Raw genomic sequence first — 72089 nt, 5'->3', positions numbered from 1 at the left:
TATTTATTTATTATTTATTTTAGCGGTAATGTCGGGTGGTTTTATAACCCCATACCGGTATGAGGCCAATTCGTTTTGCTTGTGCTGCTGTTGCTCAGCCATAAGCCGCTGAACGTACAGGCCTACGTTTAGTAGCTTCATGGTGGATAGAGACCAGAGTGGATGTGAGTTGGTTGTGATGTAAAGTAGGTTAGCTTATTACATCCTACAACACCAGGCCCAGCCACTCGTGAACCCTCCCCATAAGGCCCGGGACAAAATACGTTAATTATTTACCGGTGACCCACACGCGCACGCCCCCACGCAGACACACACACAAGCCTATACACAGCTGTGGTGGCTGTTCGGGGGGGGGGTGGGGGTGGAGGGGGTGGGGGGGTGTAGGAGAGGGGTGGTGTGGGGCTCATTGTGATGCCGCCACTGTGGAGCTGAGAGGCTGTGATGGAGGCTGCTGTTGTCTTGCCTTTCTCCACTGATTTCATGCCTCTTTTATCATTCACTCTCAAAACAAACAACACCGGGTAACTGGTCTCTCTCTCTCTCTTACTCTCTGTCTCTCTAACTCTCTCTCACTCACTCACTCACTCACTCACTCACTCACTCACTCACTCACTCTCTCTAACTCTCTCACTCACACTCTAACTCTCTCTAACTCTCTTACTTACTATCTCCTCTCTCTTGCTCTCTCTCTCTCTAACTCCCCCTCTCTCTGTCTCTTTCTCTCTCTTACCGTCTCTCTCCCTCTCTCTAACTCTCTAACTCCCTCTCTCTTTCTCTCACTCTCTGTCTCTATTTCCTTCTAACCCTCTCTTTCTCTCTACTCTTTCTCTCTACTCTTTCTCTCTAACTATATCTCTAACTCTTTTTCTCCTTTTCTCTCTCTCTCTCTCTCTCTCTGGTCATGTTCTTCTAGTTTATTTGCCACTCTTTCAGCCTACTTTATTCTCTAATATTCACCCACCTTTTACTCCCCTATTCCCTCTCTCTTTTCTTTCCACTCAGATTTCTTTCTTTTTTTCTTTCTTTCTTTCTTGGCTCTCTCATATTCTCATTATTCTCTCTTCCTGTTCTCTCCTTCCTGTTGGATGACTTTCTTCTTCTTCTCTTATACGGCTGCCCTCTTGTTTCCCTTCAGACCAACATCCTGTTGTAAGGCATCAACGGCCTGCGTTGTGTAGCCGACTGCTCCGCTAATACTAGTGCATTTTTCCCACGTGCAAAGGATTCAATTTCTCCTCGAGTTCACTCCCCCCATCCCCCCTCCCCTCTCCACTTCCTCCGCGTTGAAATCGAAAGTCACGGATGTGTAGTCCATGGTCTAAAGCACCTTCCTCTGCTTCCTGCTCCCCTCCTCTTCTCTCTCTCTCTCTCTCTCTCTCTCTCTCTCTCTCTCTCTCTCTCTCTCCCTTCTCTCTTTTTTCATTTGCAAATGGGCCTACAATCTGTTTACCCTGGCCAGGGAAGAGTGCTTTTGGGCCCCCCTCTGTAAACATTTGCGCTCACACTTAAGGCCCCTGGGCTACCCGGGGCCCCTGTCCTCCGTGTCGTGTGAATCAAGAGAGGACCCTGTGTCCGTCCACATGAGTTTGGAGACGCTCGGCTGAACTGGGAGGTCTGTTCTTTTTAAAGGTTTGCAAAGCGGTTTAGAAAGAATGGACGGCCGGTGACGGTAACATGTTGGTGAAATGTACATGTCCTGGTAAAATACCAGTCTAAACTCTTGCAGGGTTTGGTAGATAATGGAACGATGCTACTCTGCTCAATCCAATCTGCATTTTGCTATGATGCCCCTCTAGCTCATGGAATGAACTCCCAACAGTCCTTAAAGCTTGAGATTCTCCCCTTGCAGAGTTTAAAACCTTGATCGCCAACCTTTGTCAATCAAGTTGTACGTGTTTTAATTGATTGTTATCCTTACTTGTCTTATTGTTGTGATTTTATATGCCCTTTTTGCCCTTTCTGTACTGTATCTGTATGTACACTCGACGTGACTGTAAATGAGGGAAACCTCAGTTGCCTTTCGAGTTTAAATAAAGGTATGAAATTGGTTTTGGTCTCTGTTGAAACGTTTTGATGACCAGATGATTATTGTTCACAATAATCAGGGGCGACAGCAGCTCAGGAAGGAGAGCTGGTCGCCTGGTATTCGGAAGGTTCCCGGTTCCTCCTGGCAGCGTGTCAAAGTGTCCTTGAGCAAGACCCCTAACCCCTAACTGCTCCTGATGAGCAGGTTGGCACCTTGCATGGTCGCCTCCTCCGTCGGTGTGTGAGTGAATGGGTGAATGTGAGGCATAAGTTGTGAAGAGCTTTGGATAAAAGCTGCTATATAAAGGCAGTCTGTTTACCATTGTTCACAAAGACTTTGTGTGCACGCCCTGCTCTGTTGATCTATAAGTCCTGTATATAAGATAAGATAAGCTGAGATACAATATTCCTTTATTGATCCCCTTGGCGAAATGTGGGCGTCATAGCAGCATGGGGGGGGGGGGGGGGTGCACAGGTATGAGCAGGGTAATAGTAGAAGACATAAATATAGGCAATACAATATATTTATTTGAATATAAAAATATGAGAAAATATGATATTGTGTATTGATCTATTCTAGGCTCTATCTTGGTTTCCCACAGATGTGCCTTCAACCTGTTAAAGTGTCTTTGTGTCTCCTATCTGTCTGTCCCTTAGGTGTGTGTGGCCTGATCGTCCCCCAGGAAGACATGCCATTCTGTGACTCGGGCATCTGTCCCGACATCATCATGAACCCTCACGGATACCCTTCCAGAATGACGGTACGGCTGCTCGCCGAGGACAAACCATCTTTTAGAACATTTCACAAAAGTCTCAGGCTCAGAAAAACAATTTACATAAACAAATTTATAAACATTTGTTTTTTATTTGAAGATCAGGATATCTGCAGGGTATTAAAAAGTATTAAATTCATAATTCTCAATTGAAGGTATTAAAAAGTCTTTGTATTAAACATTTGTATTAAATTGGCGGCTAAGTGGCGCAGTGGGCAAGGCCCAGCTCTCGGCATTGCTACCGACTTAGCTGGTCATTCATACTAACACAATTGGCAGTGTTAGGGGTGGGAAAGCCAGTGGGTGGGGATTGGACGTTGTGGACAGCGACTCCTACAGGTCGGTTGGTGCGCCTGTACAGCACAATCAGGGAGTATCGGAGGCAGCGTGAGCCTCCCACGCGTTACTCCTCGCCACTGAGAGATCGTGCTGTTCAGGTGAAAAGATGAGACAGCTGCCTCCTCGTGTACCGGAGGGGACACGTGATGCAAGGCTTGGTCCTCACTGCAGCCGACCAGTGGGAGGCATAGTCTAACAACGTTCGAGGCAGGGGAGGGGAGAATTGAAGGGAGAATTGGCGAGGTGAAATTGGGATGGGAGAAAAATGGAAAATAAGGAGAAAAAGTGGATAAAAAAAATAAAACATTTGTATTAAATTGTAAGTGCTATTAAGTGGTCTTAAAAAGTCTTAAATTTAACTTATTGAAACCTGCTGATACCCTGGTAAGATGGTAGTTTGGACCATAATCCAGGAAGCCTTTTAGATAATTCTTTAATTTGCATCCTCTGGCTTTTGTACCCGGGTCTGATATCCACCAGAGCCAGAATCACAACAGTAGCCGTGTTGACCCTCACCCTTCACACGCTCTCCTGAGACAAAGCCCTCATTATTCCAGCCACTCACTTCTTCGGGTTATCATTGGCTTCCAGAACACACGTCCATTGACAACACTAAGCAGCCAATCTTATTGTTCACAAACAGATATTTGTCACCGTGGAAACGGGCGGCGAGAGAGAGAGCGAAAGTCGGCGGCAACGTCTAGGAAGATTTATCCAACGAATAAGAGCGTGTCTAAATCTTAGAGCGTCTGACACTCTCTCTTAAACGCTGAACTTCTTCCTAGGAAAAAAACACCTAGTTTTAAACATTGTATCCCACTGAGTCCTGCTTGTTGCTTCAGTTTTTGTGTTCTTTTCAGTGGTACTGTTAACTTTAATGATCTTTACCCACGGAGTTGTCCCCTCCCCTGTGTATTTGCTAGCTGTGGTTGTGGTCGTCATGGAAAAGACACAGCAATGTTTGGCCTGGGAGGACGGATCTGTGGGCTGAGAGTGAAATGAGGAGTAGGTGTTTCCTTTTATACGACGGGGTCAGGGGTCACCTGGCTGTGACCTTAGATCAGTCATCCTTAAGACTGCTGGTTTTAACCCACAGTGGCGCGTTTGTAAGCTATATAATCTCCACTGTGAACTCGTTCTGCGATATCGGTAGAATAAGGGCCCCGAGGTAGGCGTGGGGTCAGTTTGTTTTTCTTTTCAAATCGATTCGAAATGTGAATTGAGGCTACATCTCACTAATTTCAGGGCATTTGATCTCAAATGTTTAGTATTCATAGACTGGTTAAGAGCCTTTTTATGACTACCATTAAGAAAGAAATCCAGATTTAAAGACGATCCACTTCCTCACTTGATGGAACTGAAAGTGAATTTAGATTAGATTAGATTCAAATGTATTGTCATTATACAACAGTACAACGAAAAGATGTTTGGCATCCAACCAGAGTGCAAATGTAGCAGTAAAGTGCAATAGTAATATACAATGTACAGGTGATTAAACTGGGTATAAAATATGAGTACTACTGAGTAATAGTGCTAATCAGATGTATGTACAGAGTTGTACTATTAATATGTACAGGTATAAAGACACTATGGTATTGTATGTATCTGTGTGTATGAGAGAGGGATGTGCGCATGTGTGTTTGTGCATAATCTTCCGTTATCCTTTAAGGTTTAAGAGGGGAGGTTGCTTATAAGCCCTTGGGCTTTTTGACCTTTCCTGCACATTTGAACTGTTCTTCTTTTACTTATTTTATTCCAGAATGTATGTTTGTATTTGCAAATAACAATAAACAAACAAACAATACAGTATATACGGTAAGAATAAATATATATGCTGTAGGCTATATGCAGCATTATTATTAGGGGTGGGAATCACCAGTTTCATCACGATACGATACGATATCGATTCTTTGGACAACGATACGATATTTGCCGATATCACAAAGTCTGCCACGATACGATACGATTCAATTCAGGTGCCTGCGATCGATATGAGGCGATATTATGTGCCCATTTAACACAATCAGTCACATTTAGATCAACTAAAAAAAGGCTACGGAAATATCAATTGATGTATTTATTTTTGAGCTCTTCCAGACATTTAAATGAAAAACAATCTATTGTTTTTAATACAAATAGACCTCCTGTTCACTTTTGTTTTTATATATTGAGCTTTAACACACACACACACACACACACACACACACACACACACACACACACACACACACACACACACACACACACACACAGTCCCCCACAGCCCCCACCCCTCCTCCTTCCACTCTCCTGTTCTCTCTCACGGTTAGCTGCTTAGCTTTTAAGCAGCCAACGCGACGTTCATTTAGATATTTAACGCGACGTTGGCATAAAGGAATGGCGACGATGCAACGCCTGTTATATGCATTTGACCCGTTGCGGGGAAAAAACTGCACAGACTTATATCGGCTCGCAAAATAGACGCTCTGTAGTGCTTTACAGCAGACGCAAACACTGCTGTAATGTCTACACGGAGTTTCACAATACTGGGCGCCGGCGGATATGACTCGCAGGGATTTTCAAAATAAGAGTATCGCAATATGAATCGATCTTTTTACGTTGCATCGATCCTATTTGATTATTGATAATAGATCGATATATCGATCTGGATCGATGTATTGTCCCACCCCTAATTATTATGCTATCATACAGAGTTGTACCCATTCCTGGTTAATTTCTTAAGCTAAGATTGCATGTGAATTACATTCTGTTTGTTATTATGAGTCATGATACGGATGTTGAGGTTCACTGTGTTTCACTGGCAGGTGGGGAAGCTGATAGAGCTGCTGGCTGGGAAGGCAGGCGTCCTGGACGGAAAGTTTCACTACGGCACGGCGTTCGGCGGCAGCAAGGTGAAGGACGTGTGTGAGGATCTGATCCGTTACGGATACAACTACCAGGGCAAGGACTACGTCACCTCCGGAATCACCGGGTAAGAAGTTCTACCGTGTTCTCGAATGATATCGGAATTTAGATTTCAGGCCAGCCGGGGGCGTGGTAATTTACATTTACCTTTAGTAATTTAGCTGATGCTTTTATCCAAAGCGACTTACAAGTTCTGTACAACAAGTCAGCAGGAAGGGTACAACTCTGGGATTGCGTTGAACTTGAGTGAGACAGTCTTGAGTGTATAATAGTATAGACATATTAGCATAGAAGGTACTGGTAGTAGTATAGACCAGTGGTTCTCAACTGGTCTAGCCTCGGGACCCAACATTTTCCTTAGTCATTAAGTCGCGACCCAAATTTTTGAACCACTATGATTTATTTCAAATTTTCTTTTTTGCAGTAATACACAATCTTTCACAGTTTCAGTGCCGACCTTGTTTACATTTTTACCCCGTTGAATGCCATCATCCACTTCAATGTTAGCGTTAAAAACGCCTAATCTATGTTTTAAATTATGGCTATGTGTCTAATCTGCCCGTCGCTTATCAATGACTTGTTTGCAGTCAACAACATTGTCGAAACGGATTGTTTTTTAATCGGTTCATATCCTTTTTATAGCATTTCGAAAAGCTATCGTTCTCTCGAAATTTTTTGGAAAATTTAAAGATTCCCCCATAAACGGCATTTATTGGAATATTCTCGAATACACTACTAGACACATTGTCATTTGTCGGCCTATTTATGAATCGTTTTCAAATAAACGCTAGATTATCGATAGTATATGTGTACTTATGCACGCTATAGACGCGGGCTGAAAAATCTATTTTCTCGTTTCCTCAAGATCACACACACACACACACACACATACACACATAGGGACACGCTGTTATCTCAGTGAATACAGCTCCGATTACCCCTTACCTTAGATCAGATGTTCTCCAAAAAGATTATTCCAATTCCTGATCGCCATTCCAAATATCGATCGCGTTTATTGATTGATTATTGGCTGCTGTAAATATATATTCCAGGCTGCTTTCCGTCTCGCGATCAGATCCCTCTTGATCAGACGGCTCGCCAGCACAATGGAGCCAGTTGGCTCCACCTCTACAGATCTACAGATCCCAGGTCAGTCTAATCGACTGACCTGCAGTTACACAGGGATAGACGATAGGGGGCGCTTTTTTCCCATCTGAGCTCCTGGAGGGGCTGCTGTACCAACGGGAGACTCGGTTGATGAAATATGAATTCATATTCATATTCCCTAATAAAAAAATAAAACGACATTTGTCGTCGTCGGCACTCAATGGGGGGGGCTGATAAAACGACAATTGTCATGGCTGGCACTCAAAGTGTTAAAAACATGAAATAAACACAAAAAAGTGCAACTAGGGCTAAAAACCCAATGAAATAAAATTATAATAAATAATATGCTTCTTAGCAGATTTCTTAGCTTAATAACAGACCTAAGTTTGGGGGAACTAATGGGATAACTGGGGTTGCAACAAAAGTGCAACTAGGGCTAAAAACCCAATGAAATAAAATAATAATAATAATAAATAATTATGCTTCTTAGCAGACTTCTTAGCTTAACATAACAGACCTACAGTACGTTTGGGGGAACTAATGGGATAACTGGGGTTGCAACAAAGGTGCAACTAGGGCTAAAAACTCAATGAAATAAAATAATAATAATAAATAATATATCCTTCTTAGCAGACTTCTTAGCTTAACATCCCAGGGAACTAATGGGATAACTGGGGATGTTGTTTGGTCCTGACAAGAGTCTCAAAGCAACTCTGAGGTCATGCTCAATGTCCAATCTGTTCCTCTGCTTTGTCTTCAGCTGGACCAGCGCTGAGAAGCCACTTTCACAAAGATAGGTAGTACAAAATAATAATAATTATATATAAAAAAAATAAAAATAAAAATAAAAAAATTGCCCCGCGACCCACTTTTGGGTCACGACCCACCAGTTGAGAAACACTGGTATAGACGATAGGGATGTTCGATATTGGCTTTTTTTTTACCGATACCAATATTGTCCAACTCTTAATTTCCGATACCGATATATGCAGGGTTTCCCCCCCCCAAAAAACTGAATAATTTCAGGTAGTTATCATTACTTATTACATGGCGTTTTCACATTCGCCGAAATGCTTGCTTGTGATTGGTCAATAGCCTCCCGACAGCGGTCATTATTTTTCAATAATGACCGCTGTGGGACAATAATGACCGCAGTGCGCAGCTGTTCGCAATCAAGCCCACTGACACACACTGTTTCAGTGCAATTAGACACTGCCGGTGTTCTGCTGCCGGCGATGACAGGGGGCGGAGCGACGAGCGGAGTCAGAACGCAGCCAGAACCAGTGTTGCGAGTCGATGTAAAATGAATTAGGTATATTGTTAGTAAGTTAGCCATGTAATAAGCGGGATAATGTATAGCTATACTCGGTCATTGTCGCAAAATAATTGACCTTCACTGACGTTTAAAACACCTCGCCGAAGCGGCTCGGTATTTTAAACTCCGTGTCGGTTAATTATTTTGCGACAATGACCTCGTAGCTATACATTATCCCTTACATATCTCTTGTCGTGGAATTAACACAACACTATGCAGACTTTTGACAATAAATAAAATCAGAATTTGTTCTTACTTGCTTGCCTGGGTAAATAAAGGTTAAATAAATGTTTGTTTTTTTGAAAACCGATACCGATCATTTCCGATATCACATTTGAATGCCAATATCGGTAGGCCGATAATATCGGACATCCCTAATAGACATATTAGCGTAGTAGTATAGATATATTAGCATAGTAGGTAGTAGTATAGACATATTAGAATAGTAGGTAGTAGTATAGACATAGTAGGTAGTAGTATAGAGATATTAGCATAGTAGGTAGTAGTATAGACCTATTAGAATAGTAGATAGTAGCAGGGCTTTGGCAAATCATGCCCCCCACCGAGTTCTACCCCTGGGAGAAATTTTGCGTCGATCTGCGCACGGGCGCGCATGTGGGAGCTTGCGCAAAATCATTCCACGTCGCACAAAACTTTTTTCCCACCATTTTCGCTGATGGAAAGGCATTGGGAAGTTGTAGAACCGACATCTACCCCATGAATATTTCCGCGAGGATCGGAATACGGGCGTGCGCGTGGGAGTTTGCACAAAATCACAGTTGCCCCCCTTTGGCTAATTAGTGAGTGAGAGCACCTAGCCCCGCCGCTCACTATCGCCGACCCGGCTTTAGGAGAGCGACGTTTGACCCGTCTCACGCCCAGTATCGGCACTCCGACATGGCGCTCAAGGGGGGGCCGGGACGGACACCCATCAAGAGTCTCTACAGAACGCGACTCTTCCCAGGCAACCCGCCCCTATCTACTTGCTCACCGATGGCCAGGCTATCTCCCCGGCTGTAGGGTCGTGAGCCGAAAATCAACCGCTCCGGCTCACCGTTTTAGCGTGCTCTGCCCCTGCACGAGGGGTGGGGGCGTTACTCCCCAAACCAGAGGTCGACGCGCTCCGACGCTTATGGGCATATCGACCGCACCCGCCCACAGGCTTTCACTGCGTCTCCTCTGGCCCAGATCCGTCTTCGGCCATATAGACCTAGAACGGATTTGTCCGATACCTTCTCGCCAGCCGCGATCCGCCACCCAGTGACCGAATCCAATAAACGAGTACAATGTCACAGACCTGTGTCCCATTCCTGTCTCTTCCACCGCTTACCTGCGCCTTACCCACGCGCCATGGGAGCACCGTCCAAGATCAGACTCGTACCAGGTGTACTCACCTGAACTTACCTGACTCGGGGGCCCTCAAAATCAGCTGGGCCACTCCAGCGCAGATTTCCACGGGAAATGGAGACTGCCTGGGGGTGCATCCCGTGAATGCACCCCCCTCGTGTCTCAGAGACCCACCTCCCCTACTCTGAGGCCCAGTGGCGGCCGTAGCTCCACTGACTCCTACTGCGCTGGAGGTTGTCTACCTTAGGAGAGTCATAGTTACTCCTGCCGTTTACCCGTGCTCTATTGCCTGCCTGTGGAGGTCGCTTGAAGCCTTTCTCCAACGCGTTCGTGTTTCCGCGTCTCTGATTGGCCAGGTCATGTGACATGTACGCCCAATCGTGGGACCGCAAGTTTCTACACTGGTTAAGCTTAGGCGCTCTTTCGAAGTTGGTTAAGGTTAGAGTTTGTCTTAGAGCATGGCGATAGAACGCCTGCCCTGATTCCAAACTCTAACCTTAACCAACTTCGAAAGAGTCGCCTAAGCTTAAAGGGGAACTCCAACATTTTGGGAAATTAGCTTATTTAACATCTTCCCTGGAGTTAGACAAGAAGATACATACCTTTTTTGTCTCTGTGCGTGCATTTTAGCTTTGGGAATAGACGCTCCGTTAGCATAGCTTAGCTTCATCACTGGAAGTGAGGCAGGACAGTAGCCTTACAGTGCCTTACAGTGTATTGCAAGGTCTGACATTGACCAAACTTGATATGCATGACCTTGGTGGGCTCTAGGTCAACTCCTGAAAAGGGGGTCAATGTCAGACTTTGCAATCAAAAGTTAGGGGGCTAATAACCCTTGCCATAATTTCAGTGCGCCCCCTAACTTTTGATTGCAAGGTCTGACATTGACCCCCTTTTCAGGAGTTGACCTAGAGCCCACCAAGGTCATGCATATCAAGTTTGGTCAATGTCAGACCTTGCAATACACTGTAAGGCACTGTAAGGCTACTGTCCTGCCTCACTTCCAGTGATGAAGCTAAGCTATGCTAACGGAGCGTCTATTCCCAAAGCTAAAATGGCTGCACAGAGACAAAAAAGGTATGTATCTTCTTGTCTAACTCCAGGGAAGATGTTAAATAAGCTAATTTCCCAAAATGTTGGAGTTCCCCTTTAACCAGTGATAAACTAGGCGTTAGGTAGTTTAAGTTTACAGGCTGTTTGACCCGGAAATAGGCGCAGAACTTGCCGTCCCACGATTGGCGCACATGTCACATGACCTGGCCAATCAGAGCGCAAAACGGGAACCCCGAAACACGGACGCGTTGGAGAAAAGCTACACGCGTGGAGGTCAGGAAACCTTGAACTTTGACCCCCCCTCCCATTTGGCGTTAGATGTTATTTTAGCACACACCACACTACTGACATTTTGGAATATATGTATTTTAGATGTTTCGGTTCAAATAAAATCTTATGTCCAAACAAATACATGCAGTTACATTGTCCAATTACCTATATTTCTAACTTTTTGGGTGGGGGCGCGTTTGCAGGGATTTTTGGCTGGTGAAAATGCTGAGTGGCTAGTAGGGGTGGACGGTATGGTCTAAAATGTATATCACAGTATAATTTGAAGCATAGACGGTAACGGTATATATCACGGTATCAGTGTTTCCGTTAGAATATTTTTTTTTGCCTGATAGGCAGGCTATATAAAGAATGACATCCTCAAGGCATGTAGATTTATAATATTTTAACTTAAAACTAGGCTACTTTTGCGTATAAAGTCATTATATTCCAAATAAAATAAGTCCCGAGTCGAGACTCCGTGCTGCTCCCATTGCAAACAGCGAGGCTGGATTTTGCTAGAAGCATATGTAGCTGCAGAGCCGCAGAACCATGGGCGCTTTCAGGAGCCATTGGCAATTCAGCCGTTGGGTGGGGGGGCGCTGTTGAGCGGGCCTGTGACCAGACCTAAAAGCGCCCATGGTTCTGCGGCTCTGCAGCTACATGCTATTCGCAACTCTACTGCTGCAGCCGTCCTCCCACTGCAGCCGTCGTTATCATAACACTACACACATATCATAATGTTTACAGCAAACTAGTTGATCACCAGGTATGTTTTATTAACGTAGAATAATTCATATAAGAAAAACGATAGGGAAATCCCTTACCTTTCTCCACTGGTTAAAAATGCCAGGAACTGAAATTGAAACTTGCTGTGCGCCGCGGTGATATGTTTTTATTATGAAATGACAATTGCGTGTTGACACGCCCACTGCGCGAAGCCTCCTAAATAACTTTTTCCAGTTTGCACATATCTATTATCTATGACTAATTCTATCTATTTTTAGGGGCAAATGCGATTGAAATAGTCGCGCTGTGGTTACATGGCGTCATTGCTCTTTTAGAGCTGCTCTACCGGTTACACGGTATAGTCAAAATCCATACCGTAGAGCAAATTCATACCGTTTATACCGTATACCATTTATACCGTCCACCCCTAGTGGCTAGTGACTTTGGAAAACCACTAGCCACAGTGGCTGCTGAGCCAAAAAGTTAATGTCAAGCCATGGGTAGTAGTATAAACATATTAGCATAGTAGGTAGTAGTATAGACATATTAGCATAGTAGTTAGTATAGACATAATTTAGCATAGTAAGTAGTATAGAGATATTAGCATAGTAGGTAGTAGTATAGACATATTAGCTTAGTAGGTAGTAGTATAGATATATTAGCATATTAGGTAGTAATCTAGACATATTAGCATAGTAGGTAGTAGTATAGAGTCTAGACATATTAGAATAGTAGGTAGTAGTATTAACATAGTAGGTAGTAGTATAGAGATATTAGCATAGTAGGTAGTAGTATAGACATTAGAATTAAATAGTAGGTAGTAGTATAGAGATATTAGCATAGTAGGTAGTAATATAGACATATTAGCATAGTAGGTAGTAGTATAGACATATTAGCATAGTATGTAGTAGTATAGACATAATCTAGCACAGTAGATAGATAGTAATAGAGATATTAGCATAGTAGGTACTAGTAATATAGAGATATTAGCATAGTAGTTGGTAGTATAGACATATTAGCATAGTAGGTAGTAGTATAGACATATTAGCATAGTAGGTAGTAGTATAGACATATTAACATAGTATGTAGTAGTTAAGCATTACATCACACGCAGGAGTGTGTTCTAGGAATTAGATCGTGCCTAGGGGTGGTTGTTAGACCCCCCTAGGCATGATCTAATTCCTATAACACATGACTACAAGTGGTGTAATGTCTTTTATACAATGGCCGAATTCACCCAACCTTATTGCTATAGAATAAACACACAGTAATTGAAGCATAATGGAGATTTATTCACAAAACCATCCACAGAGAAAGTAGATCCAATAGTAGATCCACTAGTAGACACCAGAGGGAGCTCCACAAACCATGTTAAACCCAGATAGACAGTACTGCTACATCTATAACAAATAACGACCGGTAACTTCACTGTGCTTCTTAAACAAGATGTAGCAGTACTGTCTATCTGTATGTCATGTATGTCATATATGTTATGATGCATGGAAAAGGGGGGACCCTGATGTAAGCAAGACGAAAGTTTTTCTCTGGTCTGCATCCCCTTAACAATTATGTGTATTGAGCCGTACTGTATTGTACAAATTCTGCAATCTGGTAATAAAAATGTCAATCAATCAAATCTGACACAAAAAAAAGAAAAAAAAACGTTGGCCATTAAAAAAAATTATATATATTTAATCTCCACGATTTTTCTTATGTTTCACAATGAGTCATGACAAATTAATTACATAATCCATGTGTATGTAACGAACTAACATATTCCAGTTGAGTGTATATTTTTTGGAGGATTCGTTCAAAAGCTATTCATACTTCCATTTTTCTATCTATGGCGGATTGATTCAGACAGAAAAAATTAAGTAATTCGGTTGTGGGAGGGATCTGGGGTCACGTGGAGTGTGTTATACTAAATAACAAATAACAAGTTTCAGCCAATCAGAATCAAGAAATTTGCATGCCATTGTATAATATAGACATAATCTAGCATAGTAGGTAGTAATATAGAGATATTAGCATAGTAGGTACTAGTAATATAGAGATATTAGCATAGTAGTTAGTAGTATAGACATATTAGCATAGTAGGTAGTAGTATAGACATATTAGCATAGTAGGTAGTAGTATAGAGATATTAGCGTAGTATAGAGATATTAGCATAGTAGGTAGTAGTATAGAGATATTAGCATAGTAGGTACTAGGTAGTAATATAGACATATTAGTATAGACATATTAGTATAGTAGGTAATAATATAGGCAAGGTAGATTACAAAGTTAGTATCAAAGTGCATAATAGTAAAAGTTATTTTATATATTTTTTTATCATAATGGATCATCATAGTAATGATCTATTAGCTTGGAAGCTAACCCTGCCCTCTTTTCTTTATCCTCCAATCACAACTGTTGCTTTCCTCAGACATAGCAAAAAGGGCGGGGCTTGAGATCAGATGTTTGATGGTGTTTATCTTCTCCACAGTGAACCACTAGAGGCCTACATCTACTTCGGGCCGGTCTATTATCAGAAACTGAAGCACATGGTGTTGGACAAAATGCACGCCAGGGCCCGCGGTCCCAGAGCTGTGCTCACCAGGTGAGGGAATCGTCATGGTAACTGTTTTAGATTGAGATGTTATTCTCAAAATTGTGGTGTATAGAGTTCTCGCAAGTTCTCAGAGTAATTGTTTTTACAGTATTTCAGAGTAAATCCACCCTAAAAACAGCATACACATTGTGCTATTCCAATGATTTGTGATAATTAAAGGGATAGTTTGGATTTTTGGACATTAACCCTTTCCCCGCCAATAACGTCGTACAACGGGTTTCAAGTTCATGCGAATTCTGCCAATAACGGCGTACGACGTGATTCTGATCATAATTTAATATTTTCGCCATGGTATTCATATTTCACTCACGGAGCCTTGTCCGGATGCTGTGTGAGCCAGCACAACTCTGCACCGCTTCAATACTGCCACCTGGTGGCTGATCGGCGAGTTGCAACCGGAAGTGGATCTCTTGTGATCCTGGTGCGTCTCCCTATTCCGTCCGGCCACTCGTTTATCGTCGCGGGACTCAATACACACACCGTGGATATGGATCTTTGCCATAACTCAATAATCTACATGATTTGGGCGTGTATTAGTAATATACAAACCGGAAATGGATCGCCTAGATCCCCACCACATAACTGGGATCTGTTTGCTCCACTCTCATTGCCCAATGGTACGAGGAGACTGACGTGAGTTTCAGGGTTTTTGTTGATCATTTTCAATACAAACTGCTCTGATCAATATATCACCCATACTACATGAAGCATCTAACGACTATCACGGAATTATAAATGACCCCCCCCCCCCCTCCGTTTACCCGCGCATGATCAGTCATAACGTTTAGGACCATGTACAGTTGAAATTTTTAATATAGCGTTGATCGGTATCAAACTGCATTTGATGATCTAATATATGCATTTGTGCCTATATCTCACGTTCTGGGAAATACTGCAGAAAACGATAACATATTTATACGTTCCTACATCCTGAACGATAGATAATCGATGTTGAATGGGCCATAGTAATGTCAATTTAGCAATACAATTTAAAAAGTTATAGCCCTGCAAAGAAGGTGAACATCTCCATAGACTTACAGTGCTGGCAGAGATCAAACAGCGATGGATATAAGCGTGGCAGAGAATGGGTTAACTGGTATGCAATACTTGATGCAATGCCCAGTAAAGTCACCATGGTTACTGTCATAGTGTACCCATATCCCAATAAACTCTCCATGGTTACTATCATAGTGTCCTCATATCCCTGTAAAGTCACCATGGTTACTGTCATAGTGTCTATAGGAGTTGTATATGGAGCAGCTGCAAGATTCCTCTCTCGATGACATCATCACTAGATTCATGTCTCTCTGGTATTCAGCTTGAGATGAGATTTGTTCATATTTAAAGGAACCTGAGCTGGGCAGTCTTCTAGGAATAAAGGTGAATTCTATCATAGTGTGGATTTTCCCCTTTAACTCTCATCTCCCCTGGCCGTGTCACCTGGCAGGCAGCCCACTGAGGGCCGCTCCAGAGACGGAGGTCTGCGTCTCGGGGAGATGGAGCGTGACTGTCTGATCGGCTACGGGGCGAGCATGCTGCTGCTGGAGCGCCTGATGATCTCCAGCGACGCCTTCGAGGTGGATGTCTGCGGCCAGTGTGGCCTGCTGGGATACTCAGGCTGGTGAGTCAGACCGCTGGTCCTCAAACCCGTCGGCATGAAATGGATTTCTAAATTATACATTTAAAATCAACATCAATATTTGGGTAGGCACTCAAAATTCATAACTAGTTGTAAATATTTGTATATACTTCATGTGTCATCCGTCCACATTCTCATGTCAATTTTAGATTAGATTCTAATGTATTGTCATCATACAATACAATACAGTACAATACAACAAAAAGAGGTTTTGATAGAAGCGTCATTTAGCTGATGCTTTTATCCAAAGCGACTTACAGGTTATTTACAACAAGTCAGCAGGAAGGAAGGGTACAACTCTGGCAGTGTCGAACTTGAGTGCAATTCTGGTAACGGGGTGGGGAATAATGATCTAACTGCATAACGGGCTGCTAGCAAAATCATATGAATTTTGCGATGTCAGAATGCACAGAAGCCACCCTAACTAACTACCTAACAAAAAGGAAGGTAGTCCACATCAATAAAAAAGAGCAATAACTGGGGAGCTCCAGTAGCTTACCACGTACCGCGAGTGCTATTTCAGCGCCGTGGACAACCGCGCTCGCGCGGATCTGGGGCTGAGTGCGTTCGAATCCCGGACGGCAACCGTGCCTTTCCCAGAGTGTCTTCCCCCCCATCTGAACCCTTTCAGCCTGCTTCTGTCGGTCGAACTTGACCAAGTATGAATGCGAAGAAAAGCGATAAACGCTAAAAAGAACCAGGTGACTGGTCAAAGTTTAAAAAAAAAAAAAGAGCAATAACTGACAACAGACAGTATGAAAATGATGTTGCGTGTCATTACATGGACTGACTGTCAACAGCCCTCAACCGCAAAATAATTCATAAATAACTTTCGTCTTCTACTATCATGCACTTTTCCACTAAATATTTTTCCTTGTCTATATCAGGGGTTCCCAAAGTGGGGGTCGCCAGATGATTATAAATAAAATAAAATATTGGCTGGCCGTTCACACTAATACAATTGGCAGTATTAGAGGGTGGGAGAAGCTGGTGGGGTGGGTCCGGGTCGTTGTAAACAGCGACTCCTACAGTTCGGTCAGGGCGCCTGCTAAGCGCGGATAGGATCTAAGTGGGATAGTGTGATCCTTCCACACGCTACGCCCTCTCAGTGAGAATCCGCGCTGCCAGGTGAAAAGAAGCGGTTGATTGGCTGGACGTGTGTCGGAGGAAGCACGTGGTAGCCTCCACTCTCCCAGACCGACTGTGGGGGGTAAGTGCGCAGCGACCAGGAAGGGGATTGGGAATTGGCATAACGACTAACATTGGGATGGGAGAAAATCGGAGGAAAAAGGAGGGGGAAAAAGTAAAAAATAAAATAAAATAAATCCAAACAAAACAATATATATATATTTTTTTTTTATGCAGTCAGGCCACTGAATTTAGAAGCAGGCTAGGCCAGTGTTTCTAGTTGCAGCAGCGCAATAGTTAGATAACCTAGGTGGGGAACAACCAGGAGATCACTGCAACTCACAAGTTGGAGAACTATCTCTCTCTCTCTCTCTCTCTCTCTCTCTCTCTCTCTCTCTCTCTCTCTCTCTCTCTCTCTCTCTCTCTCTCTCGCTCTCTCTCTCTCTCTCTCTCTCGCTCTCACACACACACAAAGGGATCCGCATGTGATTGGTGGAGGCGGGACCCTTACAAAAAACTGTTGTTGCTAATCATTGACACATGCTAGCCTGTAATAATCCCCCCCAGAAAAATCTACTTTGCGTTTGATATATTGCAAATATATGCCATCACACACACTGGCATTTAACGGGTTAGAATTATAAAATGAATATGTGGTGTTATGATCAGGGCTGAAGTTGAATAAAAGATTGTATTTTTTTCAATCTGACATTACAAAAAAACTGAAAATCCATCAAAATCAGTGTTGTTGTTAATCATACATATGCTAGCCTGTTTTTTAACAATCATTTGTGATGCCATCACAAACACTGGCATTTAAAGGCTACAAATAAAAAAATCCATGCACCAGAATGCAGGAAATTAACTCGTTGTAACAAAAGATTTCCTGGTGGGGGACCCCCAGACCCCCCGCTTAAAAAGTGGCCTGACTGGGGCTATATTTTGCACTATATGTCCTGGCCTGAATGATTTCCCCAGTCCAGCCCTGGTTAAAAACCTATAATGCTTATTAGTGTGTGTGCGTTTGAACGTTTGCATGTTTCAACCATACATTTCCATTTATATAAAAAAATAACGCGACCCCCGTTATTTGGGGGTCGTGGCCTGAAAAGTTTGGGAACCCCTGGTCTATATTACTACCTACTATACTAATATGTCTCTACTACTATGCACTCAACATTGCAGCACTCAAGTTTCAACACTGTTTGATGAACATTGTTATTCAGCTGAAAGAGTTGTACCCTTCCTGCTGACTTGTCGTACGGAACTTATAAGTCGCCTTGGATAAAAGCGTCAGCTAAATGACTAAATGTAAACCCGAGTGCGTCATCTGCAGGGAAAAGTCATGCTAGCTAACTTTGCTAATACCAACTGATGCCAACAGAGCTGCCAAGTAAGCTGAAGAGGCTTTGAAAAGGAAGTATTCCTTCCACAGAAAACATTAGCTCTGCAGCAGATTCAGGCTTAGATTCAGGCGGCACGTGGTGTAGTGGTTAACACTGTCGCCTCACAGCAAGAAGGTCCAGGGTTTGATTCCCGCTTGGGGACCAGGTTTCCATGATGCCAGTTACCCAGGTGGGGTATCTCCCGGGCCTTTCTGTGTGGAGTTTGCATGTTCTCCCCGTGCTCGCAAGGCCCCCCCCCCCCCCCCCCATAAGAGAAACCCAATGGAAAAACATGCAAAACAACCGATCGATAACGCTGTCACCTCCGTGACGAAGACGGGCAGGAGCACTTGGATGGTCCCCAGCCCTCGTCTGCTCCCGGCTGCCCTTGGGGGGAAGGACGACGGGATGGGTTAAGCGCAGAGGAGTATCGCATCAGCGATCCTACAGACGATGCATGCGTGTGTGTTCCGGTGTGTGTGCCGCTAACATTGAGTGTTGTTGCATGCCAATTAAAGACCTCTGCGACAGGTCCTGCATTATTATTATTAATTCCCTCTCCCACTCACTCAAGCTGTGACATTAACCCTTTCACTACCACACTACTAAGGGTTAACCTGTGTGGTAGTGTTAACCCTTTGTAGTGTGGTTGTGAAATGGTTAATGAGACACTTGCATCACTAGCAATCTTTCAGTTTCTCCAGTCCACTAAGTCTGACCTGATCTAGCCAGATAATGCATCAGTGAACAATAACATGCTACCCTAAATCCATGAAAGGTTGGGGCTCCCTGCGTCTGATTGGCCAGTCTATTTTTTAACAACAGATCTCTCTCTACATTCTGCTGGTGCGGTTCTTGACATTGCACTGTTTTCTCTGTCTATGTTTCTACAATCTCTGATTGCACATCAACAAGGCATAGTTTGTTCTCGCTGCCTCACAGGATTTTATATCATCCCCAAAAACATGTTTTGTTCTTATTTAATCTGAATGGTCTTGCAAGCTCTTGTACTAATTAATATATATATAGGCATATGTATAGCTCCACATACTTTTGACTAGTGAGGTCACTGCTAATAATCTGTCCGTGTACCCTATAGGGGAAATGTCTCTAATGACAATATAGTCATTTTGACAGTTGGTGTGCCTTGAGATTCTGGTTTTGACAGTCGGTGTGCCTTGAGATTCTGGTTTTGGCAGTTAACCAGGCTGGTCAATTAAGAACAAATTCTTATTTACAATGACGGCCTGGTGAGAGGACAAGAGGGCCTCTTGAAGGGTAACAGGGAAAAGGGCCAAAGAAATGTAATTATTAAATACAATAGAAAAGAGACATCACAGAGGTATGGGAAATTATTTAAACGCATCAAACAAACAACCAAATACAATTACAAGGTGTGTAATACATGAAGCAGAACAGACAAATTACTGTTAAAGGCTGGGTGACAGTTGCAGGTGTGTGTAAACAACTCTGCGATAGAGTGCTCTTAACACTTTGAGTGCCAGCGACGTGTATTGTCGTCTTATCATGCCCCCCGTTGAGTGCCGACGACTAGAGCTGCCGCGATTACCGCATTACCGCGGTATCGCTGTTACATCACGGCCACCGCAGAGTAGGCTGAATACCGCGTCACCGCTGTTTTTTATAATAATAATAATAAATTACCGCCTCTCGTTGGGCTTGCGGCTCTGCAGATATACCCTACTCATCTATCGAGGTTCCAAGCGACCCTATTGGGTACCAGAAAAGTCACGTGAAACATTGCAGACCACTGATTGGTCAGAAGAGAGACGCGTCACACGTTGTAGCGTCATGCAGTGTGTTACCACCAATCGGCAAGCGCGTATTAGGTTTTTACTTCCTGAATGTCAGATCATCACAACACGGCTAATAACGTTAGCTTTAACTCTCCGCCGGAGTGGACTATCATCGCTCCTCAGGAGTACTAAACGAGACATAATGATTTTACTGTCTGCAACGAATGTTATAATAAAAGCCCTTCGTTCTATACACTTGTCTGATTGAAAACTGTATTAACAGACCGCAGAATGGGACAACTCAGCACGCTCCGAGCAAAGAAAGGAACTGAGATATGAGAGTATTGCTTGCCTTGCTATTGTCCGGTAAATACGCTGATGTTATTGAACAACTATATAATGTTAATGCCACAAAACGAATGCCTTTATTATAAAGTAGTAACTTTATAGTAATAATAATAAGAAAGGGTCGGGGGGGTTAGGGGTAACCGAGTGAACGGCGCACGACCAGAGTGGAAACTTCGAATCCGTGTTTCACTTTCAATAACTAATGTGTGCTTGCCGAATCCCAAACAATATTCATGCTGCAAAGTCATCCTCTAAAAATAGACATTTAGACTAGAGGCAGGCTATATGCTATAAAGAGTAGACTACTACTACTAAAAAAAAAAATGCATTCAAACTTTTTTTTTAAATTTTTTGTGTGCATGCGGTAATAACCGCGGCGGTAGGAAATATTTTGCAAATTTGTGCGGTAAGGAAATAATCAATACCGCGGCAGCTCTACCGACGACGCAAATTGTCGTTTTTTTTTAATTTATTGGCGATCTGAATTCATATTTCATCAACCGAGTCTCCCGTTGGTACAGCAGACCCTCTAGGAGCTCAGGTGGGGAAATACCGCCCCCTATCGTCTATCCCTGTGTAACTGCAAGCCATTCGATTATACTGGTGGATCCCTGTGGGGGGAGCCAACTGGCTCCATTATGCTGGCGAGGGATCTGATGATGAGGGAAGTGATCGCGAGTTGGAAAGTAGCGTGGAATATATATTTACAGCAGCCAATAATCAATCAATAAACGCGATCGATATTTGGAATGGCGATCAGGAATTAATTTGAATAATCTTTTTGGAGAACATCTGATCTAAGGTAAGGAGTCTATGTTACCAGTTTTAGGATAATCAGAGCTGTATTCACTGAGATAACAGCGTGTCCCGTATGTGTGTATGTGTGTGTGTGTGATGTTGAGGAAATGAGAGAATAGATTTTTCAGCCCGCTTCTATAGCGTGCATAAGTACACATATACTATCGATAATCTAGCGTTTATTTGAAAACGATTCATAAATAGGGCGACAAATGACAAGGTGTCTAGTGTATTCGAGAATATTCCAATAAATGCCATTTATGGGGGAATCTTTCTATTTTCCGGAAATTTTCGAGAGAATGATAGCTTTTCGAAATGCTATAAAAAGGTATGATATGAACCGATTAAAAAAAACAATCCGTTTTGACAATGTTGACTGCAAACAAGTCATTGATAAGCGACGGGCAGATTAGACACATAGCCATAATTTAAAACATAGATTATGCGTTTTTAACGCTAACATTGAAGTGGGTGGCGGCATTCAAGGGGGTAAAAAGGAAAACACGGCCGGCATCGAAAGTGTTTAACAGTCGATAAAAACGTCTGTCGAGTGCATACCCAAAGTCATTTGAAAGTTATTCTTGAACCTTGAGCACATTCATGAGTCTGGCCTCTTTTGAAAGGAAACATTCAGAATTTTCTTCCACAGCAGGAATACTGACTCTGAGTCCTACTGTAATAGAGTTACAGAGGTTTGAACACACTGAAATAATATATATATTTTTTTATATACTCACATCTGAATTATTTTGCAAACCGATGCCTGCAAAAGAGTTCCAGCTGAGAGGTATGAGCTGGAAAACACAATGGGTCCATAGCCTGAAGTCTTATCTAGTACAAGTCCAAAGTTGATAACAATACCACAGAAAACAGGGTTTTACACAGGGTTTTTCTTTCTTTTTCGGTATGTTTATCCAAAATGTCCATTGGCACCAATGCATTCGCACGTGCAGGAGAGTGTTATTTCGCCAGAGAAAAAAACATATATATCCCCGGAAATATCCCCCACGTCATATATTGTCATTTCCAGAATTTCATTGCCTACAAAAACTGTCAATAATTTTCACCGTCAGAGGTGACTGGTCCGGTCACCGGGAGGCGAAACCGGAGGTGGTCACTTTTTCGAAACTGACACTCGTTGGCTGTTTGGTCTTATAACCCGAAATTGGAAGCATGTAACCAAGTAGGGTGTCAATCAAACTATGTGTTGTTTGATAGACAATAACACAGCGTGACGGCGACAGACGAGGGCAAATGTGCTGCGACGTTAAGAGGTTAAAAGTAATGAGGGGGATCAATTTGTCCATTTCTAAGTCGTTTGCATCTCGTTCCAACTGCTGGATGCATCTCTTGACCAGTTAGAAGTACAGTCACAGAAATAAAGCCCTGTGTTTCTTGTCTTAACTTGTCCCTCTCCTGTCTCTGCTCTGTGTCCCAGGTGCCACTACTGTAAGTCGTCTTGCCACGTGTCGTCCCTGCGCATCCCGTACGCCTGTAAGCTGCTCTTCCAGGAGCTGCAGTCCATGAACATTGTGCCTCGTCTCAAACTGGCTCGCTACAACGACTGAACCGCAGACGGGTTCCGGGTCTATTCCAAGCAGGGAAATACAGGATAACAAACAGACTTAAAGTTTACAAGTGTCAAATGATGTTGGAAGTACGTGGAGCTGCCGCAGCGACGGATGGAGACCGAGCTCTTCCTGAGCCTTTGGTCCCCTTTTTTTTTTTTTTTTTTACATTTTATTTGTTTGTTCCATGTTTTTCAGTATAATTTTATGTCGATAGTTTTTGAAAGCAAGATTCTCATCATTATTTTGCTTTTTCACATCTGTACATAATAAACATGCAGTGTTTCACCACTCACTGACCCCCCTGTTGTATATTTCTTTGAAGCATACAGTAATAATGACGATTGACATGTCTCAAACCCCGCCCTCATTTCCTGATCCTCCAATCACAACTGTATAGGGCAATAGTCCGCACAAGAGCAGGCATTAGAGGTGTATGAGGGGCCTGTACATTCAGCAGCGTTTGGCTGAGCAACACCAGCACAAGCTAAACTAATTGGCCTCATACTGGTATGGTGTTATAGTACCACCCCAACATTACAGCCAAAATAAATAATAAATAAATCTCAACTTTATCAGAATCAGAAAGGTTTTTATTTCCAATTATTACATGGCGTTTTAACATTCGCCGAAATGCTTGATTGTGATTGGTCAATAGCGCTCGGCAGAGGTCCGTTATTACTCGATAACGGACCTCTGCCGAGCAATAATGACCGCTGTTTGCAGCTGGAGCAATCAAGCCCACTGACACACACTGCATCAGTGCAATCAGTCCACACACCTGCCGCCTGCCGGCGATAATAATAACTTTATTTGGGCTGACAGCGGACGGAGCCACAGAACAACTGCGTCTGCATTTGATCTCGTCTTGTCGATGGTGTAAAATGAATTAGGTATATTGTTAGTAAGTTAGCCATGTAATAAGCGGGATAATGTATAGCCTATACTCAGTCATTGTCGCAAAATAATTGACCTTCACTACGTTTAGAACACCTCGGCGAGGCGCCTCGGTATTCTAAACTGTGTCGGTCAATCATTTTGCGACAATGACCTCGTAGCTATACATTATCCCTTACATAGTTTACACATACAAGGAATTTGATTCGGTAATTTGGTGGGACATTAACTGACAGACAATTACGGTAGAATACAGTTTTATCCGTTTTATTATGTTTTATCAGTGCTAAAACATCCCTTCATACCTACACGCTGCACTGCTATTGCCATCATACAGCACAAGTACAGTACAACAAAAAAATTTGGCATCCAAGCAGAGTGCACATGTAACAGTGAAGTGCGATAGTAATATACAATGTACAGGTGATTCATCTTTTAACAGGGATTGAAGTCAGGATGTGCATTGGAGTCTGTTTGCAGATGTTCTCTCTGCAAACCCCAGGTGATGTCTCCCTCCCATCTTATCAAATATTTTCAGGAGAACGTAAAGTCATATTTCTATTTTTATATATTATATATATATTTCTAAGATTGTTCAATATCCTTACTGATAATAATAATAATAATAATAATAAGAAGACTGCTTTATTTAGATGTCAGATCCTGGGGGCGACACCCAATTAAGACGCGGGGTGGACGACAGGGCGCGGAGCCGGAGGCTTGACACGACAGAAGAGGTGTCAAAAAGGTATTGTACGTCCGTCATCGAGTGTTACGGCAACACGCTCGTTCACTGACAGTAGGAAGAAATGACTCCCATTGTCCTTCATCTTTTCCTCTTTCACCCCCCCCGCCTTCATACTACAAACATGTACGTAGCTCAAACCTGCCACCCCAACACACACACGGCTCGACTGGAACCCTTTGATTGAACAAAAGGAGTGCACATCCATACATTTGGTACTGGTAAAGAGTATGTGAGACAAGGGAGGGTGGAAGAGGGGCCCTTTTTGGTGACTGCACCTGTCTTATTTAATGAGGGTCTAATGAGGGGTTGGCAGTGGCAGGGCAGAGAAAGGATGTCCACTGAGTCCCGTCCCCCCCCCCTTTTTTCTGATTGAAATTAATTAGATCCTCCGTACCAGAGCCCTGTCTTTAGTGGTGAATTATAGGTGAGATTGTTTAGCTTGTCAATTCTCGTGACATAAGATTCCGGTTATGTCTTAATGGAGGATGCTGACGACTCATGTGAATTATGCACTATATCGTTGGCCAGAGGGGCATTGTTCCTTTCGTTTTTCTTTCTTCGTGTATAATTTTCTCATCCTTACTAAGAACTCCTCATCGGAATACTTCCAATACACACTTGAGAGCCATATTTTTTTTTAATTTAAAACAATAGACTGAACCAAATAGATGACATGATGTTAATAATTTCACAACTAGTTAGGAACGGCAGGATGTAGGCGATTTTTTAACGAGAGGTGGCCAGTATGAAGAGATGATGCCAAACGTGGCATCCAACGTGGCAACCTGTGGACACCCCTTGTCCAATCTTAAGACTCTACAGCGGTCACACACACACACACACACACACTGTGTATGTAGTGACACGTGTTCCCAGGTGTCAAAGCGTGGTGCCTGTATGGTGGTGTCCCCAGCACCCCCAGCACCCCCACCACGCCTGCGCGCCACGAGGAGAGAGAGGGAAAAGTCCCCGGTTCCTCTCCGTGGTGTGGTGAGTAATTCAGCCATAATCCCCCTTTCTCCTCTGTCCCCTCTCTCTTTTCTCCCTCTCTCTCTCTTCTCTCCCTCTCTCTCTCTTCTCCCCCCTCTCCTGTGGTTCCATTCATATTCTAATCACAGCTTTCCCTTCTCCAGCTCTCAGGCACTCCATCAGAGCCCTCCCAGCCTTGGGCTTTGCACTTTTACTCCCTTCCTTTGTGACCGTTCTCTCCCTCTCTCTCTCCTAAAAAGAGAGAGACACACCACCCGAAAATAAGGGCCGCAGAGAGAGGGAGAGAGAGAGAGCGAAGTAGAGGGGGGAGAGCGAGAGAACTCTCTTCCAAAAAAATTTCACACATCTTGTGTGTGCACATCTTTTTGGTGAAGGTTAGTCAGAACGTACGACGTGTCCCACTCTATTCGACTGGAGACGGGGGGACGCAGGGGGGGGATGTGTGGATGGTCTCTTTTAGGAGCCATATTGCCAGGTCCTTTTGAGGGGGAAAACGAGAGATGCCAACAAGTGTCCGTTGAATCTTAAGATTGAGATTTTTTGAAATCACAAGGGATGGCGGCAGCGGTGATAGCCGCCGGTCGTGTATGTGTGTGTATTTGGAGCCGTGGGGGGGGGGTGTATAAAAACGTATTAAATGCTATAATGGAGGACGGGGAGGCCACAGTGGTAGGAGTGCGTAGATCTAAGCCTCTTTTTTTTCTCTCTTTGGGGAGGGAGCTTTTCTTATTCAAAACAGCCCCACAAAAGACTTCCAGTGAGCCTTGCCACATCCCCATCTGACTTGGGGCCATTCATCAGGCTGCCGAGCCTATCAATGACATGTCCCCATCAGGGCTCCTATAAAATCAGCCCCTTTCCCATGAAACATCAGCAAACATTTTGACGGGTCTGGCGTTCCCCCCGCTGGATTTCTGGAGTCTCTCAACCCCCCTCCCCCTCCACCGCCACCCACCCACCCCCCCCCCCCTTCACTCCCTCGTTCCCACCTCCCCCTCCTCCTCTCCACCACCACAACCATCACCAACCACCACCACCAGCAACACCAACCCTCCCTCCTCTGCGAAACCTCAGATCCTCAACATCTCCTGCAACAGGCAGTGGTGACGGGAACGTAGGGGAGAGTCCACTGAGGAGGGGGAGAGCGCACTCTGAGCCGTTTTCTTGGAGGAGCCGGTGTCGTTGATGGGAAGAGGATGCAGTGTGGGCTACTGGAGGAGCCTGATATGGATTCCACAGGTTAGTCCTGCCGCTCGGTGTCATCGTCTTTTCCTTTCTTTTTTTTTTTACCTTTGGCTTGGATGTTATGGAGTAAAAATCTGCTTCTGTCCTGCTGGATCACTGTAGCTTCTTCTGATGCTGGACTTCTGGGAGTCTCAAACTTTCTCTACGTGTTAGAGAACATCTCTGAATGTTCGCTTGGCCGTTTGATCTTTTTTTTTTTTATATATTTTTTTTCTTTAAAGTGTTAAAGGTTGTTCATCGCAGACATTATTTTAGTTGTGAGGTTTCGTGGGAAGTGGCGTTGCGGTTTAGTGCCACAAACTTCAGCCCTGGAGGAATATAGCCATTATGGATGATAATAAAATAGAGCTTTAGGGCTCTAACTGTTGTTCTGCGTGATTGCAGTTAACAAATAAACGTTATTGCGTCTATTCAGCTGCCATGTTTCAGAATCTCTTAGTTTTCTTTAAGTGTGAAGCACTCGCTTTTTGTAAAAAAAAATCAGTTAAGCAGACAATTGCAATACACAGTTATCAGGTTGTGTATTGCAAAAACAGGCATTTAGGCTTAGCATGAAATTTATTTATTTATTTTTATCAAAGTGTTGTTTAAAGTTAGTTTGATTGTGTTTTTTTGTAGAAAAAATTGTTGTTTGTTAAAATTAGGACAGGCTATGAATTCAATAAAAAAAATAGTTTATTGAACTTTTATTTAGGCTAGAAATCCTTAGTGTGGGCTCATCTAACTTGAAAGTGCCTTAATAAATGAGCCAACATCCCTCTCGCTTGTTGATCAAATTTAATCCAGTTATTTAGATCCCCACCCTAGCCGTGCTGGTGGCAAACAATTCAACCAGGGATTTGTGCTTCCATGGAGAATTATGTTCACCTCACTGGACTAACTACATCTTTAACAGGGGGCTGTTGTTGGGTTGGTTTAGCAGTAGCAGGTTTCCACAAAATTTTATTATAGATACAAAAATCTTGATTTGTCAGCTGTTGTTTCATCAGCAGGCCAGGAGTAACTACAAAACTATATTTCTAAAACATTTATCTGCGTTAATTATGTGTGCATACTGGAGAATAAAGATAACATAAAACCAGATAAATGGGAATAATAATGACTGAATAATGATAATTACTTACAAAATGATTAGGGACAGGCTACAAGGGGCTGACTGTAATTATGATATCTTGTGTGGATCAGGAAAATAAAGGAGTAATTATTTCTGTTCAAAGGCTCCTGAACACACGCTCGTCCTCTTCTAGAGAAGCTATTGGTTACTAATGGCATTCAGACCTATTAAGCACACGTGCCACTGATCTAGGTGAATCTTCAACCAGTGAGAAGTTCCAAGTCCCTAAAACTTTTCAATTTCTGTGACCCCCTTTGTAAAAAAAGAAACCTCTGACGGAACAGGTTGCCTTGCCAACAGGCTGTCCTGGCAACAGCTGCCATGGTGATTGTTGTCATGTCCCATACGGAAAACAGGATTTACATGACTACAAGAAATACGATGCGCTTTCCTTTCAAGGGGTGCAAAGTAGAATCCAAATACTTTCACTAAAGCTCTCAGATACATGTCATTTACTTGAGTATTTCCGTCTTGGGTACATTTATATTTTTACCCTGTACACCTCGAGGCATATTCAAATTTTAACAGTTTCTTACTAGTTGCCATGAAGAAAATGGTTGATTTGAATCAATGAAAACATTGATTATTTCGGAAATAAATACGCTTACCTTCAAAAGACTCCATGAAATGGTTCCTTATATCATTATATTCAATGAACCTTTTACCTTTTGACACTTAATGACATTTAAATATCAAATACTTCAATATGTATACATTTTGAGTGGAGGACGTTTACTTTGACCAGAGTAGAGTACTTGAAAGGATTTCTGCACCACGACGGTTTTGTCCCAGACACCAGTGGAGCTGTTTCTGAGTTGAAATTAGAATAGGACAATGGCCTCTATTTCACAGGCCCGGTCCAGCAATGTGCACAGGCTCTATTGGGCGTGTGTGTGTGTGTGTGTGTGTGTGTGGTGTGTGTTGTGTGTGTGCTTGCAGTCGAGGAACAATGCAGGATTCCTGCCGCTTTGGTGAAAACATCTCAAACAGAAGCATAGCTGCACTAGTGGTCATACATTATTGATCGTTGTCAATTTGCCTTGTCACATTTTAGAGACATTTAAGGCAGCCTACGTAGGCTGTGATTCACACTGCTTGTAGAAAGCCTTTAGTCTGTCCTTTAGATGAACAAAATCAGGCCTTTACTAATTAACATTAACACGTTTTACTAATTAACATTAATACATTTTACACATTCACATTAATAAGTTTTTAAAGTTTTAAAAAAGAGACACATGTTGCATTATGCAGTGTAAATAAATAAATAAACTTGCTGCAGTATAAAATAAAAGTGCAAAAGTGCCAAATAGACTAATTGTTGGTCTAAATATTAATACTTACTTACTTGTTGTTATATTTGTCATATTTGTATTGCTTTCTTTACCATATTTCTACTGTCTTATTATAGTGACATTATGTTCAGCACTTTGATGCAACTACAGTTGTTTTAAATGTGCTTTAGAAATAAAACGTACTTACTTACACTGAAGGCAGTTGTATTCTTAAGTCTTAAGAACTTCCTAATTTGGCCTTTTTTTTATTTATTTTTTTGGCACATTTATTATATTTGATTGCCCCCCTTTTTGACCTGTGGTTCATTGTGTGTTTTAATTCTAGAGAGCTGGATTGAAAGATGCCTCAATGAGAGTGAGAGTAAGAGGTATTCCAGTCACACCTCCTCTCTGGGGAACATGTCCAACGATGAAAGTAAGCACTGTTTTCAGGATTTAAGCCACAAGCGTTGCTTTGAAAAATGTCGTAAGACAATTCCAAATGGCTGAAGAACAAACCCTCCTATCTGCATAAAGAAAGAAGTGAGGAAAAACCTCATAATGTGCTTATACCTGGTCGGTATCGTTAACACATAATATAGTCCAAAAACTGTGTATTGTATTGGGTATCCTTATAAAATATCGTTCTGCAAGAAAACAACACGAAAACAAAACTTTTTCAAAATTTAGAATTTTTCAGATAGGAGGTTTTGTTCTTCGGCCATCGTCTTATGAGTGTAAATAAAAATGTGTATTCAGTGTTGATAATATTTTACCAGCACGTTCTTTTAGCATTCTGTCGCTTCATTTAGTCTAACTTTGAAACAGAAATGTTTTTGTCTCTTGTAGATGAGGAAAAAGAAAATAGCAGAGCTTCTAAACATTCAACTCCGGCGACGCTGCAATGGTGAGTCTTCATGAACATGGTTCTGTTTCGCCTGTTAGTGAGTTGGTTCGCAAAGGTTAAGCTGCACCTTAGAACAGGTCTTAGAACAGTTTGTCTTCTTCTCTGGTGCGCTATGGAAAAGGTTTCAGTGCAGCAAGGAAGGACTCGCACACGGAGAACAAAAAAAGATTTCAGACTAGAGTGGATTTTAAATGCTGTATATACCGTATATTTATATTTACCGTATATACTATATCTATATCTGTACATATCCCTTACCTACTCTTACTAGTTATACCGCTGGCCAGTATGACTTACTACCATAGTGTCTTTATACCTGTATCACTGTGCATAATACCATAACACTATACATACATCTGATCACTCAGTAGTACTCATTTATATATTTTATATCCAGAAAAAATGTCCGGTCCAAAAAAGGTTTCAGTCCATGTTGAACTTTCCTCAGTGCAGAACGATGATGAGGCAGGTATGAGGAGGCTCCCGGTGTGGGGGTCTATCTATGTTGTAACAGGTGTCAGTGATCTGAAGCCAGCAGGTCAGGTCATTACAAACACATTAGAGTAATATAATTATATAGCATCAACACCTTATCATATACATACTAATATGTATATATATATATATTAGTGCTGTCAATCGATTAAAATATTTAATCTGATTAATTGCATGATTGTCCATAGTTAACTCGCGATTAATCGCAAATTAATTGCATTTTTTTTTATCTACCTTAAACAGATCTTTTTCAAGTTCCAAGTTTTAATATTCTTATCAACATGAGAGTCAACAAATGCTTGCTTTATGCAGCCATTTAACACAAAAGGATGACCCTCATGCATTGCAAATTTGCATCAAATTCAAAACAGAGTGATGCACAAAATAACTTAAAAGAAAATAATAATTTAAAACAATGAATAAAGTGTGCATGAAATAATAGGGGAAAGAAAACGTTAGGAACTTGTTACATTCACCCACATAAGGGCTGAGTACTCACACCCCCCTCTCTCTCTCTCACACACACACACTCTCCTAGCTCTCTTTCTCTCTTGCCCCTTCCTCATCTCTCTCACCCCCCTCTCTCTCTCTATCTCTCACACACACACGCACGCACGCACGCACACACACACACACACACACCCACACACACACACACACACACACACACACACACACACACACACACACACTTTGAGTCAGAAACAAACATAGTATCAATGAGAGTATCAATAATACACCTGAAGTATAGTAAAAAAAGAAAATTTGTATATCATTTTTGCATTGACTCATGAACCTTTTTGAAAATCATCTGACATGAAGATGGAACACATTTATGTTGTTAATATGATTTATATTACTGGTAGTAAGACATTATCGTCCTCTAAGTCAATCTGCACTTTAACATAGGCCTGGGTTGTTTTGATTTCTGTTAGCGCCGCGGATATAAGAAAGGTCTTTAAAACTGAGTCAATGTTGATGGTTTTGTTGAACATTTGTATTTCACAGGAGAGAAACTGTATTCAAAGATCAAAGAAAGCTATTAAAATAGTCTTTGAATCTAAATATACTTTCTTTGTGTTGATTCTACATTAATTCCATGATTTTACTCAAGTAAATATCTGTTACAAGCTTCGGTCTTAAGTAGAAAAATGTGATTAATCACGATTAATTAATTGATAAATTAATCAAGATTAAATACAGAAAATGGTGCGATTAATTAGTAAAAGAAAAATGCATCTATTGACAGCACTAATATATATATATATACATGTATATATATATATACAGATGTTTTCTTTTTCACTGGAAATGGGATCCACTGGTTTAGATCACTGACTAGATGCACATAGGAACCCACATAGGATACCTCATTTTGCACTGTGGAAAGTCCAACATTGACTGAAACCTTTGCACACTTTATCACTCTCTGTACACCCCTGCAATGTAAAAAAAACTGAAATATATACTGTTTTTTTTTTATCCACTTTTTCTCCCATTTTTCTATATTTTCTCCCATCCCAATTTCGTATCATCCAATTCAACCCTCCCCTGTCACAAACGCTGTTTCTTGCCTCCCACAAGCCGGCTGCAATGTGGACTAAGTCATACATAGCACAAGTCCCCTCCGGTACTTGAGGTAACAGCAGTCGCATCTTTTCACCTGCGCAGCTCGATCTCTCAGTGGCGAGGAGTAACGCGTGGGAGGCTCACGCTGCCCCCGACACTTCCTGATTCTACTGCGCAGGCGCACCAACCGACCTGTAGGAGTCGCTGTCCACAACGCCCGATCCCCACCCATCAGTTTCCCACCCCCTAATACGGCCAATGTGTATTAGTATGAACGACCAGCTAAACTGAAAGCAATGTGGAGCGCTGTCTCTGCATTCGTGGCGAGCGCCTTGCCCACTACGCCACATAGCCGCCCCCCTGAAATATATACTGTTATAATTCAGACTCTAGTCTGAATAATTTTTTTGTTCTCTTGTGTGTGTGTCCTTCATTGCTGCATCCGTACCTTTTAGTGAAAAACAAACATTGATTTGTAAATAATTCATATTGTTTGGGGATCTAGAATGAGCCTGTACTATACTTCTTTTGAGAGTATTTTTCCATCATGGTTTCGAGTTAACATTGTGGAAGAAATATATATTATTTGTATTATTATAATTTATGTGTGAACACTGAACATTTAGAATCAAGGTAAATGTTTTGAGAGGGATACGATTATATTAGGAGATCATATAGCACCCTTACTAACCCATACTAACTTTGCACCCTTATCGATAGTGAAAACCTGGCATAGTCTCTGGCTTTGTGATTGTTGTTCAGTCCTGTTAGATATTATTAAGAATACATCTATTCATAGTGTCTTCCTTTGGCTCACCTGAGCACAGCAGTGTGAATTCTTGGGGATACTCAGTGATATGATGTGGAACACGCTTTGTAAAGAATTGAGAGCATTACACTTTATCTAGGCACTGATATGTATTAAAGGCACAATCTTTAATCCAGATGTTGCCATGGGATCAGAGACACTGTTTCATTCATTCTCTAATTTAAGTATATAGAGTATAATTATTTACAGCGTGTAACAGCCTGCATGGCATGAATACAAAATATATATTGATGCATCAAAAATATTGTTCATGTTTACCTAATTTGTAGTTATTGTAGCATATTTTATGATAGGATTATAGAGGATAGGTTATGATAGGATAAGAGTTTTGAAAAACATGAATATCTTCTAGTCTCAATCTTAAATCAGAATGTGTTTCATCACAATACCATCGTACATTTGACAATAGCCTACTTTTGTAGTACAAAATAACTACATTTATAAACAGACTTTATCAATGTTAAAACAGAAACACTATATATTCAACTGTGATGCTATTTAAAATAAGTTTTATGACAACACTTTGATGAACATTGTTACTCAGCTGATATAGTTGTGCCCTTCCTGATGACTTGTCGTACAGAACTTGTAAGTCGCTTTGGATAAAAGCGTCAGCTAAATGACTAAATCCTCTTTTACAATACAAACATGCCTCGTTTAGAATCGCAATACTATTTTATCATGGCTTATTTTTTTATTATACTTATTGTATAAATATAAAGCCTTTTTCATTTAATTTCAAACCTTTATTTCAACTCGTAAGACACTGAGGTTACCTTCATTTACAGCGACGATGAGTTTACAAACAGGTTTATCAGTAAGTTCACACATTATAGGCACAATAAATAAGAATAAACAATAGAAACTCAGCTAAGACAGTTACAAGTCGACACACAGTGGTCGGAGATCATACTTTTAAATGCAACAAGACACTTAATAATCTTTGTTCTAAAAAAGAATCCTGAATTCTACTCGGAACAAGAGTTGCTTGTGAGAAGTAAATTTTTTTTTATTCATGTCACGGTTCTTATTTATATAATGTTCCTTTTGTAGTTTTAGTATAGTACAGGGTAATGGAGGGGCTCTGTTTTATTTGCCTCTATTGTACTTGTTTTTTAGTAGCTTTAGTAGTATCAAAGAGTGTAATCCCCAACCAACCTACCCAACCCTGCTGCTTTTACAGTGTCTACACTTTCCTGCTGTTTATGTACAGTGATGTCTCCTTGTCTGCAGACTGTGTGCCTCTGCTTGAAGACAACCGAGGGTACCTCCTCAGTAGTACTGACTGAGTGCAGTAGCTCAATACCTTTATTAGTGAAAGCGTGATTGATTTAATTGAAACACTGGAATAAGATATTGTGTGATGTGTTGGCTACTTGCCTCAGGCTGGTTCTAATCAAACCCCACACTGATCAATCGCATACAGCTTGATATCATACAGCGTTATTATATCATAAAATAGATTACTCTTAACTGATGAAGTTGCATCATTACTCTGACATGCATGTTTACTAAGTCAGACAGATAGCAACTTTTCGTTTTTTTACTATTTTCTTTTTGTCTTTTAAAAATATATATTAGATTAGATTCAAATGTATTGTCATTATCCAGCACAACGAAAATAAGTAAGCAAATGTAACAGTAAAATTAGTACTACTGAGTAATAGTGCTAATAAGATGTATGTACAGTGATAAAGGTATAAATATACTGGTAGTTATTGTATGCTAGCATGCAGAGTTGTATGGGTTATATTATTATTGTTTTGATCACCTTAAGTAAAGGGTTCCGACATGATACCTACTCTTACTAGTTACGCTGCTGGCCAGTATGACTTACCACCATAGTGTCTTTATCCCTGTATCACTGTACATAATACTACAACTCTGTACATACATCTGATCACTCAGTAGTACTTATTTATATATTTTATACCCAGCTGTCACCTGTACATTGTATATTACTATTGCAATTTACTGTAACATTTACACTCTGGTTGGATGTCAAACTTATTTTCGTTGTACTGTACTTACACGTAGATTTTCCTCTCTACCCAATCACAGCAATAATGCTTGAACGCCCACTCATCGCTGTTGTAGTCTCTGGTTGTCTCTGTGTATTATGAACAGACCTGCTCGTCTCTTCCAGGCTGGAGGAGAACTATGAGATAGCTGAAGGCGTGTGCGTTCCCCGCAGTGCACTCTACATGCATTACCTGGACTTCTGTGAGAAACAGGACGCGCAGCCTGTCAACGCAGCCAGCTTTGGAAAGGTAGGATCTCGTGTTTAGTCTGAGCTACTGGCCCAAACGCTCTGGCACAATATAAATAGTATCAGTGTTGTAGAGCTATTTATGGAAGTTCGGAAATACAATTTCCTCGCTAGAAATCAAAATTATCATTTGAAAATACCTCCATCCTACTGTACCTACTGTCTCCTGTGCTACTGGCGGCACGGTGGTGTAGTGGTTAACACTGTCGCCTCACAGCAAGAAGGTCCAGGGTTTGATTCCCGCTTGGGGACCAGGTTTCCGCGATGCCAGGTACCCAGGTGGGGTATCTCCCGGGCCTTTCTGTGTGGAGTTTGCATGCTCTCCCCGTGCTCGCAAGGGTCCCCCCCCCCGATAAGAGAAACCCAATGGAAAAACATGCAAAACAACAGATCGCTAACGCTGTCGCGTCCGTGACGAAGACGGACAGGAGCACTTGGATGGTCCCCGGGCGAGGCCCCACGCCGCAGCCCTCGTCTGCTCCTGGCTGCCCTTGGGGGGAAGGACGACGGGATGGGTTAAGCGCAGAGGAGTATCGCATCGGCGATCCTACAAAAAACAATGCATGCATGTGTGTTCCGGTGTGTGTGCTAAACTAACCTCTGTGTGCCACTAACATTGAGAGTCGTCTGCATGCCAATTAAAGACCTCTGCGACAGGTCCTGCATTATTATTATTATTATTATTATTATTATTATTATTATTATTATTATTATTATTATTATTATTATTATTATATTTATTATTATTATTATATTATTATTACATGCTTGAATATTAGGTGGCAGACTGTAGCAGTTGGAGAACTAATGGCTGCAGAACTCGAGAACTATTAGGAATGTCTGACCACTAAGTGTGTCGACTCTTAACCACCAAAACCTGCACGGACTGCAACTTATGACGTGTATCATGCCAGTTAGGGCACCTTGTGTATACTGTTTACTTTTACTCTTACTCATAGTATATTCAGATTCAAATTCTTTATTGCCTATTTTTATTGTAACGTATAATATAACCGATAGGGCATACAGATCCTCATCTGCATCTTTGTTTACACTGTTTATTTTTCTCATGTTTTTATATTCATATTTTATTTTATTGCCTATATTTATTTCTACTATTACCCTGCCCATACCTCCCCTCCCCCTCCCCCATGCTGCTATGACGCCTGAATTACCCTGAATAAAGGAATATCTTATCTTATCTTATCTTAGAAGAAGTTGAAATTAATTTAATTAATGAAATGTGTGTAGTGCCGATGATACAAAAATTATTTTAAAGGGCAATAGCAGCACTTTTGACATATGGGTCCTAATGTTATTGTTCTTTTGAGTTACATACTAAATATCACTATCTTCTTTTTTTTAATTCAACTTTTTTCCATTACTGCGATACTTCACAGCCATTTTTTGCTGACTCACCATTCTCATACTTTAATACTGAAATATCCACTAAACACACACACACACACAAAATAGTCACATTGTATGAAAATACCTTGCTATGTTGCTAACCTTTATGGTTTTCAGAGAACTTTACATTCTGTTGACACAACATCTAACGAGGGACAATGGAGACACGTTTCACAAAGTGAGACCACATCGGTCGTGTAGCATTTTCATAAATGTTGTGATTTTAGTAGTAGTTCAAGGAGTTTTAAGATACATTTTCAAATACACTGAAAGTCATGGATGCGATAAACAAAATGTCCCTCAAACATCTCAGTAATGGAAAAATATGCAGAGCAATCTTCTGAGATATTAAACAAGACATTGGTGAGGCAAGAATGAGATAGCACCACATCACCATTAGTATTCTCCTGTTATGAGATTTTAAAATATATATATATATTTGATCTGTGCTGTACTGCAGCTTGTTCCAGACTAGAGGTTAGCGAGAAGTAAAGCTCTTGATTGCTCTCTTATGAAAACCACTACCACATAATCTAGAGCCAAAGGAGACATCCTCGCCTGTGTTCCCACAGCCCACAGAAGCTCTTCAATCCAACCCCCCCCCCCCCCCTCCTCCTCAGCCGTCCCCTGTACCCTGGACCCTGGCCCCAACCCCCAACCCGGCCCACCCCCGCAACCCCCTTTCCCTCCCCTCCACAGATCCTGTCGGAAGATATTGAAAAAGAGAAGGGGCTTGGATTAATGTGTAATTAAAGGAAATTTGGAAGGGTGAGATGTTGCGGAATGTTAGATCAGTGGCTGGAGCGGTGTGGGGTGTCCTTTAGGAAGGCTTCATTGATTCAGGACAAAACAAGGAGAGAGGGCCCGGGCTGCCTCCCTGTCTGCTCATTTATCAAGCGGGGCCCTGACAGAAACTTCACAGCTTGGCCCCTTTTTTCATCCCGCACAATGGAGAGCTACACTGTTTGCTATAGTTTCTGCACCAGGAGAGTTGGATGGAGGGACAAAAACGAGAGAGAGAGAGAGAGAGAGAGAGAGAGAGAGAGAGATAGAGAGAGAGATAGAGAGAGAGAGAGAGAGAGAGAGAGAGAGAGAGAAGAGAAGAGAAGAGAGAGAGATTTTTCATATAGAAAAAGAAAAGTAATACCCCTGAACGTGTCATAAATGGATGCCTCCCAACGTGCTTTTTTCCCCCTCAAACCTCCCTGGGGCTTTCAGGCTGTGGGAATTTCACGCTGTTCTGCTAATGGATGTTATGAAGCGCATTCTCACAGAGCTGTTTTCATTTCACTAACATATCCTGTGTGTTTGTTCTGTATTACAAGGAAAATAAGCCACCTAGCTAATCAAGGAGGTTATATCTTCAGTTTTGCCCCACAATAACAAAGTTGTTATTGTGATCTAATGTGGCGTTTGGCCTCTTTGTTTTGCCTTTTTACTTCCTCCTCTGCCTTTCCTTTTGTTGTCTAAATTACAGAGGAAGGACGGCAGAGACTCGCTCTTCTTCTGAGAAGCAATGTGATATAGATCCATTATCCACAGGTGCCGTAGTCTCTGACCACATCCTCTTGTCTCCTGTTTCTCTCCTGCAGATTATTAGACAGCAGTTTCCACAGCTAACCACTAGGAGACTGGGGACGAGGGGCCAGTCCAAGTAAGTTACCTCTCCTCTCACTTATTCTGATTTAATTAAATGAATAAAACCGTTAGGTGAGAGAATTCCACTTGTTCCCGACAGGCAGGTCACTTCCTTGAAACAAGCTTGTTTGTTTCGGAGCAGGTGAAATTATCTCAACCCGTTGGCAGATTATTCACTTGTTTTAAGAAAATAACTCAAGACTCGATACAAGATTAAATTACTACTTAAAATTGAGATTTTTCTGTTCGATTTTAATGAAAGTAAATGGAATGTTGAACCTTTAGTCTCCTCACCCCGATACGAGGGTGTGTGTCTTCTCATACGTGTTAACGGTTACACTGTAGGTACTACAAGAAATGTGTTTTGATGATGATGATGATGATGCTGATGCTGAAATCATGTTGATCGCATTAAGTTAAAACTCAAGGATGTTATTTAGTGAGATTAACTGTGTTCTTTCAAATGTTACTATCGATATTCTGTACAAAGATAAGATAAGATATTGATATTGATGGGTGTACAGGTATGGGCAGGGTAATAGTAGAAATACATAAATATAGGCAATAAGATTAGATCTAAATATAAAAATATGAGAACAAATAAACAGTGTAAACAATATAATTATTAAATGACATTAACTGTTAACAAAATGTCTTTCAATTGTTACTACCGGTATTCTGTACAAAGTGAATCATGTCCTGCACAGTTTCCTATGGGATAAAGTAGCGAGGGGCAAACGTCTATCAGGAGAATCTCTATGAGGTTAATTAACAACTTGGTGAACAAAAAGGTATCACGCAGCCCTTCTCACGAAACCCCCCTTCGTCCCTCTCAGGTACCACTACTATGGCATCGCGGTGAAGGAGAGCTCCCCCTACTACGACGTCATGTACTCCAAGAAGGGGGCGGCCTGGGTGAACGAGACGGGCAAGAAGCAGGTCACCAAGCAGACCGTGGCGTATTCACCTCGCTCCAAGCTGGGGACGCTGCTGCCAGAATTCCCAAATGTCAAAGACCTAAATCTGCCCACCAACGTGCCAGAGGACAAAGTAAACAGGACTTTAAAAACTCCATCCTAATAGACCCCCCTCTTCCCTCCTCCTGCCCCTGCTCCTCCTCCTCCTCCTTCTCCTCCTCCTCCCTCCATCCCCCCTCCTCATCCTTCCCTTCCCCCTCCTCCTTCTCCTCCCTCTCCTGCTCATCCTCCTCCCTCCCTCCCCCCTCCTCATCATTCTCCTGCTCATCCTCCTCCCTCCCTCCCCCCTCCTCATCATTCTCCTCCTCCCTCCTCCTTCCTCCTCCCCCTCCTTCCTCCTCCTCCTGCTCCCTCCCTCCCCATCTCCTCCCTCCCTCCCTCCCTCCCTCCCTCCTCCTCCTCTCTCCCTCCTCCTCCTCTCTCCCTTCCCCCTCCTCCTCCCCCTCACACCATCTCTGCGCCCCCTCTGGTTTCGGGGGCCCTTTATGCGTCCCGGGACCTTCACTGGGCTCTGGTATAGAGAAGGACCTTGAGGATTTATATGCTGGCTCCTCAGTAACTCTTAATCTTTCAGGGAGATAATAAGATCCAGCGATGGACAAAGGACAGGCACTAGCTGTCCGGCTTTAAAGGGGGAGGGGGGGGGCATGATTTTAAATGGTTTTGTGTGTCGTTGATCTCTAAAGGCTGTTTTATATAACGTGGCTTCAGTGTAGACCTGTAACAGGTATTTATTGGTCCACATACTTTGTCCGAGATTTATTCTCTTGTTTTTGTATCACTCTCTCTGTGTCTGCGTAAGAGGGAGAGCTATTTAGGCTTCACTGTGTTTAGATTAATTATCTGTTTTGTGCCCACAGGTGTCAACCTTCATCATGATGTACAGAACACACTGTCAGAGGATACTAGACACAGTCATACGCGCCAACTTCGACGAGGCAAGTTTGTTTGTCTTTTGGCTACTGTCTTTTGGCTACTGTCAATGAAAAAGATAGAATATGTTTTTGTTTAAATGGGAACTATCCTATAAATGGCCTTTTTCAGTGTTTAGCATTGTTTCCTAGCTATGTGGACTTATATTAATAGGATCTATGTCTCTAATTCTCATATTGGCGCATTCTTCCAATTCTCCTCTCACAATATTCACCCTCACTGAACTGAGTCATCTGAAAATGTGCATATCTGTGATGTCAGAGATTTCTCAGCTGCATAATAATGTGGCAGTTGATGTGGCAGTTGGCACCAGGCCACACAGTGGTTGGAGCCCAGCCTCAAAACGGCATAAGATCTTGAGGTAGAAAAATGCTGTTTTTGAGTAATTAGAAATACAAAACAATGAATTTTTTTGAAAGAAAAACCTTACAGAGGTGTTCCATTATTCCATAGACTCACAGGAATTGTGTAAAAGTGCCCAAATAGTGAAATAAATTGTAAAATAGTTCCCCTTTAACACTTTGGATGCCACGCCATGTTTTCCTTTTGCCCCCTTGATGCCTAAACCCACTCCAATGTTAATATCGCCTAATCTATGTTTTAAATTATGGCTATGTGTCTAATCTGCCCGTCGCTTATCAAAGACTCATTTTCCAGTCAACATTGTCAAGGCAGATTGTTTTTTTATCGCTTCATTTCCGTTTGATAGCATTTTGAAAATCACTCGTTTTTGTGGAAAAAACAACCCTATGATGATAATCGTCTTTTACTGGAATATTCCAGAACGTTGTCATTTGTCTGCCTATTTATGAATAGTTTTCAAATAAACGCTAGATGATCGATAGTATATGTGTGCGCACGCACGCTCATGCCGCGCGCTGATAATCGCTGCTCTTATTATCTGATGGCTTTTACAGTGAAACAGCAATATCACATATAGTGGAAACGCTTATATCTCCGTGAAAACGAGTCTGATTATCCTAAGACTGATAACATAAATTCCTTACCTGACATCAGATGGTATCCAAATGGTTTATTCCAATTTCCGATCGCCATTCGAAAAAATCGATAATTGTATTGATCCATCGTGTGTACAGTAGAACACATATTCGCCGTTGCACCAAGGTTCCAGAATGAACTCTGGTAGACCCTGGTTACATCAGTGAGAAGTAAAATGTGGAGTCAGAAATCCGTGCTCCCATTCACTTTCATTGAGTCCACTCCAAAAGGGTGATTTACCATCTGGGAGACGATAGGGGGTGCTTTTTTCACATCTGAGCGCCGGCGGTGCCTGGATATCCAACGGTAGGCTCGCTTGATGCAATATGATTTCAGAACGCTAATAAAAAATAAAAAATAAAAATAAAACGAGAAATCTCGTGATGGGCATTCACCGGTCGGGGGGTAAACCCGAGAAATCTCGGGTGTGGCATCCAAAGTGTTAAGATATGCTCTATGTAGATAATACCCTTTGAAATACTTTAAAAAAATATATATATATATATGAATATTATTTTATTGTCAATGGACACAAGGCATTTGAATTTTGCCTTTTTGCATATCCCTCCTAGTTACACATACACACAGTCCTCATAGCCCTCCTAGATACACATACACACAGTCCTCGTATCCCTCCTAGTTACACATACACACAGTCCTCATATCCCTCCTAGTTACACATACACACAGTCCTCATATCCCTCCTAGTTACACATAGTCCTCATATCCCTCCTAGTTACACATACAAACAGTCCTCATATCCCTCCTAGTTACACACACACACACACAGTCCTCATATCCCTCCTAGTTACACATACACACAGCCCTCATATCCCCCCTCCTGGGGGATTCGGTGCCTTGCTCAAGGGCACTTAGGCAGGATGGTAGGCATGGTAGATGTTCATCAGTCACCAGCTCACAGCTGGAATACACCCTCCTGTTGGAGACAGGGATCAAACCAGCGACCTTTTGGTTACTGGCCGGCCTCTTTACCTCTAGGCCGCTCTGCCTCTATATATATATATATATATATATATATATATATATATATATATATATACAGCATATAGCATATATATATATACCTACTTATACACCTGCATATAACCCATATAACTCTGTATTATAGCATGTACAATAATGCTGTATATACCATATATATACTATATATATATATATATTCTTACCGTATATATATATATCCACATAATGTCTGTACATACCTGCATATAATCCTTTTTACATATCTGTAGATACTATATTTATATCTCTACATATCCCTTACCTACTCTTACCAGCCAGTATGACTTACTACCATAGTGTATTTATACCTGTATCACTGTACATATTAATACTACAACTCTGTACATACATCTGATTAGCACTATTGCTCAGTAGTACTGATTTATATCATTTATATATTTTATACCCAGTTTAATCAACTGTACATTGTATATTACTATTGCACTTTACTGTTACATTTGCACTTTACTGTTTGCACTTTACTGTTACATTTGCACTTTACTGTTTGCACTTTACTGTTACATTTGCACTGTGGTTTGATACCAAACTTATTGATGATGACAATACATTTGAATATAATATAATGTAATGTAATGTGTTGTGTTGTGTGCAGGTCCAGAGCTTCCTGCTCCACTTCTGGCAGGGCATGCCCCCCCACATGCTCCCCGTGCTGCGCTCCGCCACCGTGGTCAACATTGTGGGGGTGTGTGACTCCATCCTCTACAAGGCCATCTCTGGGGTGCTGATGCCCACAGTCCTGCAAGCCCTGCCCGACAGGTGTGTGTGTGTGTGTGTGTGTGTGTGTGTGTGTGTGTGTGTGTGTGTGTGTGTGTGTGTGTGTGTGTGTGTGTGTGTGTGTGTGTGTGTGTGTGTGTGTGTGTGTGTGTGTGTGTGTGTGTGTGTGTGTGTGTGTGTGTGTGTGTGTGTGTGTGTGTGTGTGTGTGTGTGTGTGTGCGGGTTAAGTTGTTCCTGCATCGACCCACCTCTAAACCTAGTGCACATACACTCTGTGACAGGTGGAGTATACTTAAGCATTACATCACGCGCAGGAGTGGGTTGTGACAATTAGACCATGCCTAGGGGTGGTCGTTAGACCCCCCTAGGCATGGTCTAATTGTCACAACCCACGACTGCGCGTGGTGTAATGGCTTTTATACAACTGGCACATTCATCCAACCTTATTGCTATACAATAAACACACATTAATTGAAGATTTATTGAAAAAACTATCCACCAGAAAAAAAGTTCCCACAAAAAAAAGAGAAGTTGCCTCCATGTGGAAGCAGCTCGGAAGTGCATCCAACAGTTCTCAGTAGGACATCCAACAAATTAACACATCCAACTGTCTCTCAACTAAGACATCCAACAAACTAAGACATCCAACTGTCTTTCAACTAGGCATCCAACAAACTAAGACATCCAACTGTCTTTCACCTAGACATCCAACAAACTAAGACATCCAACTGTCTTTCACCTAGACATCCAACAAACTAACACATCCAACTTTGCTTTAGTTTTTAACCTAATTTCTATAGAACTTCATTCTTAGATGCTTCTATAGAAAGTAGGTAAAACAAATAAAAAAAAGTTGTCTTTGCCCTATAGGAGGGGGGGGGGGTTTCTTTGCCCTATAAGAGTTTTTATTTTTTTATTTTTTTTAAACCTACTTTCTATAGAAGCAGCTGGGAGGTGCACTGTTTTAAGTGAGCGTGGGTTATTGAATTGATTGATTGATTGATTGATTGATTGATTGATTGATTGATTGATTGATTGCTAATTTTATTACTGTCCGCCTTGTTTCCAACTGGTTAAGTTTAGGCCCTCTTTCGAAGTTGGTTAAGGTTAGAGTTTGGAATCAGGGCTGGTGGTCTATCGCCCTGCTCTAAAGACAAACTCTAACCTTAACCAACTTTGAAAGAGTGCCTAAACTTAACCAGTTGGAAACAAGGCGGACAGTAATAAAATTAGCAATCAATCAATCAATCAATTCAATAGTCCACGCTCACTTAAAACAGCGCACCTCCCAGCTGCTTCTATAGAAAGTAGGTAAAAAAAAAAAAAATTGCAATTAATCAATCAATCCGCACGATTTTTATTTTGTTCCACAATGACTCATGACCCATCAATTACATCATCCAACATTGTTTAAGCAACTAAGACATTCGCCATGACAGAATCGTTTTTCATTTAGTCTTTATGACCCTATCACCATTATCCTTTCGTAATGTTTCCTGTCCGGCTTGTCCGCCATCTTGCGTTCATTCCTAAAACCACGAACGCGCATTGATAGTAATTCGGTTGTGGGCGGGTCCTGGGACCAAGAGTGTTGGGTTATGAAAAATACCCATGTGTAAGTTGACTGTTTCAGCCAATCAGAATCGAGAAATTTGCATGCCGTTGTATAATAGTCTCTAGTCTACAGGTCTGTTAGTGGAGTAATACTAGTCTGACAGGTGTGTTAATGGAGTAATACTAGTCTCTGACAGGTGTGTTAATGGAGTAATACTAGTCTCTGACAGGTGTGTTAGTGGAGTAATACTAGTCTCTGTGACAGGTGTGTTAGTGGAGAAATACTAGTCTCTACAGGTGTGTTAGTCGAGTAATACTAGTCTCTACAGGGAGGTGTGTTAGTGGAGTAATACTAGTCTCTACAGGTGTGTTAGTGGAGTAATACTAGTCTCTACAGGTGTGTTAGTGGAGTAATACTAGTCTCTGACAGGTGTGTTAGTGGAGTAATACTAGTCTCTGTGACAGGTGTGTTAGTGGAGTAATACTAGTCTCTGTGACAGGTGTGTTAGTGGAGTAATACTAGTCTCTACAGGTGTGTTAGTGGAGTAATACTAGTCTCTGACAGGTGTGTTAGTGGAGTAATACTAGTCTCTCTGACAGGTGTGTTAATGGAGTAATACTAGTCTCTACAGGTGTGTTAGTGGAGTAATACTAGTCTCTGTGACAGGTGTGTTAGTGGAGTAATACTAGTCTCTGACAGGTGTGTTAGTGGAGTAATACTAGTCTCTGACAGGTGTGTTAGTGGAGTAATACTAGTCTCTGTGACAGGTGTGTTAGTGGAGTAATACTAGTCTCTACAGGTGTGTTAATGGAGTAATACTAGTCTCTGACAGGTGTGTTGGTGGAGTAATACTAGTCTCTACAGGTGTGTTAATGGAGTAATACTAGTCTCTGACAGGTGTGTTGGTGGAGTAATACTAGTCTCTACAGGTGTGTTAGTGGAGTAATACTAGTCTCTACAGGTGTGTTAGTGGAGTAATACTAGTCTCTACAGGTGTGTTAGTGGAGTAATACTAGTCTCTGTGACAGGTCTGTTAATGGAGTAATACTAGTCTCTGACAGGTGTGTTAGTTGAGTAATACTAGTCTCTGTGACAGGTGTGTTAGTGGAGTAATACTAGTCTCTGGCAGGTGTGTTAGTGGAGTAATACTAGTCTCTGTGACAGGTGTGTTAGTGGAGTAATACTAGTCTCTGACAGGTGTGTTAGTGGAGTAATACTAGTCTCTCTGACAGGTGTGTTAATGGAGTAATACTAGTCTCTACAGGTGTGTTAGTGGAGTAATACTAGTCTCTGACAGGTGTGTTAGTGGAGTAATACTAGTCTCTGACAGGTGTGTTAGTGGAGTAATACTAGTCTCTCTGACAGGTGTGTTAATGGAGTAATACTAGTCTCTACAGGTGTGTTAGTGGAGTAATACTAGTCTCTCTGACAGGTGTGTTAGTGGAGTAATACTAGTCTCTGTGACAGGTGTGTTAGTGGAGTAATACTAGTCTCTGTGACAGGTGTGTTAGTGGAGTAATACTAGTCTCTACAGGTGTGTTAGTGGAGTAATACTAGTCTCTCTGACAGGTGTGTTAATGGAGTAATACTAGTCTCTCTGACAGGTGTGTTAATGGAGTAATACTAGTCTCTACAGGTGTGTTAGTGGAGTAATACTAGTCTCTACAGGTGTGTTAGTGGAGTAATACTAGTCTCTACAGGTGTGTTAGTGGAGTAATACTAGTCTCTACAGGTGTGTTAGTGGAGTAATACTAGTCTCTCTGACAGGTGTGTTAATGGAGTAATACTAGTCTCTACAGGTGTGTTAGTGGAGTAATACTAGTCTCTACAGGTGTGTTAGTGGAGTAATACTAGTCTCTACAGGTGTGTTAGTGGAGTAATACTAGTCTCTACAGGTCTGTTAATGGAGTAATACTAGTCTCTACAGGTGTGTTAGTGGAGTAATACTAGTCTCTCTGACAGGTGTGTTAATGGAGTAATACTAGTCTCTACAGGTGTGTTAGTGGAGTAATACTAGTCTCTCTGACAGGTGTGTTAATGGAGTAATACTAGTCTCTCTGACAGGTGTGTTAATGGAGTAATACTAGTCTCTACAGGTGTGTTAGTGGAGTAATACTAGTCTCTACAGGTGTGTTAGTGGAGTAATACTAGTCTCTACAGGTGTGTTAATGGAGTAATACTAGTCTCTACAGGTGTGTTAGTGGAGTAATACTAGTCTCTGTGACAGGTGTGTTAATGGAGTAATACTTGTCTCTACAGGTGTGTTAGTGGAGTAATACTAGTCTCTGTGACAGGTGTGTTAATGGAGTAATACTAGTCTCTACAGGTGTGTTAGTGGAGTAATACTAGTCTCTACAGGTGTGTTAATGGAGTAATACTAGTCTCTACAGGTGTGTTAGTGGAGTAATACTAGTCTCTGACAGGTGTGTTAGTTGAGTAATACTAGTCTCTGTGACAGGTCTGTTAATGGAGTAATACTAGTCTCTACAGGTGTGTTAGTGGAGTAATACTAGTCTCTGACAGGTGTGTTAGTGGAGTAATACTAGTCTCTACAGGTGTGTTAATGGAGTAATACTAGTCTCTACAGGTCTGTTAGTGGAGTAATACTAGTCTCTACAGGTGTGTTAGTGGAGAAATACTAGTCTCTACAGGTGTGTTAGTGGAGTAATACTAGTCTCTACAGGTGTGTTAGTGGAGTAATACTAGTCTCTGACAGGTGTGTTAGTGGAGTAATACTAGTCTCTGACAGGTGTGTTAGTGGAGTAATACTAGTCTCTGTGACGGGTGTGTTAGTGGAGTAATACTAGTCTCTACAGGTGTGTTAGTGGAGTAATACTAGTCTCTCTGACAGGTGTGTTAGTTGAGTAATACTAGTCTCTACAGGTGTGTTAGTGGAGTAATACTAGTCTCTGACAGGTGTGTTAGTTGAGTAATACTAGTCTCTACAGGTGTGTTAGTGGAGTAATACTAGTCTCTGACAGGTGTGTTAGTGGAGTAATACTAGTGTCTCTTGACAGGTGTGTTAGTGGAGTAATACTAGTCTCTGACAGGTGTGTTAGTGGAGTAATACTAGTGTCTCTTGACAGGTGTGTTAGTGGAGTAATACTAGTCTCTACAGGTGTGTTAATGGAGTAATACTAGTCTCTACAGGTGTGTTAGTGGAGTAATACTAGTCTCTACAGGTGTGTTAATGGAGTAATACTAGTCTCTCTGACAGGTGTGTTAGTGGAGTAATACTAGTCTCTACAGGTGTGTTAGTGGAGTAATACTAGTCTCTGACAGGTGTGTTAGTGGAGTAATACTAGTCTCTACAGGTGTGTTAATGGAGTAATACTAGTCTCTCTGACAGGTGTGTTAGTGGAGTAATACTAGTCTCTACAGGTGTGTTAGTGGAGTAATACTAGTCTCTCTGACAGGTGTGTTAGTGGAGTAATACTAGTCTCTACAGGTGTGTTAATGGAGTAATACTAGTCTCTGACAGGTGTGTTAGTGGAGTAATACTAGTCTCTGACAGGTGTGTTAGTGGAGAAATACTAGTCTCTCTGACAGGTGTGTTAGTGGAGTAATACTAGTCTCTACAGGTCTGTTAGTGGAGTAATACTAGTCTCTACAGGTGTGTTAGTGGAGTAATACTAGTCTCTACAGGTCTGTTAGTGGAGTAATACTAGTCTCTGTGACAGGTGTTAGTGGAGTAATACTAGTCTCTGACAGGTGTGTTAGTGGAGTAATACTAGTCTCTACAGGTGTGTTAGTGGAGTAATACTAGTCTCTACAGGTGTGTTAGTGGAGTAATACTAGTCTCTACAGGTGTGTTAATGGAGTAATACTAGTCTCTGACAGGTGTGTTAGTGGAGTAATACTAGTCTCTGACAGGTGTGTTAGTGGAGTAATACTAGTCTCTGACAGGTGTGTTAGTGGAGTAATACTAGTCTCTACAGGTGTGTTAGTGGAGTAATACTAGTCTCTGACAGGTGTGTTAGTTGAGTAATACTAGTCTCTACAGGTGTGTTAGTGGAGTAATACTAGTCTCTGACAGGTGTGTTAGTGGAGTAATACTAGTCTCTACAGGTGTGTTAGTGGAGTAATACTAGTCTCTGACAGGTGTGTTAGTGGAGTAATACTAGTGTCTCTTGACAGGTGTGTTAGTGGAGTAATACTAGTCTCTACAGGTCTGTTAGTGGAGTAATACTAGTCTCTACAGGTGTGTTAGTGGAGTAATACTAGTCTCTACAGGTGTGTTAATGGAGTAATACTAGTCTCTCTGACAGGTGTGTTAGTGGAGTAATACTAGTCTCTACAGGTGTGTTAATGGAGTAATACTAGTCTCTACAGGTGTGTTAATGGAGTAATACTAGTCTCTACAGGTGTGTTAGTGGAGTAATACTAGTCTCTACAGGTGTGTTAATGGAGTAATACTAGTCTCTCTGACAGGTGTGTTAGTGGAGTAATACTAGTCTCTACAGGTGTGTTAATGGAGTAATACTAGTCTCTACAGGTGTGTTAGTGGGGTAATACTAGTCTCTACAGGTGTGTTAATGGAGTAATACTAGTCTCTGACAGGTGTGTTAGTGGAGTAATACTAGTCTCTCTGACAGGTGTGTTAGTGGAGTAATACTAGTCTCTACAGGTGTATTAGTGGAGTAATACTAGTCTCTGACAGGTGTGTTAGTGGAGTAATACTAGTCTCTGACAGGTGTGTTAGTGGAGTAATACTAGTCTCTACAGGTCTGTTAGTGGAGTAATACTAGTCTCTGTGACAGGTGTGTTAGTGGAGTAATACTAGTCTCTCTGACAGGTGTGTTAGTGGAGTAATACTAGTCTCTACAGGTGTATTGGTGGAGTAATACTAGTCTCTGACAGGTGTGTTAGTGGAGTAATACTAGTCTGTGACAGGTGTGTTAGTGGAGTAATACTAGTCTGTGACAGGTGTGTTAGTGGAGTAATACTAGTCTCTGACAGGTGTGTTAGTGGAGTAATACTAGTCTCTGTGACAGGTGTGTTAGTGGAGTAATACTAGTCTCTGACAGGTGTGTTGGTGGAGTAATACTAGTCTCTACAGGTGTGTTAATGGAGTAATACTCGTCTCTGACAGGTGTGTTAGTGGAGTAATACTAGTCTCTGTGACAGGTGTGTTGGTGGAGTAATACTAGTCTCTGTGACAGGTGTGTTAGTGGAGTAATACTAGTCTCTACAGGTGTGTTAATGGAGTAATACTAGTCTCTGACAGGTGTGTTAGTGGAGTAATACTAGTCTCTCTGACAGGTGTGTTAGTGGAGTAATACTAGTCTCTACAGGTGTGTTAATGGAGTAATACTAGTCTCTGACAGGTGTGTTAGTGGAGTAATACTAGTCTCTCTGACAGGTGTGTTAGTAGAGTAATACTAGTCTCTACAGGTCTGTTAGTGGAGTAATACTAGTCTCTGACAGGTGTGTTAGTGGAGTAATACTAGTCTCTCTGACAGGTGTGTTAGTGGAGTAATACTAGTCTCTACAGGTGTATTAGTGGAGTAATACTAGTCTCTGACAGGTGTGTTAAGATAAGATAAGATATTCCTTTATTGATCCCCTTGGGGAAATTCAGGCATCATAGCAGCATGGGGGGAGGGGGGGAGGGGTACAGGTAGTAAAACAAAACAGTATACAGGTAGTAAAAGACAACACAGGCAGTGTAAACAATTTGATCAATATGGTCAATATAATTTACTAACTGACTAGCTGAGGAATATTCACATTATTCACAGTGTCACATGAGGTGCAGTATGCAAGAGGTGGTGTTATAATAATTTACTATCTACTGAGTATACATTAATCAAAGTACCAGGGTAGTCTACTTTGTCCCCCTTGGGTTCCTATAAGTCCCAGGTCAATGTCTGGTAGCAGTCGCTGTCGCTGCCCCCTGTTGTGGGGCCTGGAGGCTGCTAGTCGCTGCCCACTGTTGTGGAGCCTGATGGCCGCTGGTATGAAGGACTGTCCGAGGCGGTTAGTTGAGTGTCGGGGGGGGATGAGTCTGTGGCTGAACGAGCTTCTCATCTTGACTAGCTCGTCGTAGAGGGGGTGGTAGGGGTTCTCCATGATGGCATCCAGCTTCCTTATCATCCCCCTCTCTACCATCACCTCAAGTCTAGGTAGCTCGACTCCCACCACGGAGCTAGCCTTCCTCACCAGCTTGTTGAGCTTGTTGGTGTCCCTTGAGTTGATGTAGCCTCCCCAGCATGCCACAGCATAGAAGAGGATGCTGGCCACAACAGACTGGTAAAAAGACTGCAGCAGTTTGTTGCACACATTGAAGGACCTGAGTCTCCTCAGGAAGAACAGCCTGCTCTGTCCCTTCCTGTAGAGGGCCTCTGTGTTGTCCGACCAGTCCAGTTTATTGTTCAGGTGTACCCCAAGGAACTTGTATGAGTCCACCATCTCCACATCCACCCCTCGGATGGAGATGGGAATCGGGGGGGGCCTCTTCTTGCCCCTCCGGAAGTCCACCACCAGCTCCTTGGTCTTACTGGTGTTGAGTTGGAGTTAGTGGAGTAATACTAGTCTCTGACAGGTGTGTTAGTGGAGTAATACTAGTCTCTGTGACAGGTGTGTTAGTGGAGTAATACTAGTCTCTGACAGGTGTGTTGGTGGAGTAATACTAGTCTCTGTGACAGGTGTGTTAGTGGAGAAATACTAGTCTCTGTGACAGGTGTGTTAGTGGAGTAATACTAGTCTCTGACAGGTGTGTTGGTGGAGTAATACTAGTCTTTCTAACAGGTGTGTTAGTGGAGTAATACTAGTCTCTGTGACAGGTGTGTTGGTGGAGAAATACTAGTCTCTGTGACAGGTGTGTTGGTGGAGTAATACTAGTCTCTACAGGTGTGTTAGTGGAGTAATACTAGTCTCTGACAGGTGTGTTAGTGGAGTATTACTAGTCTCTGACAGGTGTGTTAGTGGAGTAATACTAGTCTTTCTAACAGGTGTGTTAGTGGAACAGAACAACTTGCTCACTCAGTATTATTTGATGCAATTTGACATTTGACATTTCTGCATTAATTTCCATGACATTATGAGTGGTGGTTAAGACTAAACATTAGGTTTCTTTCTGCCATCTGTCCAGTTTGACTCAGGTGATTCGGAAATTTGCCAAACAGCTTGACGAGTGGCTTAGAATAGCACTTCACGACCTGCCTGAAAACCTGAGGAACATCAAGTTTGAACGTAAGTGATAAAATCCCCAAAATGTATGATAATTTCACACCTCGTAACAATGTTTTACATTAAATTACAGGATTATGGAACTATGCACTTTGTTCTCAAAAAAGATGTTTTGATTTGTGAAGATGATAATCATACAGTAGGGTAAAACACATGTTCTCTTCCTTGTGATCCCCAGTATCCAGAAGATTCGCTCAGATTCTAAAGCGGCAAACGTCGCTAAACCATCTATGTCAGGTGCCTATCGTTCTATGAATTGAATCAAATCCTTATGAAGAATAATACATCTGATAAGGGATATTGGTTGTGTTAGAGAGCTATGTAATATCAGTTGATGCGTCTCTCCCCCTCAGGCCTCGCGGACTGTGATCCACAGCGCTGACATCACATTTCAGATGCTGGAGGACTGGAGGAATGTAGATTTAAACAGCATCACTAAGCAGACACTGTACACCATGGAGGACTCGCAGGAAGACCACCGGAGACTCATCGTGCACTGTGAGTAAAGAGAAGAGAGGTGCCTGTGAGAGAGACAGGAGAGAGTGCATGTGAGAGAGACAGGAGAGAGTGCATGTGAGAGAGACAGGAGAGAGTGCATGTGAGAGAGACAGGAGAGAGTGCATGTGAGAGAGACAGGAGAGAGTGCATGTGAGAGAGACAGGAGAGTGCATGTGAGAGAGGCAGGAGAGAGTGCATGTGAGAGAGACAGGAGAGAGTGCATGTGAGAGAGACAGGATAGTGTGCATGTGAGAGAGACATGAGAGAGTGCATGTGAGAGAGACAGGATAGAGTGCATGTGAGAGAGACAGGAGAGTGTGCATGTGAGAGAGACAGGAGAGAGTGCATGTGAGAGAGACAGGAGAGTGTGCATGTGAGAGAGACAGGAGAGAGTGCATGTGAGAGAGACAGGAGAGAGTGCATGTGAGAGAGACAGGAGAGAGTGCATGTGAGAGAGACAGGAGAGAGTGCATGTGAGAGAGACAGGAGAGAGTGCATGTGAGAGAGACAGGAGAGTGTGCATGTGAGAGAGACAGGAGAGAGTGCATGTGAGAGAGACAGGAGAGAGTGCATGTGAGAGAGACAGGAGAGAGTGCATGTGAGAGAGACAGGAGAGAGTGCATGTGAGAGAGACAGGAGAGAGTGCATGTGAGAGACAGGAGAGTGTGCATGTGAGAGAGACAGGAGAGTGTGAGAGAGACAGGAGAGTGCATGTGAGAGAGACAGGAGAGAGTGCATGTGAGAGAGACAGGAGAGAGTGCATGTGAGAGAGACAGGAGAGAGTGCATGTGAGAGAGACAGGAGAGAGTGCATGTGAGAGACAGGAGAGTGTGCATGTGAGAGAGACAGGAGAGTGTGCATGTGAGAGAGACAGGAGAGTGTGCATGTGAGAGAGACAGGAGAGAGTGCATGTGAGAGAGACAGGAGAGAGTGCATGTGAGAGAGACAGGAGAGAGTGCATGTGAGAGAGACAGGAGAGTGTGCATGTGAGAGAGACAGGAGAGAGTGCATGTGAGAGAGACAGGAGAGAGTGCATGTGAGAGAGACAGGAGAGAGTGCATGTGAGAGAGACAGGAGAGTGTGCATGTGAGAGAGACAGGAGAGAGTGCATGTGAGAGAGACAGGAGAGAGTGCATGTGAGAGAGACAGGAGAGAGTGCATGTGAGAGAGACAGGAGAGAGTGCATGTGAGAGAGACAGGAGAGAGTGCATGTGAGAGAGACAGGAGAGTGTGCATGTGAGAGAGACAGGAGAGAGTGCATGTGAGAGAGACAGGAGAGAGTGCATGTGAGAGAGACAGGAGAGAGTGCATGTGAGAGAGACAGGAGAGAGTGCATGTGAGAGAGACAGGAGAGAGTGCATGTGAGAGACAGGAGAGTGTGCATGTGAGAGAGACAGGAGAGTGTGAGAGAGACAGGAGAGTGCATGTGAGAGAGACAGGAGAGAGTGCATGTGAGAGAGACAGGAGAGAGTGCATGTGAGAGAGACAGGAGAGAGTGCATGTGAGAGAGACAGGAGAGAGTGCATGTGAGAGACAGGAGAGTGTGCATGTGAGAGAGACAGGAGAGTGTGCATGTGAGAGAGACAGGAGAGAGTGCATGTGAGAGAGACAGGAGAGAGTGCGTGTGAGAGAGACAGGAGAGAGTGCATGTGAGAGACAGGAGAGAGTGCGTGTGAGAGAGACAGGAGAGAGTGCATGTGAGAGAGACAGGAGAGAGTGCATGTGAGAGACAGGAGAGAGTGCGTGTGAGAGAGACAGGAGAGTGTGCATGTGAGAGAGACAGGAGAGTGTGCATGTGAGAGAGACAGGAGAGAGTGCATGTGAGAGAGACAGGAGAGAGTGCATGTGAGAGACAGGAGAGAGTGCATGTGAGAGAGACAGGAGAGAGTGCACAGTGTGTGAGAGAGTCAAATTTGAATTTGAGTGCATGTGGGGACAGCTGGGTAGTGTAGAGGTCGAAGTCACTCGCCTACCAACGCAGAGACCCAGGATAAATTCCCAGCAGCGGTACCTCCGGCTTGGTCAGTCGTCCCTACGAACACAATTGGTCGTATTCACGGGTGGGGAGCTGGTGGGCTATTCCTGAGTTCTGGTCGTTGCTGTTCAGCAGGGAGGGGATATGGGGGAGATAGCGTGAACCACTTAGGGTTGCCGTGGTGATGTAAAATGTCCAATGACTAATAAACTCATGTCAACAAACACCAGTATTACCGGTGCACTACATTGATCCACTGTGTCTTTGACGTTATGTTCTAATTTAACCCTTTCACTGCCACACTACTACAGAAGGTTAACCCTTTACTATCACACTACCAACGGTAACCGTAGTGTAGTGTGGCAGTGAAAGGGTTAACCTGCTGTTGTGTCGCAGTGAAAGGGTTAACCGTTTGGTGGTGCGGCTGTGAAAGGGTTAAAAATTAACCAATGGACAGTAATACCTTCTATCAATTTTCTATCCTTTCATTGACTGGTCTGGTCCTCTGAGCTCCTCTCCAGTAGAGCCGCTGCAGGGTTTAATCAGAAATATTTCCAAATCCTCCGCCATCGTGGTGTAACTAGAGTGTCTCTAGAGCATCTCTCCTTCATGCAAAGTAAAATCTACTCTAAATTAAAGTGAAACTTAAGCTACTCTGTACTGCGACTGCTGCACAGAGATCTATAAAATAGCTCTGCTGTCCTTGCAGACACATTCACTTTATAATGTTGTCTCACTAAATATTGATTTGAACACACTTAGGGCGGGATCCACTAAGAATGGATTGCACGGTGGAAATTAACTGTGTGGGGTTTGAGCACGGTATCTGCTCCGTCTTTGCGAGCTATCCACTAAGGACATTGTGCGGATGAGATACCAGCGCAGACACGCCCATTATGTGTGGAGTTTGCTCCTGATCTGCTCCAGCGCAGTTGGCTCGCAGAGCAGTCTGCACTCCTGACAGCGCTGTTGGCAGATATCAGGAAGGGGAAAAATAAGCCCAAAATGAGGCATAGACATAACGTATTTTTCACCATTAGTATTCCGTTCATTTCGTATTGTATTACGTTTACTTCGTAATGTATAGAGCTTGCTTAATTTGTATTTTCATGACACATTGCATCCTGTGTTTTTGTCCCTATCTTTCGTCATTGCATTTGTTTGTCATCCACGAATAAAGTATTTTGAGCAGACCTGTCCATATTGCAGAATATTTATACTGAATTTAGGCACTGTGCCAGTGAAGATATTTTATAATTAACGAATATTTTGAGTGAGCAAGTTGTATTTAATGTTTAGTTAGGATAATAGAACCTGCATTATCATATACTCCAGAATAAATGTTTCATTGGCCTGCTTCCAGTGTCTACTCCTGACGGATCGATGACACGTTATAATTGAAAAGTTTATTCTGGAGCATAAGTGTGTGGTGGTACAATTGGAACGTGAGTGCAGTCAATAATGATAATAATAATAAATGTATTTATATAGCATTACGATGCCTGCGTCTGGCAACAATTACTGCTGCCATGATCACCTGTGACGCTGGCATGATGCCCCATAGCGTTTAGGGCTTTGCATAGCGGTAACTGCTTGGTGCAATTGGCGCCGGGCTTTGTGGATTCAGAGCATTTTTGGACGAGGCTCATTTGCATAGAAAGGGGACATGTTCCGCCCATATTACCTCATTTAAATATCCGCCAATTGCACCGGACGCAATGCTGACGGAACGCAGTTACCACCTAATTTCTTTTTTTTTTAAACTTACATTTTTATTTTGACTTACAAACATCAACATCAACAACATTACAACATTACAATTGACAGACAAAATTATAAGAAAATAACCCCTAAATCAAGTGAAAAAAGACGTAAATAATAAATAAAAGTAAACATCGGTCCCTACATTGTTTATTTACATTTCAATTTCTTTTCATAGACCATAAAGAAAAATCATAATACCCTCAAAAAAAGTACTGACTAAGGTGAAGTGTGTGCCATGGGCTCAGAGACCCTCCTTGAACCTCTTTCCTCCTTTACCCTTCGCCCTCTTGTGTTGCATTTGTTTCTTCCTCTGTGATGTCGTTCTCGTTCCCCTTATAATCCTCCCACTTTCCCCATCTTTCCTCAAATTTCTCCTCCTGTAGCCTCAGCATGTGTGTTATCCTCTCCATATCCTGTATCTCCTCTACTATTCCTACCCATTGTGCTATTGTTACCACCTCATTTCACCCGTTGTGGATAGCAAACTGAGTTTCAGAGCTTTAAGCACCGACTTTGCGTCGGAAAAAGATGCGCAAACCCTTTGTCCTTAGTATTTTACAAATGTTCGCTTTTTTAAATGATGAATGTGGGCACTGATATGCGAAAATTGTTGAACTGAACACCTAGCAACACCGGTAACACCGACTACCTGTGCGCATGTTACGTTCTCCCAGTGAAACTCCTCACTGTCAGGTGAGAAGAACCAGCTGACGACAGTAGGGCAGCCCATACATGTGGACAGTAGGGCAGTGCATGTGGACAGTAGGGCAGTGCATGTGGACAGTAGGGCAGCGCATGTGGACAGTAGGGCAGCGCATGTGGACAGTAGGGCAGTGCATGTGGACAGTAGGGAAAGTGCAACAACCAGGAAGGGAATTGGCATAACAACTAAATTGAGAAAAAGGCAAAAAAGAGTGTGCATGTGAACAAGACTGCTCCTTAACCTACTCTATTGTCTCCTCACTTAGATTGCAGAACAAACCCCATAGAGACGTAAATTCTCAGATTGGCACAAACATGTAGCGCTCAAATAACACGCCATGACGGGACAATCATTCCCACGACCAGGAAAGTCAAGCTTTAATGACGCAGACCAAAAGGTTAAACAAGTTCACTCTCCTCCGAACCACCCCACGGAGCGGCTCCTATTCACTCCAATGTCACCCCCTCAGAAATGGCCCTGATGGGGTCAGAGGTCACAGCGACATGGCCTGTCGTTGCATAATGACGCCATTCCGACGAACAAACCAACAAACCTATTTTATTTTTTTCAAGTTTGAAATTCAAATCTCTTCCTTTCGTGATCTGTATCCTTGCGTAAGGTCATGTGATGTGTCTGACTCTGCGCCTCCTTCTCACAGTGTATGAGGAGTTCGACCGCCTCCTGGAGGAGCAGTCTTCCATCGAGGCCTACATCGAGTGGCTGGACGCCATGGTGGACCGCTGTGTAGTGAAGGTCAGGAAACATATATATATTTTTTTTTATATTCACTTATGTGTGTGTGTGTGTGTGTGTGTGTGTGTGTGTGGTGTGTGGTGTGTGCGTGTGCGTGCGTGTGTGGGAGCGTGCATACTTACATGGCCAATTTGATGCTGCATTTCCAATTTGAATGACATGTTAGTTGCATGTCCAAGTGTGTTGCTGGGGTTGGTGGGGTGTGTGTGTGGGTGTGTGTGTACATACTAATATCATAGCATCACCTTCTTAAAATAATGGCTTAAGTCACTTTTTGAGGAAAATGTTTTTGCCTAAGTCGTCTCTTTATGATGCTGCCACCTCTGGTAAAATTGCCTACATCCTTAATTGAAAGGATCATGCTGTTCCTAGCCAGTTGTGAAACGATGAATAAACATCATATATTCCATATTTGGTTAAATTTATTGTTTTTCTCGAAACTTGAAAATATGACTTACGCCATTATTTTCAGAAGGTGAAATATGACACACAACATTATTTTTTTTGTGATCACATTTTATTTTATTTATCGCAGCAAGACTTTTACGAAAAGGAAAACAAAAAGAACGAGGTCCAAGCTCCCATCACTATCTTTCCCTGCTCTGAGAGAAAGGCAGGTTCCCAGCTCAGAGCCACCAGCTTCCTCGCCGCTGTCAGCCCAGAGACACACTACATTCTTGAAGATGGCATGTGTAGTTACATTTACCACGTTTGACTCTGGACAGTGAGATACTCTTTGGAGTATTTGTACAGCGAATCACCAAGGATTACGAGCCCGGGGGGGGGGGGGAGAAGAGAAGAGAAGAGAAGAGAGAGAGAGAGAGAGAGAGAGAGAGAGAGAGAGAGAGAGAGAGAGAGAGAGAGAGAGAGAGAGAGAGAGAGAGAGAGAGAGAGAGAGAGAGAGAGAGAGAGAGAGAGAGAGAGAGAGAGAGAGAGAGAGAGAGAGAGAGAGAGAGAGAGAGAGAGAGAGAGAGAGAGAGAGAGAGAGAGAGAGACTGGAAACCACTTGTCTCTCCATGTGTCTCCCCCCGACACAGAGGCACTTAGGTCGCAATCCTCCCCGTTAATGATGTCTTCAAGGCTCCCATTTGCAGCCATTATGTGCCAGATACGGGCTTGTAAAATGTGGTCGCCCCCGGCAACATCTCGGACCGGGCCAGACAATACTTCAATGGGAAGGCGTGTCCCCCAGGGCCAAATTAAATAGTTGACTTGTTGACATGTTTTTCGTTCCTCAGGGTTAAGCCCCGGTACGGACCTAGAGGTTAATTCTACCCCCGCGCACCCCACCTCCCCCCCTCTTTTCTAATGGAAATGGTGTCTTTCTAGGTGGCAGGGAAGAGGCCTGGGTGCCTGAAGAAGGTGGCCCAACAGTTCCTGCTCATGTGGTCGTGTTTCGGCACCAGAGTGATCCGGGACATGACTCTCCACAGCGCGCCCAGCTTCGGTGAGTGGTTTCAGCGGTCGGGCTCTCTGTAAAAGAGATACATTTTTCGTTTTATTAAAATAAGAAGAATTGGGAGTAGGTTTTTACCCAACCGTGTGGTCGAGACGCCAAGTGAGAGGTCCCCTGATGTGAAAACGGGTTCTTAGAAAGAATCCTACCCAAACTAAAGTGATACTAATTGTTATTTGAAATAATACTATTATTGACTATATTGACTATTGACTCACAACCGTTCATTCCAACCACCGCTCCGACTGAAAACTGCCAAGAGGAGCTTGATTTATAATCCCACCGATGGAAGAAAAGTTATTTTGTGTTCGTTCGGTCATGAATATGATGAATAACTTATTATTGTGACACGCAGTTTCCACATTTAGTAAATGTTGGGACTGTAGGAATTTTCCAACCTCACTATGGGGGAACAACCTGCTACAAACAAAATGGCCTCCCTCACTACTGGCCCCCAGTCTTTAGTTTACTAGCTTGCTGTGCATGACCAAGAGTCTGAAGGAGATGGGGGGCTGTAAAAAATAAAAAGTCTTCCCTTCCCCCATCCCCTCTCCTTCTCCTTCGTCTGTGAATATCAAAGACACAGCTGGTTGTAGTGTTTTGATAAAGCAGGTCTGTACAAAAACAGCTAATTAACAAAGGCCCTCCCCTTTCCCCAATGTGTTCGTCCCCCGTCTGTCCACTTTATGACCGCCAGTATTAACGCCCTGAATAGCCGCCAGCGTTTATTATGCGCACGGCAGCGGTGACCAGTACAATGTCACGATTGTGTCGCGCCCCCCTCCCCAGGCCGCAGTCTGATCTTCCCTGTGACCCCGGAGTCAGCTGTCATATTTTTGGCTGTAACTTCGTAGCAGGAAATTACCAAGTTTTCCTCTTTTCACTACAGCCAGCCAGTCATGCTGGAGGATGTGATGTCATCACTCAGATGTTTTCGTTTTTTTCTTTTCCCTGAGATGCTAAATCAGACTAAATCAGGTCATCTAGGTCCATCATATAACCTTGGAATCTTGGAAACCAAACTTTGGCCAGTTTTGACATTATTTTTCACACAAAAACCATGTTCTCATGGTGTGGGTTAATAGCTCTTCAACAAATATTATTTATCATTTTGAATATTTTTATATGACCACATTTTCCGTATACAGTATGAGATAAGATAAGATAAGATATTCCTTTATTGATCCCCTTGGGGGAATGTGGGTGTCATAGCAGCATGGGGGAGGGGGAGGGGAGGTACATGTATGAGCAGGGTAATAGTAGAAAGACATAAATATAGGCAATAAAATTGTGTCTGAATATAAAAATATGAGGTAAAATAAACGGCGCAAACAATATAATTAACTCTGAATATTAAAATACCGTAATTCCTCTAATAGTAACCCCGGCTTGTATTTGTTTCAACTGTAGCGGATACCAGGCTTGTATTAGGAGGAGGCATGTATAAGAGAGAGGCCTATATTTCTAATTTTCAAACCGATCATAATGAATAAATCAACATTTTGTGTCAGTTTGAACCCAGTAAAATGTACTGGGTTCATTTATTGAAACCAAGTACTGTATGAAATACGGTAGTAAACAGTGCAATTACAGGTGGTCAAAAAAAGTTAAATAAAGTAAAATAGTGCAATCACAATACTGGTATAATAATAATAATAATAATAATAATAATAATAATAATAATAATAATAATAATAATAATAATAATAATAATAATAATAATAATAATAATAATAATAATAATAACTTTGTTTTATACAATTCTGAGGTAGGCTTACTCTCTTTGTAAACATTAACACCATACCATTATATGGTATTTACTGCACAGCCAGGCCAGCATATAACAACAATAACAAAATATACCCGGCTTGTATTAGGAGGCCGGCTTATAATTGCTTAGCTCAACAGCGCACCCGGTCATTAATAGAGACCCGGTTTTTAATTGAATACCGGTTACTATTAGAGGAATTACGGTATGATGAGAATAAACAAAGGTGCAGATGAGGGTCTGTATGCCCTTTTTATATTTATATTATGTTATAATAAATATAGGCAATAAAGAATTTGAATCTGAATATATACTATGAGTAAAAGTAAACAGTATACACAAGGTACAGTATATACAAGGTATAAAACTGGCACAATAAACAGTACGTCATATGTTGTAGTCCGTGCAGGTTTTGGTGGTGAGTCAGAAATTCCTAATAGTTCTGGAGTTCTGCAGCCGTTGGTTCTCCAGCTTGGTGTTAGGTCATATTAATCATGTCCTCTGTCTTCATGCAGGGTCTTTCCACCTGATCCACCTGATGTTTGATGACTATGTGCTGTACCTGCTGGAGTCCCTGCACTGCCAGGAGAGAGCTAACGAGCTGATGAGGTTCATGAAGGCAGATGGAGAGACCAGCACAGGTGAGAACAGGAGCTTTTATTCAGATTAAACTGGACTTTGAAGAAGTCTTTATTCATTGCACACATTGCAACATAGTCATGCAGTGATACACACATGCGATGGGCGACACACATAGGAAACACACACATGCAATTTTTTTTACGGGTCGCAGATCCAATTTTGTCTCTGCGCTTGAACCATCCTGTCGCTGTGGAATGCCGGGAGCAGACATGGGTTCTGGCGTGGGGCCGCATCCTGGGACTAATCCAAGTGCTCCTGTCCGTCTTCGCCAGGGACATGACAGCGTTAGTGATCTATTCTGCATGCTTTTCCATTGGGTTTATCTCTTTTTCTGGAGGGGAACCCCTTGCGAGCACGGGGAGAATATGCAAACTCCACACAGAAAGGCCCGGGAGATACCCCACCTGGGTACCTAGCAACCTGGTCCCCAAGCGGGAATCAAATCCAAGACCTTCTTGCTGTGAGGCGACAGTGTTAACCACTACACCACCATGCCGCCTTATACCCTCTTTAGTCCCAAACAAACAGCTCTAAAGTTGCAGGCTACCATACCATAATGCTCGATCATCCAATTCTTCAACCACAGTTTTGACACTTCCAGCTCTAAATGAGGGCTCCTCTTGATAAGTCATGTGGCTAAATGAGGTAGAGCGGTCGCCTGGTAATCTGAAGGTTCCCGGTTCGATTCAGGCTCCACCTGGGCAGCGTTTCGTGTTGAGTGAGACACTTAAACCCCTAACTGCTCCCGGTGGACGGGTTGTCACCTGGCATGGTTGCCTCCACGGTCGGTGTGTGAATGTGTGAGTGAATGTGAGGCATAAATTGTAAAGCTTTGGATCAAAAATATAAATGCAGTCCATTTATTATTTGCATGTGCTCCCCTGAAAACAGGATTTGTGAAATGTTGGGGCGTCTCTAAAATATGAATTGACAGTATGCTTTTGCCACTATTTTTTCCATGAATTCCTTGGAAATAATTGTCTCCCTGTTATATCACCTATTATCACCCAAACCGTCTCTTATTTCTGTGTGTGTAGTGTGACTTCCCGGAATGTCACAGACAAATGATTCCAGCTATGGGATCGTTCCACATGCTAGGGATGTGATACGTGGGCCTTGAAATGTCTGATATTAATTCTCACAGTTTTCAAAGATGCGTTAGACACATAACATGTGGGCGATGTCATTCTGTTTGTTAATAACGCTACTCTATACATGAGTTGTAGGGGTGTAACAGTACACAAAAACCACGGTACGATACGTACCTCGGTTTTGAAGTCACGGTACGGTTTTCGGTACAGTGGGGGAAAGTTTGGCTTTCCATGTTCCACTCAGGGGTGATGTAGTGTGTGCAGTAACTAATTGTACTTGTACTTTCGGTACACCACATAGCCGTTCGGTACGGTACGGTACACACTGAAACGTGTTCGGTTCGGTACGGATACGTGTAATATCCGTACCGTAACCCCTAATGAGTTGACATCAAATGTGTTTCAATGCATCTCTTACACACATACTGTATGTGCACACACACATTTTCAAGTTTCACGTTTTGTTTCATTTGTCACAATTGTTGCTTCACAATGTAGAGGGTCAGAACCAAGCATTTCACTATAATGTACCTTATATGTGACAAATTTCAAATTCTCAAAGTGACAAAATTTAGATGTTTTATTACGTTTAAGTTTAATGCATCCGAGTTACCTACCCCTGCTCTGCAGAGTATAATTGCATGAGGTTGATTAGCGGTGCACTAATTCTTGCCCCCCCTGCCTCAGCAGAAAGAGAGGAGGAGATAATCCTGACGGAAACCACGCCCACCTCCTTGTCCCCGGGACCCTACTCCCCTGCTCGATCTGTCCTCTCAGTGGGGGTCCCATCTGCTGCGTCCCCTACCACTGCCCCATCCCCTGAGTACACCATAGTCCCTGCTACCACAGGTGAGACAGACACGGTACACAGGACAGGTGATGCAACCTGCTGGGTGATGGGAATGTTTACTGTAGAGTTTTATGTTGTTGTTTTATATATATATATATATATATATATATATATATATATATATATATATATATATATATATATATATATATATATATATATATATATATATATATATATATATATATATATATATATATATATATATATATATATATATAAATAAGAATATATATTCTTATTTCTTACCTTTATTTAGTTTGGTTTGTTTATGTGAAGTGGTGTCATGCAAAGCATGCGTGTGCATTTACTACAGATGTAAATGACAAGTACAAGTCCAGATTGTTGTCGTCCATCATTCTGTATCTGCTATGACAAATAATTAAACCTGCACTATGTAACTTTTTTATGGGAAAATATTGCTTCTTTATTTAAAGTGTCGCGAAATCTTCTCTGCAAACAGGAAATTACGCGATTGACATGAACTACGTAAAAGGCTACAGTCTAATTTCTAGAGGGTAAAGGTTGACAAAAGTGCAAAACAGTGCATAGTTATTTTGCTTGTTGCTTGCTATCTTGCTGTGCTCATCATCCTTATTTGTCAGAAGAGTTACATAAGACAGCTTTATTTAACTTTGCAGTTACACACGGAAACAGCTCGTCTTTCTCTCCAGCTAAATATATTCTAACAGTCAAGCGAGTTTTATGACTGCAAGTAGGAAAAACTTCAACTTCCAAATTTGGAGTTGAAGTTCATGAAGTCTGACGATTTATGTAGTTCGCCGTCAAATGATCCATTCGCTTAAAATGTCTCGAGTGCAGGCAGAATAACAACTAGCCTGAATACGCTGGGTCTGATGAGGCTCACACAGCACGTAGGTTTATCTTTGTCAATCCCTTTGTGTCTGTGTGTATGTGTGTGTGCCAGGAGCTGTTCAGTCATATACCTGGTCCCTTACGTACACAGTGACAACATCCGGCGGCTCGCCTCCAGAGGGTGGACAACAGTTGTCCTGCATGCGTGGCGGGGCGCCCGTGCCCTCTCCCTCCTCCAGGATGCCAGTCTATGCCCACAGGGACGAGCCAGGGTGAGCTTTCTTCGCACTCGAATATGGTCGAATTTATTACAATTCTATGTCTATATCGTATTCAACTCATCTAATTGACATTTGTAAAATGTTTTGTACATGACGGCATATATGAACATGACAACTTTATGGGAAATGTGCTTACCGTCTTCTCCAGAATCAGACAAGAAGATACCAATTTCCTCTCTATCCGGTTGCAAGCTAGGCTAGCTTAGCACAAATGAATGGACAAGCTAAAAGCAATTGGTTTTGATAGCTTATCAGTGAGCTGGATGCAATCCTACCTGGAGGGGAGAGAACAGATGGTAGAGGTAAACGGTACTCTATCCTCCCCCCTCACAGTGAGCTGTGGTGTTCCACAAGGAAGCATACTAGGACCGCTACTCTTCCTAATTTATGCAAATGACATGTCGTCAGCCTGTGACTGCAACTTGTTCCTGTTTGCGGACGACTCAGCCCTGCTGGTCTCTGACAAGAACAAGTTGCAGGTTGAAAAAACCCTCAGCACGGAACTAGGCAAAATCTGCATATGGCTCGCTGATAACAAACTATCATTACACATGGGCAAAACAGAGTCCATTCTCTTCGGTTCAAATAACAAACTCAGCAAGACCGACGGCTTCTCAGTTACAGTGGGTGACAATATTGTCACAAGGAAAGACGAAATTACCTACCTGGGTTCCATCCTAGAGGCAAATCTTTCCTGTGACAAAATGGCATCCAATGTAATAAAAAAAAGTCAACCAACGAACTAGATTCTTGTACCGGATCTCCTCTCTGGTAAACAAGAATACCCTGAAGACTCTGGCAGGAGCACTCATTCAAGGGTACTATGACTATGCGTGCACCTCATGGTACCAAAGCACCTCAAAGGCGCTTAAAACAAAATTACAAACATCACAAAACAAACTGGTCAGACTACTACTTGACCTGAACCCCAGAACCCACCTCACCCCTGCCCACTTTGACAACCTAGGATGGCTTAGAGTAGACGACAGAGTACAGCAACTTGCAATGGGCCTGGTCTACAAGATACACTATACGACCGGGGTGCCCATGTACATGTCAAAATACTTCCCAAAGGTCAGTGAATACCACAACCACTACACCAGAGGAAGCTCAACAAATCATGTTAAACCCAGATTCGGCTCAAACAAGGGACTAAACACGTTTCGCAATTATGCCACAACAATGTGGAACGCCCTACCCAAAGCTGTAAAGGAATGTGAATCCCTGCCCACATTCAAAACCGCTCTTAAAGAGCACCTACGGGAGGCTGCAATTCGAAACTGGCCACCGTAAATGCCCAAAACCCCCACCACCTCCTAATAGACAGTCTCCTCCCCACCGCATGTATATATTCCCTCCCCGCCGTATGTATATTTCCCTCCCACCCACCCACCCCCTCCTTTTTTTTTGATCCACTTTTTCTCCCATTTTTCTATATTTTCTCCCATCCCAATTTCGTATCATCCAATTCAACCCTCCCCTGTCACGAACGCTGTTTCTTGCCTCCCACAAGCCGGCTGCAATGTGGACTAAGTCATACATAGCACAAGTCCCCTCCGGTACTTGAGGTAACAGCAGTCGCATCTTTTCACCTGCGCAGCTCGATCTCTCAGTGGCGAGGAGTAACGCGTGGGAGGCTCATGCTGCCCCCGACACTTCCTGATTCTACTGCGCAGGCGCACCAACCGACCTGTAGGAGTCGCTGTCCACAACGCCCGATCCCCACCCATCAGTTTCCCACCCCCTAATACGGCCAATGTGTATTAGTATGAACGACCAGCTAAACTGAAAGCAATGTGGAGCGCTGGGCTCGAACAGGCGAGCCCAGCGTCTCCGCATTTGTGGCGAGCGCCTTGCCCACTACGCCACGTAGCCGCCCGCCTCCATTAATTTAATAAAAATGTTCTCTCTTGTGCGTTCAGTAGAAAGCTATCCGGTTGCAAGCTAGCCTAGCTTAGCACAAATGAATGGAAGCGGATACGGACCACTAGCCTAGCTTAAAACTCCGGGAGAGGGGTTTTTGGCCAACAGCTAGGCTAGCTGGTCCATATCCACTTCCATTCATTTGTGCTAAGCTAGGCTAGCTTGCAGCCGGATAGCTTCCTACTGAACGCACAGAGAGGAAACCGTATCTATGTTCTTGTCTGACTCTGGAGAAGACGGTAAGCGCGTTTCCCATAATGCCGGTGTGTTCCTTTAAATGCATTCTGACCTGACTCCCATGTTGACCTGAACTTTGTTTGCTCCTGGTAGATACACTGGTAGCTACAACTACAGCAGCTATGGCAACCAGCACCCCCATTCCATCCAGAGCCAGTACCCCAGTCTGGCCCATGAGCCAGGCATCCCGTCTCCCCTCCACTACTCCGCCTACCGCTCCTCTGCACAGGTGAGTCCTAAATGGACTGCATTTATACAGCAGCTTTTATCCAAAGCACTTTACAACTTATGCCACACATTCACTCATTCACTCACACATTCACCCATTCACTCACACATTCACTCACACATTCACTCACACATTCACCCATTCACTCACACATTCACTCATTCACTCACACATTCACTCATTCACTCACACATTCACTCACACATTCAACCATTCACTCACACATTCACCCATTCACTCACACATTCAACCATTCACTCACATTCACTCACACATTCAACCATTCACTCACACATTCAACCACTCACTCACACATTCAACCATTCACTCACACATTCAACCATTCACTCACACATTCAACCATTCACTCACACATTCAACCATTCACTCACACATTCAACCATTCACTCACACATTCACACATTCACTCACACATTCAACCATTCACTCACACATTCACTCACACATTCAACTATTCACTCACACATTCACCCATTCACTCACACATTCACCCACACATTCACACATTCACCCATTCACTCACACATTCACCCATTCACTCACACATTCACTCACACATTCACACTTTTGCCTGCAGTGTGAACGTAGCCTATGATGAGGATAGTCAGGTTGAGTGAACAGGCAGGTTATCAGGAGACTATCCAGGACGACACTAGGGCTGCTCAATTATGGCAAAAATCATACTTGTGACTATTTTGATTGATATTGAAATCACGATTATTAAACACAATCTCTCGTTGATTTGAGAAAATAATTGGAGAAACACACTGTGGATCCCTCCTCCCTATCCACATGAGCTAAAACTACTGTCTGGGCTTGGCGGAGGGGGGGAGGGTGAAGGACGGGTGCACTACATTTACAACACAAAACTAAATGAGAGCAACACGTCTTAAGTGTGCCAAGATGGCGGCGCGCACGGACGCAGCGGCTCTGAGCTCCCACAGAAACCGTAGTTTTGTTATTGTTTTTATTGTAATTACATGTATTCTGACTACAGCCGGGACGAGCTTCTGAACCGCTCATCATGCACTTTATTATTTAAAATATTCTGTTATATGTACAGTGGTATGTGTTTCATGTATGTATATATTGTACTACGGTCTGTGGGAGCTCCCCTGAAATTTCGTTGTATACTTGTGTGCAATGACAATTAAAAGTCTATTCTATTCTATTCTATGCGGCACAACAGTCGATCACGGGAAGTCAAAACTGTAACTGAAATCAACTAATCGCCCGGCCCTCGACAACAACAACACAGGTGGATTGTGGTTATAGCAGAGCTCACACATCATCCGCTGCCTACCAAGTGGCGTGAGTTGACCCTTCTGATGGTAATTTCCTGTCGAGGGCCCTCCAGCCTCCCCGCGCCTTTTGTGAGCCGGAGGAGATCAGCCGGGCCTCAGCGGTCTCAGTGTTCCAGCGCTCCTGAATCGCCCTCTCCACACTGCAGCGGAAGCAGACAGTGAAAGGTGGCGGCTTGGCTTGAGCTCAGAGGCCCGTTCTGCGACTCCCCTTCTCCGACACTCAATGGTCTCTTCATCTGATCCAGCCAGCGGCCGTAGACTCGGGGGGGGGGGCAAGGGGGCGTTTATTAAAATATTGTTATTCAATGGTCTCTTTTCTGTCCGCGAACAAGAGGTCGCCGAGCCACCCGTCCCGGGCCCTGACCCGCCGCAACTGTCTTTTTCCGCACCCCTCATAATAGAGTCGCCTGTTATCTGTTTATATTTAGTGGGGTAAGGGGAAACGGTCTCACTTCCACTTTTTTCCACCCTGGTCAGAGCTTAAATTGGGCACAATGCCTGTGCTTTATCTCAGAGAGAGAGAGAGAGAGAGAGAGAGAGAGAGAGAGAGAGAGAGAGAGAGAGAGACACACACACACACACAGAGAGAGGGGGACACGGAGCTGATGCAGACAGAACACTTTGTTCGGTTCGCCAGCTGTCCAAAATGTTTTCAGAAACCAGCAGATCTGGTCAGGGGCTGTTAGTGATCCTCGTCGTCATTGGCAACAGAAATAACACCGGGAAAAACAACGTGTCCCGGTCCAACAGCTGATTACAAGAATTGTCTCGTTTTGTGAAATTTCACACTTTCTTTCTATATTCTTGACTGTGATTCAACCAGGGGCGGCCTTAAGGTTCAAGGGGCCCGCTTTAAGATCAAATATGGGGCCCTAATCTTATATTAACAGAAATTCTGAGGTTTCTGAAGATATGATGCATTATATTCTACCTCACCCAGAATCACAATAGGAAGCCAATGAAAATCTATTGTTTTAGGCAAATTTGCAAATATATGACAAGCTACTGTAGCCACTGGGCCAAACTCACCACGATGCAGCTCCACTAGACCCTGGAGATTTACATTACTTGGTTTATGTCAGGAGCAAGGTTTCTTCTACAAGGTGAAATACTTTGTCAGTAAACACCTTTTTGTGTTGGTGATGTGCCTTTTCAAGTGTTTCCACATTGGCACAGTGCACGCATTTGCTTTATCATAATGATAATACAATTTTATGAAAGGTGCAAACACATACTCTGAAATGCCCTGGAAATGTCTTATTTAGGCGGCTACGTGGTGCAGTGGACAAGGCGCTCACCACGAATACTGGAGACCCTGGGTTCGCCTGTTCGAGCCCAGCGCTCTACATTGCTTTCAGTTTAGCTGGTCGTCCGTACTAATACACATTGGCAGTATTAGGGGGTGGGAAACTGATGGGTGGGGATCGGCCGTTGTGGACAGCAACTCCTACAGGTCGGTTGGTGCGCCTGCGCAGTAGAATCAGGAAGCGATGGGGGTGGCGCCCCTCCAAAGCGCAGACCCCTGACGCTGAAAGATCGCGCCGCGCAGATGAAAAGATGCGACTGCTGTTACATCGAGTATCGGAGGGGACTCGTGCTATGTATGACTTAGTCCAGATTGCAGCCGGCTTGTGGGAGGCAAGAAACAGCGTTCGAGACAGGGGAGGGTTGAATTGGATGATACGAAAATTGGGATGGGAGAAAAATTGAAAATGGGAGAAAAAGTGGATAAAAAAAAAGAAATGTCTTATTTACAGTTCTGGTGCATTAGTTACATTCAACAAAATTATCAGTAGAACATAGCCTATCATCACACTTTTATCTCATTGCAACCTTCAGTAATTAATTTGGATTGGAAAGTTGGAGGTACTATGTATAAACATACCTACTCTATTATGTTTGCACATTGGAACGACAATGGTCTAACGGACCTATCTCAAACCGCGCTCTCTTTTCTTGATCCTCCATACACAACTGTCACTGTCCGGGGAGCGGCGGGGCGGGGCTTGAGATAGATAGACCAATTATTGTGGATTTCAGATCTAGCATCACCATAACTCACATAAAACTCTGCTCTCCTCCCCCAGTATCCACTCAACAGCCAGATGTCTCGAATGGAGCCGTGCCTGATGGGCGGCACTCCACGCTTCCACTCCACGCCCATCGCCCCCCGGTGGCCGGATGTCTCCCCTGCCAACAGCTGTTACACCAGTCCTCCTATGCACTCGTCCCGCTACACCTCGTCTGGAGAGTTGTACTCTCCGCTGGGCCCACGCAGGAACTCAGAATATGAACACTCGCAACACTTTCCCGGCTTCGCCTACATCAACGGAGAGGCCACCACGGGGTGGGCGAAATAGCCCTTCCCCCCAGCCCCACCGACTCAAGAGGGGCTCTTCTGGGCAGCCAATGCCTGTGCTCACAAGCCTCCCAGGACTGTGGATGTAAACCTTCCTCACGTCTACTGGAGGTTTATATGGAAGTCTCATCAAGTACATCAGATGACGAAGAGGAAGATGAAGTTCAAATTTCAAGAGTATCAATGCAAGGTTATTGGAATCATGTACGGAGGCAACTTTAACTGATACATCAATCAGCCAAGTGATTTATGATGTCATTCGCATAGGGGTGTTTAACGTACCCCCTTCAACAATTGGCGTGTTCACCGTTGGCAGACGAATCACTGTCTAAATCGTCGTAGTTTTCCAAAACGAAGGCAGCAAAACCATTGGACCAGTGCAATGCTCCTGCCGTGCCTTTTCAAGTAAAGCCTGACACGTCTGCCGTCCCCCCAGCCTCTTCGGTTAAAGCACACGCTCGGCTGTCTCCCGCGTCAGTTACGTATGTGCGACCGATTGAACTCTGTTTACGCCTCCTTTAAGCTGTTTAACCGACATCACACCAGTATATACGGCTGTTTTCTCTCGGTCAACACTCCAGACCTCGTTGTTGAGGGGCTCGGTGCAGCAAGAAAAGCCCCAGCACTCTGCAGCTGCCTTAACGTTCCTCCTCGGACCCCCCTAGGCCCCCCCCGTCCGCTGATATGACCGAAAGGGAAAGGTTTACGGTAACTTTACGGGGTAAACCTTCAGTGTGTGTGAAATTGGCTTTTTTCGTCCCTCTCCTGTATAGTTTCTTTTTCAACGACTGAGACCTGTGACTCGACAAACTCCGTGTGACTCTGTACTCCGTCGCAAGCTCGTTTGCTGTATTTGTGGGACAGCATATAGTATGTATCTTCTGTAAGTTTGTAACATGGTGGAATCCATTATTTTCTATGTTACAATTGGTATTTTGTTTTTTTGTTTTGTATGGTTAGTAAAGGAAACATTAACCTAGGTTTGCGTGTTTTTATAATGCACTCAAAGCTATCGAGGACCTATTACCCTATGGGTATGTATAAAAAAGGGAAGAATATCAAAGTGTACAGTAATATACATGAACTTTAGTCACGTTTATTCCTGTAAATAAAAGCACTGGGAAACGTCTGTGGTGACTGTTAAATTGTTGCACTTTAAACTGATATGTATGTGGAATTATTTGTTGCCACATAAATAATTTTAAAACCCAAATGAACACGTGCATTTTATCATTTCTCTTCTCACCGTGTCTGAAGAACACAAACCGTTGGTTTTGAACCTCACGTTGCTCTGTGCGAATGTGTGGATTGAGTTGGGTAGCGTACGGTCTATAGTATCTTGAGTTATACAGCTGTGTTTTATTTTGTACTGTCCGTAACACATCTTTACTAATCTATAACGGTTTAGAGGAATGACTGGCAGTTGTGACTGCTGAAAGTTTAGTTTAGTTTATTAGGATCCCAATTAGCTACAGTGTTGCAGTAGCTATTCTTCATGGGGTCCACAAAAAACATATATTGTGATAATACT

The 72089-nt window shown here is 42.8% G+C and overlaps 2 protein-coding genes across 5 annotated transcripts in view; both read left to right on the top strand.

The window, feature by feature from the left end:
• The window catches only part of polr3b (polymerase (RNA) III (DNA directed) polypeptide B), a 105373-nt gene extending 81998 nt beyond the window's left edge, over positions 1-23375 (top strand). The window contains exons 24-28 of the mRNA XM_084334814.1: positions 2683-2786; positions 5942-6108; positions 14345-14458; positions 15918-16091; positions 22964-23375. Of these exons, the coding sequence (XP_084190940.1) occupies positions 2683-2786; positions 5942-6108; positions 14345-14458; positions 15918-16091; positions 22964-23093 (689 nt within the window). The 3' untranslated portion in view covers positions 23094-23375. The remainder of the gene's footprint in view (positions 1-2682; positions 2787-5941; positions 6109-14344; positions 14459-15917; positions 16092-22963) is intronic.
• Positions 23376-26924: 3549 nt separating this feature from the next.
• Positions 26925-70559, top strand: rfx4 (regulatory factor X, 4; the record flags this gene model as incomplete). Of its 4 annotated transcripts, none has more annotated exons than XM_084334712.1 (18): positions 26925-26967; positions 29705-29794; positions 30208-30265; positions 35305-35428; positions 38430-38491; positions 39312-39525; positions 40313-40390; positions 43021-43184; positions 51791-51891; positions 52067-52125; positions 52242-52386; positions 57487-57581; positions 58911-59028; positions 61321-61446; positions 63235-63387; positions 64317-64476; positions 66739-66874; positions 70287-70559. In XM_084334712.1, the coding sequence occupies 18 exons, from the start codon at positions 26925-26927 to the stop codon at positions 70557-70559; spliced, it is 2199 nt and encodes a 732-aa protein (XP_084190838.1). The 4 variants fall into 4 exon arrangements, with proteins under 4 accessions (XP_084190838.1, XP_084190837.1, XP_084190836.1 ...); XM_084334711.1 differs by having other exon boundaries at positions 63229-63387; XM_084334710.1 differs by having other exon boundaries at positions 63226-63387.
• Positions 70560-72089: the final 1530 nt, after the last annotated feature.

Source organism: Notolepis coatsorum (genome assembly GCF_963971535.1).
Source record: "Notolepis coatsorum genome assembly, chromosome: 18".
Lineage (NCBI taxonomy): Eukaryota > Metazoa > Chordata > Actinopteri > Aulopiformes > Paralepididae > Notolepis > Notolepis coatsorum.
This window is presented reverse-complemented; position numbering and strand designations above follow the sequence as displayed.